At 46.5% G+C, this 71,493-nt stretch overlaps 4 protein-coding genes across 4 annotated transcripts; 3 read left to right on the forward strand and 1 right to left on the reverse strand.

Moving 5' to 3' along the window:
* Window positions 1-10,619: 10,619 nt before the first annotated feature.
* On the forward strand, window positions 10,620-11,457 carry LOC119330903 (non-specific lipid-transfer protein A-like). Its single transcript, XM_037604036.1, has 2 exons — window positions 10,620-11,008; window positions 11,129-11,457. Exons 1-2 carry the CDS (start codon window positions 10,641-10,643, stop codon window positions 11,145-11,147), a joined length of 387 nt encoding a protein of 128 aa, XP_037459933.1. The 5' UTR covers window positions 10,620-10,640; the 3' UTR covers window positions 11,148-11,457.
* A 5,739-nt stretch (window positions 11,458-17,196) lies between these two features.
* LOC119329168 (long chain acyl-CoA synthetase 4-like) lies at window positions 17,197-34,823 on the forward strand. Its single transcript, XM_037602171.1, has 19 exons — window positions 17,197-17,418; window positions 17,614-17,677; window positions 17,776-17,865; window positions 19,300-19,356; window positions 19,506-19,554; window positions 29,684-29,760; window positions 30,727-30,766; window positions 30,857-30,951; window positions 31,441-31,608; window positions 31,711-31,821; window positions 31,896-31,983; window positions 32,476-32,542; window positions 32,634-32,709; window positions 32,823-32,940; window positions 33,071-33,316; window positions 33,407-33,546; window positions 34,055-34,237; window positions 34,333-34,452; window positions 34,594-34,823. Exons 1-19 carry the CDS (start codon window positions 17,291-17,293, stop codon window positions 34,627-34,629), a joined length of 1,953 nt encoding a protein of 650 aa, XP_037458068.1. The 5' UTR covers window positions 17,197-17,290; the 3' UTR covers window positions 34,630-34,823.
* Window positions 34,824-36,661: 1,838 nt separating this feature from the next.
* On the forward strand, window positions 36,662-39,431 carry LOC119329170. The gene is made up of 3 exons (XM_037602174.1): window positions 36,662-37,090; window positions 38,259-38,387; window positions 38,639-39,431. Exons 1-3 carry the CDS (start codon window positions 36,756-36,758, stop codon window positions 39,318-39,320), a joined length of 1,146 nt encoding a protein of 381 aa, XP_037458071.1. The 5' UTR covers window positions 36,662-36,755; the 3' UTR covers window positions 39,321-39,431.
* A 147-nt stretch (window positions 39,432-39,578) lies between these two features.
* LOC119329169 (nuclear nucleic acid-binding protein C1D-like) lies at window positions 39,579-43,789 on the reverse strand. The gene is made up of 6 exons (XM_037602172.1): window positions 43,400-43,789; window positions 43,246-43,301; window positions 42,809-42,863; window positions 42,632-42,712; window positions 42,306-42,551; window positions 39,579-39,935 (listed from the first exon to the last, which is right to left on the reverse strand). Exons 1-5 carry the CDS (start codon window positions 43,620-43,622, stop codon window positions 42,343-42,345), a joined length of 624 nt encoding a protein of 207 aa, XP_037458069.1. The 5' UTR covers window positions 43,623-43,789; the 3' UTR covers window positions 39,579-39,935; window positions 42,306-42,342.
* Between the last annotated feature and the right edge of the window lie 27,704 nt (window positions 43,790-71,493).

Consider the following 71,493-nt stretch of genomic DNA (forward strand, 5'->3'; position numbering starts at 1 on the left):
GATTTAGACCGGCGTGCTGGCCTCTCTGTTGTGCCTAGGTGGGGCTGCGACGTGTTGATATTTCGAGGCCGGGCATGACCCAGAAAAGTGTGTCCGGACAAAGGGGATCGAGCGTGTTGGGAAATGTGGTGCACCCCTGCAGGGAAGTTAATCTATTCGAATAGCTGTGATCTTCGGTAACAGGACGACTTGGAGTTGTACCTTGACCTTATGACAACTAGAACCGGATACTTAATAGAACACACCCTTCCAAGTGCCAGATACAACCCGATGGTCGCTCTCTAACAGGGCGATGAGGAGAGGATCGCCGGGTAGGATTATGCTACACGATGCTACTTGGTGGACTTACCTTCTTCTCTCTTCTACATGCTGCAAGATGGAGGTGGCCAGAAGCGTAGTCTTCGATAGGACTAGCTATCCCCCTCTTATTCCGGCATTCTGCAGTTCAGTCCACATATGATAGCCTTATTCCATTTGATACCAATGCATACATATGTAGTGTAGCTCCTTGCTTGCGAGTACTTTGGATGAGTACTCACGGTTGCTTTGCTCCCCCTTTTCCCCCTTCCTATACCCGATTGCTGTGACCAGACGATGGAGCCCAGGAGCCAGACGCCACTGTCGATGACGACTACTACTACTCGGGAGGTGCCTACTACTACGTGCAGCCCGCTGACGATGACCAGGAGTAGTTTAGGAGGATCCCAGGCAGGAGGCCTGCGCCTCTTTCGATCTGTATCCCAGTTTGTGCTAGCCTTCTTAAGGCAAACTTGTTTAACTTATGTCTGTACTCAGATATTGTTGCTTCCGCTGACTCGTCTATGATCGAGCTCCTGTATTCGAGCCCTCGAGGCCCCTGGCTTGTAATATGATGCTTGTATGGCTTATTTTATTTGTAGAGTTGTGTTGTGATATCTTCCCGTGAGTCCCTGATTTTGATCGTACATGTTTGCGTGTATGATTAGTGTACGATTGAATCAGGGGCGTCACAAGTTGGTATCAGAGCCGACTGCCTGTAGGAATCCCCCTTCCACACTCCTTGGCCGAAGTCGAGTCTAGACATTACAAAACTTTTTACTAGCATGGTTGTGTGCCTTACGGGCCCACGTCGCCATTTGGGTGGTATTAGGATCTTTTACTCCTCGACCTTTACTCTGGGACTCTAAACTTTTTCTACTCGGGTTAAACGAATTTTACTAACTCTAACATTAGGATCTCGTGGTCACTTCCATCCGGAGAGCCCCTTATTACTGATGGTCGCCTGCTGCATCAGAAGATCCTGAAGATAATCTCCATGTTTTCTTGAGACTTGTCCCCGTTGCTTTTGCAATTCCCTACCACCGAAATATCCCTATGGATAAATACTTACACATGTCGTTCTTACTTTTATTCACAATTGATCTTGTTATTAGGAGATACCTCGAGAATACTTGTGCCTACTGCCTTGTAGTTCTTTGCCCCCTGAATACCCCTACAAATAGTTTCTCGCACTTATCGAGTATCTGCTCATCCCCAATTGATTCAAGTAATTCACAAAGGTCTTCAAAATACTATTCGATCTTCCAAAAATCCTCAACAGCTTATTGCTCTTGAAATTCTTGCTTGCTTGCATTTTGGTTAATCCCCTAAGTAGTGTAATCTTATTGGCATCCTTTGCCACTATCCTTTTGAGTCCATTGATTCAATAAGATGCGAATGCTCGCATTCCTCAGTCGAGTCCTAGAATTCATCCTTCCGACTCAGTGTCAATTTGAACATGAGCTGATCCTCGACCAATCAAGTTGTCGTCGAATATACCCCTAAGTCTATTTAGCTTGTCCATTCTTAATCAAAGTGTTTTCTTCTGATCCCTTGATTTGGCAATCATAATCATTTGCGTTTGAGCTTTGAATTAGTTAATGGTTTCTATAATCTGATACCTTGCATTGGTTTCCCTTCTGATTGAGTACTGATACTCACACCAGGTTCCTTGTGGTCCGCGAGACCATTTGCTTGGTTATTATCCGACTGTGTCCTTCATTTCCAATAACCTTGAGAGTTTCTCCCCTGATACATAATGCCTTTGGTAAATTATGTTTTCTGCCTTTGGCAAGTTATATCCTATGCCTTGTCAACCATGCTCTGCTTCAAGCACGTGTTAGTTGACCTTAAAGTTCATGGTATATGTCCTAAGATGCCCCGATGGGTTGAACCTATGCTTTCCATAATCTGTGTGAACCCAAAAGTTTTCACGGGTCATACTCCTCTGGTAATTCACCGGGTAGGTTTTGACACTGAAATCATTTTTATTTTGAGGAGTGAATGAAAGGTTATGCATTGGAGAAGTGGGAGTCGACCTTGAACTTTGCGTTCATGCCCATGGACACGATGTAGAAGTTATCATGGAAGCTGCTCGTGAAAATAATTACCCCCTTGTTATGAGTTCATCTTTTATCCATGGTTTGATCATTTATGATTGTAGTTCTGACCATAATTTCTTCCTTTGATTCCATTTCTCCGACAATTTAAAGCGCTTGTCTTCTATAGATCAACACCCAACTTCAACCTTTAATTTGATATGCCTTCGAGTATTATCCACCTGGTATCTCGAGGATATCATGCCATTGCACTACATCTTATGAATTTGTAATGGAGTAATACCTTTCCCTGTCATAGTCACTCCACGAGTTCTGGGTTGTCGTCAACCGAGAACACCGAATAGTGGATCGAGTCCGCACTGCGATTCGACAACTTTTAGTAATCTTCATTGCTTACGAGTTTGCACTTGATCATGTCATTCCCAACGGATTGACTACATCATCATCGTCAGGCTGACTGCTTGACCATTCTACCTATGTCCTTCATCCCCGGGACACAATCCCGATAGTGCTCTAAGCTTACATCAAACTTTGAGCATCATATTGTTTGTCTTGAGAGACAACCCTGAATTCTGAGATGGCATCTTATCTATGGTTGTAGTAACCTTTTACTTCACCATTCCCTTGATGTGATGTCTTCGCCGATCGATTACATCTTCTTGAAACCTCTCGATAAATGTGTCATGATCATCGTCAACATTTTAACTTCTTCCGAGACGTACATTGAGTTCCTGATGAGAAATTCCATGCTTGCCCCCTCGATGATTTGGGTTAACATCGACAATATTATTGCATTCCCTCCAACACAAAACTTGTTCTTGTTTTGTGTTGTACCTTGAGTTCCGTGATATCCAACAATTGTTCTTCTTTACCTTGGAGTATTACCATCTGTCTTGTCAAGAATGTCATGAGACTTTCACCACCTCTTATGAATTATTGATGCAAGTAATACTTCTAACCATAACCTTCCCTTCTTGGTCCCCATGTTGATTCTAATCGGGATTCCAACAAGTGAACGGTACTGGTGGATTTTGTACTTCTAACAACCCTATTGCTTTGAAGTTGATGGTCGATAGTTCGTTCTTAGACTATTGGTTGTTGAACCACCATTCTAACGTTGATCATGCTACCTAAGCCCATCTTTCGGGTGCACCTTTCAATCAATGTTCAATTGTGTATGCTTTCCTCGAGCATACATCATTATATCACTTGATCTGACAAATGTTATCTCCTTGTTCACATAATTGTGGAAACCCATCCTTTCGAAATCTCGATGAATTGTCACTGAGTTCATCAACTACCTCCTTATCCCTTCATTGGTTTAATGATGAGCTCTTGTTCTGGAACTCCCTTCCATAGTACATTTCCCGAGAATCTTACAATGTCATCTCGTCAATTTGTTTTGCACCTTTTCTTCTCAAGCATCCTGAGTCTAAGGTATCCTGACACCAATCAGATCTGAATCTCGGTCAGATATGATGGTGGGAACATATTTACAAGAGTTATAACATTGGTCTTTATATGACTCGGTAAGGTGATGTCATGCCTAGCACACCTGACCGGAGAACCTATTGTTATAATTTCCTTTTTAGCAAGGAGAACCATTTTTCCATGAAGAATTTGAATGCCTTGTTTAATAAGTTATCCTAATGGATCCTTTGTGTTTCCAAGGTCTAAACTTTGCTTGAAGACCATGTCAGTGCTATCTCGAAGCATGTCTGTGGTACTTCGATTTTCAATAAAAACATTTGAAGCCCAAAGCTAAATGTTTCTTGCCTAGTTATCCAAACACTCTTGCTTGGGTAATGTCATGAACGCCCTCCCCCTTACCTAAATGGTTTTCTATGTTATATCCTATCATGGATATCATGCTCTGGTTGACCTTGGGAAGGATATAGCCCCGAAATATGTGTTTAAACACATTTTTCTTTCCATTGTTCTGATTAAATTTGATAGACACTTTTCCCTTTCCATTGGTTTGTTTAAACCCTTACTGTGATCTATATGATAAAAGCAGTAATAATTCCTTGCTTGTGCAAACACCTCGGTGTATAACTCTGTCAGTAAGACCCTGTTACTATTGTTGATATCATTCCGGTAGCCACCGATGGACGAGAACTTTGCCTATTGGCCCGCCTCGTTCAACGAGCAGGAGAATGGTTCCCTTCGTCCCTCTCCCTTGGTACCGATGTTGTTGCCGACATAACCGACAGACTATCCTCTGACATGCCTTGCTCACATGATCGTGCAAGATGTCATCACCCTTCATACTTTTAACCCACATGGTGGACCCATAACCCACAGTTCCACAGGATCAAAACCTGACTCTCATGTACAACCTATTGTCAAAGTTATTTCTAGCGCTTGACTTCGTATGTAATTCACGGGCCACCTGCTTAGTGATCTATTATGGTATCAGACGCAATACTTATTCCCATTGCTCTGAACCCCTGTCACCCTTCATATTAGGCAACGAACGAATGCCTATGCGCTTCAAACTTCTATTTTGCGCCTTCTTACTTTGTTCTCGATATTTTCTTAAGTTTTAATTCAAGAGTTACTATCCGGTATCCGCCACCTTCCCTAATGTTGTCGACTAGATAGTCGACCTTGCATAGGTTTGTTCTCCCGGAATGCCCACCCTTTATTCTTTCAGAAGTACGATGGAGTTCCTGAAGAAAGGATGCCGACTTCATCATGATGACCTGAAGCAGAGAAATGAAGACATCAATGTATTGGACCGGCCTCTTCAAGAAGAGCAAGCCAGGATGAGAAGACCCGCTAGATTCGTTACCAGACCTCCCCCCTTTCACTACCTCTTAAATCTTGGAACGAGATTTCTTGTAGTGGAGGAGATTGTGACGCCCGGGTAATTAAGCTACAATAACCCCCTCGTAATGATGCCACATCACCTCGGTTACTAATGATAAACTCGCATTGATTAGAAACCGATTCAAATTGAAATTCAAAATCAAGGCAAACAACAAAAAATTTCAAATGTTAAAACTAAAATGTTCGGGTTGTGACAACTATTGCATAGGCAGTTATGGTGAAGAAACCCTACTTTTATAAAATGTTTAGATGTTATAAGATAAATAAAACAGTAGCAAAAACTATTATTTAAATACTGTTAAATAATAAATAATTACAAAACTATTTTATTTTACGTAGCTAGTTAATGTGGCAGTGGCATATTTGGTAACGTCAAAGTAGGTACCATTTTGGTATTTTGCTAAGTCAAAAATAAAAGAAAACTAAGCTAAAACAGAAAAGGGTAATAAATAAAAGAAAAGAAGAAAACAGAAAAACAGAAAACTAAACTAAAAAGAAAAGAGAGGAAGAAAACCCCCTGGGCCGTGGCCCAACCGGGCCAACCCACCAGGCCCAGCCGGCCACCCACCCCCACTCCTTATCCCCTCACCCCCTGTAACCCACTCCACCGACACCCCACCTCCCCTCCCCCCACAAAAATATCTGCCCCCTCTCTCCCCGATTGGATCGGGATCGGGGAGGAGGTCGCTGCCCCCGCGCCAGGACGCCGCCGCCGCCCGGAGCGCTCCCCCGCCGGCCTACTTCTTCTCTTCGCTGTCATCCCCGTCATCCACCTCGCGCACCGCTGCCACGATCCCTACGCCCTCCGTGAGCCGCACCCCTCCCTCTCCTCCTCTCTCCCTCAACGCGTCGCATCGCCGCTGCCCCGCTGCGTGGTCGCTCCCTTCTTCCCCCTTGGCACGCTCACCGCGCCCCGCGGCTGCGCACGCACCCCCGCCACTGCCTGGGTCGCCCGCCGTGGCCGGCTCCTGCTGCTGCCGCGCGCTGGTCTCGCCCTGCTCCGGTCCACCGCCCGACCGCGCCCGTCGCCCCCTGCTGCGCGCGCCGCCAGTCTTGCCGTGGCCTCGCACTCGCCTTCGTGCCTCCTGCGGCCGCCTGCTCTGCCATCGCTACGCGCCTGCTCTGCCATCGTTGCCGCCGCTGCGCCCGGCCACCGAACCGCGCCGTGGCCGCGCCGGTTCCACCCGCCACTGCGGCCGCTGACGCGCCGTCCTGCTCCGCCCCACCTCCGGCTCGTTGGGCCGCCGCCCCGCCGTGGCCTCGCCGCGGCCATCTCCGGCGCCCGGCGCCCGCGCTGCATCGGCACCCCTCCACTCCCGCGGGTCGTCGCCCAGGTCGGGCGTCTACAACGCTCGTGTGCCCATTAGGCCCCGCTGGCCCTATGACATGTGGGGCCCCACCCCACAGAACGGTTTATAAAAAAAGAATAAATAAAAATAATAAATAAAAATAATTAATTAATTAATTAATTAATTAAGTTAATTAATCATGTTTAGTTAAACTAATTAAACTTGATTAACCTAAATATCTAATTAACCTAACTAATCTGTTAGTTAGGGTGATGTGTCAATGACAGACGAAACCCACACGTCAGTTTGACCCAGTCAACCCCCTATTGACTGCTGACATCATACTGACATCATGCTGACGTCAGCGTGCACTGTTCTGGATAATGTTGGATTAAAATAATTAAATAAATGCTAAAAATGATTTAAATCTTTTAAAATCAATATAAAATAAACCGTAGCTTGGATGGAAAAACTTTGTACATGAAAGTTACTCAGAACGACGAGACGAATTCGGATATGTAGCCCGTTCGTCCACCACGCACCCCTAGCATAGCGAACACTCAATTTTTCCTCTCCGATTCATCTGTCCGAAAACGCGAAACACCGGGGATATTTTCCGGATGTTTCCTCCCTTCACCGGTACCACCTCATACCGCGTTAGGGCACCCCTAGCACCGATACATGTCATGTCATGCATTGCTATGCATCTGTTTGCTTAATATTTATTGTTTCTTCCCCCTCTTCTCTCGCTAGACACCGAGACCGACGCCGCTGCTACCCAATACGACTACAGTGTTGACGACCCCTCTCTCTTGCCAGAGCAACTAGGCAAGCCCCCCCCCCTGATCACCAGATACCGCCTATTCTTCTCTACTGCTTGCATTAGAGTAGTGTAGCATGTTACTGCTTTCCGTTAACCCTATTCTGTTGCATAGCCTGTCATTGTTTCTACAACTGTTGATACCTTACCTGCAATCCTACATGCTTAGTATAGGTTGCTAGCACTTCATCAGTGGCCCTACATTCTTGTCCGTCTGCGATGCTATACTATCGGGCCGTGATCACTCGGGAGGTGATCACGGGTAAATACTTATACATTTACACATACTATACAGGTGGTGACTAAAGTCGGGTCGACTCATTGAGTACCCGCAGGTGATTCTGATATGGGGGCTGAAGGGGCAGGTGGCTCCATCCAGGTAGTGGTGGGCCTGAGTTCCCGACGGCCCCCGACTGTTACTTTGAGGCGGAACGACAGGGCAGGTTGAGACCACCTAGGAGAGAGGTGGGCCTGGCCCTGGTCGGCGTTCGCGGATACTTAACACGCTTAACGATATCTTGGTATTTGATCTGAGTCTGGCTACTGGCCTATACGCACTAACCAACTACGCGGGAACAGTTATGGGCACTCGACGTCGTGGTATTAGCCGAAGCCTTCATGGCGTCAACGGATGAGCGGCGCGCGCTGGGTTGGACCGCGTAGCGCAACTTCCTTTGTAATGGAGGTTGCTAGGTCTGCTCTCCGGCCGCCGACGCAACGTGCAGGTGTGCAATGGGCGATGGGCCCAGACCCCTGCACGCATAGGATTTAGACCGGCGTGCTGACCTCTCTGTTATGCCTAGGTGGGGCTGCGACGTGTTGATCTTCCGAGGCAGGGCATGACCTAGAAAAGTGTGTCTGGACAAAGGGGATCGAGCGTGTTGGGAATGTGGTGCACCCCTGCAGGGAAGGTAATCTATTTGAATAGTCGTGATCTTCGGTAACAGGACGACTTGGAGTTGTACCTTGACCTTATGACAACTAGAACCTGATACTTAATAAAACACACCCTTCCAAGTGTCAGATACAACCCGGTGGTCGCTCTCTAACAGGGCTACGAGGAGAGGATCGCCGGGTAGGATTATGCTACACGATGCTACTTGGTGGATTTACCTTCTTCTCTCTTCTACATGCTGCAAGATGGAGGTGGCCAGAAGCGTATTCTTCGATAGGACTAGCTATCCCCCTCTTATTCCGACATTCTGCAGTTCAGTCCACATATGATAGCCTTATTCCATTTGATACCAATGCGTACATATGTAGTGTAGCTCCTTGCTTGCGAGTACTTTGGATGAGTAATCACGGTTGGTTTGCTCCCCCTTTCCCCCCTTCCTATACCCGATTGCTGCGACCAAACGATGGATCCCAGGAGCCAGTCGACACTGTCGATGACGACTACTACTACTCGGGAGGTGCCTACTACTACGTGTAGCCCGCTGACGACGACCAAGAGTAGTTTAGGATGATCCCAGGCAGGAGGCATGCGCCTCTTTCAATCTGTATCCCAGTTTGTGCTAGCCTCTTAAGGCAAACTTGTTTAACTTATGTCTGTACTCAGATATTGTTGATTCCGCTGACTCGTCTATGATCGTGCTCTTGTATTTGAGCCCTTGAGGCCCCTGGCTTGTAATATGATGCTTGTATGACTTATTTTATTTATAGAGTTGTGTTGTGATAACTTTCCATGAGTCCCTGATCTTGATCGTACACGTTTACGTGTATGATTAGTGTACGATTGAATCAGGGGCGTCACATTCAAGCCGCCAAAGGCAAAAAATAAGCCTGAAGTGCTAACGACATGTTTCCATAAAAATCATCGATTAACTTAGTGGATGGATAATATGTTTTCCTCATTATTATTTTTTCAATTCTAAAGCATATGTACCATGCATGAAAAAATGACACTTTTGTTAAATATAAACAACAATCATATAATAAATCATCTGTACATTCGGTTTTAGTTTTCATATTAAATTCAAAAAATCAAGTTTCATAATATCAATTCCTTTTAGTATATATTACAATCTATTCCGCAGCAACGTGCGGGGTATTATCTAGTTGCATAAACTGATCGGTCTGAATTGAGTAACTTTCTTCGGGGAATTTACTTTTGGGATCATGACAATAGTAGTGTCATTTCACCCTTCTGGCATAACCCGGGAATTGATCGCATTCAGAACTTCCATGACTAGATCATCACCCAACATAGACCAGAACCATTTATAAAAGACCGCGTGAAGACCATCCGGTCTTGGTGCCTTGAAATCTCCAATGAAAAAGAGAGCCTTTCGTACCTCCTCGGCCATGTATGGCGCCATCAGGGACGTATTCCTTGCTTATTCCTTGCTTCCGAAACTCGCCTATGGACTTTACTGAAAACATTAATATCGGGAACGGTCATCTGGGATGTAAAAAGCGCTTTGAAATAACTCGTAATGATACTGTTTATATAATCCAACTCCTCCTTCCAAACCCCTGTATGGTCAAGCAATCTTCGGATACAATTCCTTTTCTTACGGGCTGTAGCTGCTTTGTGGAAATAAGATGTATTGAGTGCCGCTATGCATCGGCTGTTGGATCTTTTTTAAAGATCCATCACCTCGTCGTTGGATCTGACGAATTGAGCGACTGAGCATCACCTTCCTCCATTGCAATACAGTTCGTGTTGCAGGAACTTTCTGCAATACGAGTCATGTTGTAGAATTTTTACAAACATAGGTAAAGTTGCGGATTTTGTTTTTGCAACAGAGTATTGTTACAGTTTTTTTTTTGCAACAAAGTTCTTTTTTTAATTGCAATTCAGTTTTTTTTTGCAGCAAAGTTCTCATTGCAATTTAATTTTTCTACAACCGAGCTCTCATTATAAATTTTTGTTTTTGCAACAGAAACTCATTGTAGCGGAAAGTGAGCAGCGGCCAAATTGACCAAAAAAAAAGGGAAAGAAGGAACTGCTCGGACAAGACATGCATCGCATGGCCGAGCGAGCGGATACTCGCGTGTGATCCGCCGGTTGAAGCCAAGCATTTTTCATCATATATTCGCAGTCTAAACACAAAAAAAAAAATTACAACTTACTTCCTCCGTTTTAAATTACTCGTCGCAGAAATGGATGTATCTAGAACTAAAATATATCTAGATACATTCATATTTGCGACAAGTAATTCGGAACGGGAGGGAGTACAAATTACTGCAATTCCATATTATCCAGCTCCACTCGTTGCGCCGATCCAGCAGAAGATAAAACGTTCCCATCTGCGCCCGAGAACATTCCCTATAAATACCCTGCGCACGTCGACACGCACTCGTAGTCGTAGTCGTGTCTACAAGTGCAGCGCAACCACCATGACGCTTACCCGCTACCTCGCAGCGCTGGCCGCCGCCGCCTCGCTATTCTTCATGCTCGGCGGCCTGCACGGCGCGGAGGCGGGGACGGCGGACAACGACTGTGCCGTCGCCCAGACGGCGTTCGGCGACTGCACCGGCTACGTCGCCGGCGTGGAGGACAAGCTCTCGCCGCGCTGCTGCAGGGGGCTCGCCGACATCAAGGACATGGCGCCGACCTTTGACCGGCGGCGCGCCCTCTGCGCGTGCATCCACAAGGAGATGGTCGCCGCCGGCAAGGTGCTCACCCGCCGCGCCGCCACGCTCCCCGCCAGGTGCAGCGTCCGCATCTCCTTCCTCCCGACCGCCCACGACTTCGACTGCTATCGGTACGTACCTCGAGAAAACATGCGTGCTCCAAACTTTGTTCGTGCCAGATGCTTCAATAGCCTTGTTCGTAATTTGTTTTCCAAAAGGTGAATAGATAAAAATGCTTAGTCCCTTTTCAGGATTCCGAGAGCTGATTGAGAAGTCGGCTTAATCATGGCGCCCAACAAAGAGCATCGAATAAGATGACTTGCAAGACTTGTGGTGGGCATATTTACGTTTCTCTTTCTTTTCTTTTTTCCTTCTTCAATTTCACAAAGAGTAAACAGAAGAATAATCTAGCTAGTAATGATTTTTGGAATAAAGATCATTGCAAGCAGGAGCTGTTTACTTTGAAACAATATTTAGAAACTTAAGTCCACGTGTAATTTGTATCTTATCCATATTATTAATATATTAAACTGTAATCTGTATCTTATCCATATTATTAATATATTAAAGTTCATCGTAATTTTTTTGAAAAATACTCCATCCATTCACAAATATAAGATGTTCTAACTTTTCTATGGATCGGATGTATGTAAACACGTTTTAGGTTGTTTGTTCACTCAGTTTGGTCCGTATGTAGTAAATATTGAAATATCTAAAATATACTAGTATTATATTTGTGACGGAGGAAGTACTAGTAATTAGCTCCCTCTCGGGCAATTTTTAGAGGAGAATCATTTGCCTTCTCTCAAACACATTGGAGGATACTGTTAAGAAGTCTCTTTCCCTACTTGACTCGTGATTGACGGCAACTTAGCTTGGCAGATTTGCTTTCGTTGAATATGACTTCAACGTTAATGCAATCGCTAGGTACAGCTCCGGAAGTCCAAAAGAGGGCTCAGTCCAAAACGCTACATATTGATTGCCATTAAATAAACGCTCGTGATTATTCTCATTCTATGGACAGAAAATGTCACGTCATTTGCAGCTTTGTCCTTCGCTAATTATGTCTGAAAATATTGCCGGTGTTTCATTGCTGCATGCATGTCAGAAGCGGAGAACAGATGGTGCACAGTCCAGGCGATATGAGCCTCGAAATATTTAGGCTCTGTGCAGCCTAAGGTTTTTTTTTTTTTGGAAGTGCAGCCTACTTGTCCTTCCAAAAAAGGAAAACCAAAGAAAAAGAAAAAACAGCAGAAACCCAAAAACCTAAAATGGCCAAGACGAATCAGGGATTACAAGGAAAAAAATGAAAACAAAGAAAATAGAGCAAAAACTAAGAGAAAAATGTAACAGGCAACCAGTCAACATGCGCTCCGCATACGACATGTGTCCTCGTAAGACTACTCCCCCGCCCACTCAAGAACGCCTCATGAAAGCTCACTCAAGGGGCATCTTCTACTCCCTCCGTCCCACAATATAAGACGCTCTTATATTATGGGACGGAGGGAGTAATTAATTGCTCCCTTGTTTGAAATAATTGTTACTGCCGACTAATGTATCCAAGCAATTTGTCAGAAGCGCTTCTTGGGCAGGCCATTACTATTTTTTGACATAATTTTTTATTACATAAAAAGAATTTGACATGTTTTAGAAAGTATTTGTAAACTAAAAAACGCTTTCAAACTTCAAAAATAACCTTAATTTTAATAATAATATTCAAAAATCCAACAAAATGTCCACCGGTTTATTTCATTTCTAAAATTGAAAAAGATTACGAAAATTAAGAAATATCCCGAAATTCTAAAACTATCCACAAGTATCAAATGTTCATGAATCAAAATCCCTAATTTAAAAATACTGTAATTTTTTTAAAAAAATCTTGGATTTTGAAAAATGCTCCCCTGGTTTAAAAAGTGTTCATTGCATATGCTAGGCGATGTATTGTTAACTAAAAATATTTTCTGAAAAAAATGTTGTGGACTACAAACTAGGGAAAAGTAAAATAAAAATTAGAAAGATACGAAATAAGTTTGTGGATTAATAAATAAAACAAAATAATAAAAGCGAAGATAAAAATGAAAAAACACAAAATGTGAAAAAAATTGTATTTTAACATACACAAAACTTTTATCAAAACAAATATTGAATAATTTATAAATATATTGTTAGTTTTAATAAGTTTTTTAAATATCTAGATCCGTAAAAAACAACAGCAGTATTTTTAGAAAAACAGATTAATGAACGAAGGAGGAAAAAAAACTGAAAATCCGCTCGCGACAGACTGGGCCAGCCCATTTAAGCTGGTTTTCAGGTGGAGCTTCTCCTATTTGATGCCAGTGGGCGTCAAATAGGTGGTCTCATCCAACACCTCGGAATAGGATCCCAATTGCTCGATTAATATGCTCCAATTTTATTCTCGCGCATATCTTTTTTTTTGTTGGAAAAACTTTTGATCTATTCATCATCTGTCAATATTTTACAAAAAAACACTAGAAGTAAAAAAATCTAGGTTCATAGACCATCTAGCAATGACTACAAAGCATTTGAGCGAGCTGAAGGCGTGCCTCCATCATCGTCGGTCCCTCAGCGGAGTCGGGCAAATCTTATTGTAGTCCACAATCAGAAAGTTGCCGTACCGAGGCCCAATAGGACCATCACACCAGAACAGCAATCGTCGCCGTCGATGAAGAGATGCATAGACCGGAAGGGTCCAACCTGAAGACACACGAACATAAACAAACAAATACCGGATCGAAGGGATGCATCAAAGACAAACACCAACCGAATCATGTGAGATCCGCCGGAGAAATACCTCCACGTGCACTCTAATTGCGCTAGACGCATCACCAGAACGAGGGGTAGGCGAGGAGAAACTTATTCCAACTTTAAGGAGCCGATGTCGTCTCGTCTTGCAGAGCAGGACATAAACCTAAAGAAATGGGGGGAAACACATAAAAACGGAGCAGGAGTCCTCTCACCGGCAAGGGCCAGAATCCACTGCGCCTCCATGGCCTTAAGGCCATAGAAGGCAAAGTTGGTTTCTGGTGACGCCGATGGGAGGCGTGAGATCCCTAGCTAATCACCCTTGCGCGGGACACACAAGGCGTAGGGTATGAGACGTGCGCGGCGTGCATATCTCTTTGAGTTCTATATATAATTCTCTAGGTTTACTCAACATCAGTCGCCTGAAATTTGAATTTGTGTCAGTCGTTTCGGTAGAGAGGAAGCAGCGGCCATGGAGGAGCACCGAGGCCGCCGGCTGAGGCAGCAGCAGTCGCGACGGAGTAGCCTCCTCGTTTATCTTAGGGGTGCAACGGGTGCAGAGGGGGCAGCAGCCTCATCGTCCATCTTAGGGGTGGAGAGGTTGCAAGTTCGTCGGCGTCGGAGTTGGAGGTCTGCCGGGGTTAGAGGGATGGCCGTGGTCAGAGGAAGCACGACGGTGGGCGGCGATTGAGGCGAGGGCAGGGCAGCCGGGTTGGCGCGAGAGCGCCGACAGCCCAGGGTGGCGGAGGGCAGTGGTTAGGCCGGCGGCACGTGTGGCGGTTTCAGGTTTCAAGGAAGAAGATGAACAATAGATGATGCAGGAGGTAGAACAAAACAATCTGGCCACTCATTTCGCATCCAACGGCTAGAAACAGATCGACTGATCCAAATTTAATTTTCAGTCAAACTTACCCCTAGCATGTCCCATACCTCTCCTAAAGAAATCTAGTCGAGTCGTCCTCCTGGATAAGATGTGGACAGAAATTTCATCGCCATGTAACTAGTCGACATCGAGGTGCCAAACGACTCCGTCGATAAGAGCTATTGGGAGTCATCAGCGTGTTATCCCCGGCGTACCTTTGATCCGTTGAGCGAGAGCCGCCGTGTAACTAAATAGGAGTGATAAATAGTACTATTTCCGTCTGAAAAAGTTTGTCCCTCAAATGGACGTATCTAGCACCAAATTAGTGTTAGATATATTCATTTAAGAGACATGTTTGGGACAATTTTTTTTCAGACGGAGGAAGTAGCATGTGATTTCTTTCTGATAAAGCAGGCTAATGTTCGTCTCCTTGCTTTGTTGTGAAGCAGTCTGACATTGTGCCAAGCCAACGCCCAAGTTGCCTAGCCACACTATATTAACTTGCCGTGATCTCAAATGTAATGGCATGTCATGGCTGATGACTGCGTCCGATCGAGGCAGGTGCGCACCAATGCGGCTACAAGATAAGGTCGACGACCTCCTAACCGCATGATTCAGAAGCGGGGCGTCGAGATTTCGAAATCAGAATCAAGGAGTTGCCCCAACCAAACTTCGAAATCGATTTCTAAATTAGATCTGACAACGCGGCGATCTTGTACAGAAAAAATACGAAGGTACCATCGACCACGACCAGCTGACCTGTACAGTTTTTCTTTTTCTTTTCCGCCCCTGCATAGTCAAACATACAACACATCGTCATCCAATCCAACTGTAACGGCGAACCAATCTATAGTTGGATGGTTAGAGCATTTTCAACAGCCGCGTTAAAAGACGCGTGCGGTAAATTGGCTTTTTAGCACGCGCGGGACGTTTTCGCGCGCTCCAGCGGTGGCGGAAAACTAGCGTGCACGGGGAAAAGGCGGCAGCTCACGCGCTACATTTAACGCGCCGCGTCCGGCGCGCCTATAAATTGCAGCGCCATCTGCCGCTCTCTCCATCTCTCCATCGCCCTTTGCCGCCGACACGCCACCACCGCGCCACTATGCTGCCTCGCCGTCGGGGAGCTTCGGGCTACCGTGGCGTCCGCATGCGTCCGTTCGGCACCTACTCCGTCGAGATTCGGTCGGGCGGCAGCATACGCCTCCCCCTCGGAACCTTCGACACCGCCCAACAGAGCGCCCACGCGTACGACGCTGCGGCGTGGCATCTCCTGCGGTCCCGTCAAGACATGAACTTCGCCGATGTGGCGACGCGGGAGCAGGCACAGGAGTTGACGCCTTTCCCACAGCTTCTCACCGACGAGGATCGTCGCAAGCAACGGAGACGGGAGCGTCGTCTCAGGCTGGCCGAGATGAACGAGCAAGTCTAGCGCTGTGGAGCCATCGCTTCCTGGAAGATACCAACGAGGAACAGTTCTTCACCTAGAGGAGGGCGAAGAGGGCAAAGAGGAGGGAGGAGCGAGCCGCCTATCGCGAGGACAAGCGAACGCGGAGGGCGGTAGCTAAATACAACATCGCGCTAAGATATGCGTCCTCCTGGACTCCGACGACGAGCGGTTCCTTGACGCCTACGCACACACGTCGGATGAGGACATCACCAAGACGGAGTCCGAGTCAGACGAGTAGTACACGTTTTTCGTTTTATTTTGTATCGTAGAAGTAGACTATCATAGAAGCAGGCAGAGTCCGAGTCGGATGAACTATGAATCGTAGTAGGAAAAAACAGATGAAATATACCGCGTCTGCTGGAGCGGCTCGCGCACGCTTTAATTTGCAGCAGCCGCTGGAGTCAGCGCACCGCCGCGTGCAAAAGCTGGCTAACCCAGCGTTGTATTCCTACTTTTAACGCGCGGCGCGTTGCGCGGTTGTTGGATATGCTTTTAGAGGTTCTGTGGTATCCCCAGTCCATCAGGACTTAAATCCTGGTGCTCGCATTTATTTTTAAGAGGTGCTTATAGGGATAGGGTGTGCGTGCGTGTGTTTATAGGGACCAGGACTTAAATCCTGGTGCTCGCATTTATTTTTAAGAGGTGCTTATAGGGATAGGGTGTGCGTGCGTGTGTTTATAGGGACCAGGACTTAAATCCTGATGCTCGCATTTATTCCTGAGAGGTGCTTATAAGGGTAGGGTGTGCGTGCGTGTGTTTGTAGGGATGAGTGTATGCGCGTGTATATAAGCGTTTGTGTCTATACTGATGTTAAAAAAATCCAACTATAGTACGATATATGCCTTTTTTTCCCCTAATATACATGACTGGTTTTCCTTCTAGAATACTCCCCCCGGCCTAACAGCGGGAGTACATGTCTATGTACTGTTATATCAATTGAAGTTTGCTTACCACTATACGCTTTCCGCGCCGTACAGTATAGTCTGCCTACAAAAACGTTTTATGCTTAGGGCAATCTGTAATACAATTTCCATCGTACGACGCGGGCTGGTGGGCCTCGTGTCCGAATATAATTTTCAGAGATCTTTTTTTAGTCTTGAGAAGAGACGACTACTCCAACTTGCAACGGCTTCCTTCTCTCTCTGTCAAAAAAAAAACTTGCAACAGCTTCCAGCACGTCTCCCAACGGCTGTATATATGGTACTATGTTATGTATCTTTCCGATCTCTCTGTCTCTGTCTGTTCCGTCCAGCATCGTGTCAGCAGCTACCTTTCTCCGATCCATCCCATCCTCAACTATTCTCCCTTCGCTCTCGTATCGTACAGTCGTCGTCGGAGGCGATGAAGTTCCTTGTGGAGTCGGGCGGCGCCGAGGGGAATGCCGGGCCGTCGTACCGGAACGTGCTGGCCAAGGACACCGGCCTGCTGCAGTCGCCGCCCGGCGTCGACTGCCTCTGGGACCTCTTCCGGTGAGCTATTCAGCTAGCACGCAACCCCTCCCACTCCCACTCCCATCCCACCTCGCTGGACGTATGGCCGGCGACCACCGTGCCAGCATACGCTTAAAAAAAATCCATGGCGATCGAGCTGCACATGCTCAAACCCGCTCTGTTTCTGAAGCTTCGTCCATCGATCTAACACGCCTTTTGCGAGCGATCCTGCAGCGCTTCCGTGGAGAAGTACCCCAGCAACCCGATGCTCGGTCACCGGCCAGTTGTCGACGGCAAGGTACTTACTTGAATCTCAGTTCAACTAGCCAACCCGTGCCGATTCCCTCTGCCAGCTTGAATCAATGGAGCCAGCAGCTGAATCAAAATACCATGCAGGCCGGCGACTACGCCTGGATGACTTACAGGGAGGTCTGCGACGTCGTGATCAAGCTCGCCGCCGCCATGAGCAATTCCGGAGTCAAACAGGTGCGTGCGTGCGTGCGTGCATACACACAGCTTGATTGTGACCGTGATGATGTAGACCAGCTATCACAATGTGAAGCCACAGCTAAAACTTAATTTGGGCGATCAGATCGATCGATGGTCAACTGCTCATGAATCGATCCAACACGGGGACAGAAAATTCCAAGCCCTGCTCTCGATCCTAATCCTCCGGAATTATATAATTAAGTAGTAGCAGCAACTAGTAATAATTACGCGTACGCCAGGCTACTTGTTAATACTATATCATTAGCAATACAGTTCGTTAGTGGAGGTATAATATGCCCATATCGCGTGCACAGCTTGCTCGTGTAATCGGTTAATTAGCTGGAGCACGGTTGGACCACGATGTCCACAGCTGCCAAGTTGAACAAACCGTTGAGGAAATCATTAGTTAGGGAATGGCTAGGAGTCAATCAACTGAAATTTTGATTTGGGTCAGTCAATTTGGTCTGGATCAGTTTAAAGCGTTAGATGGAAAATTGAACGGCCCAGATTATGTCTTCTTCCTCAGTGTGTTTTCCTCCACCCGCCGTGTGCTGCCGCCGCCAGCAACCGCCTCGCCCCACCACGGGTCTTGCTGCCGCCCCGGGTCAACCCTTCTAGCCCCGCCCGCGTCCATTTTTTTTCTCCGGCGAAGCCCCACCACCGCCCTTGAACCCTAAGATAGATAAAGGGGTGCTGACAGTGAGCCTCTTCATCTCTCAGGCGAGGCTCTTTCCTTCCCCTTCCTTCATTCAAAATTAATTGACCCGATTTCGAAATTCAGCTGACTGACATGTAGCTAAACTGCATTAGTTAAGTGATACACCTATTAATAATACCGGATATGCTGCTCACCACCAATATAGTTGCGGTTGAGAATACTTGGTTAATAGTCTCATGATGAGATCTTTTTGTTGTTGTTGGGTAGCAACTCTGCAAGTGTTTCAATTAAAAAGGTGATGGGGTGCATCATCAGCCAATGACCGTTAGTGTTATCACCTTTGGCTTTAACAAAAGGATAGCATGCTTATCCCTTCCAGTATCCTGTATAAGCTTAAATTACAACCAGATATATACTAGTACTACAAAATATACAACCACTGTCACATGGATATGGCTGGTCTAGTGGTCTGGATGCGAAGAAAGTCCACCCTTGAAGTTTTCTCTTGCATGGAATAGTCTAGTCTTCACCAGAACCATTTCAAGTCTGACCAGCTCATACGCTAGCTGCAGGGAAGAGTTGACCAGTTCGATCGTGCTTGCCGTGTAGATGCTGCATCTATCATATTCGTTTTCCATTAACACAAATTAAATTAATTTGTGTTTGACAAAAACAACTCTCGTACGTGTTGTCCGAATGTTTACTAACGAACCCTCTGATACGTACCATAATATCCTCACAAGAAAGTTGAAATAAAGTGATGTTAATTTCAGGGTGAACGCGCTGGCATCTACGGTGCAAATTGTCCGGAATGGATTATCAGCATGGAGGTAAATCATTACTTAATCATCCCTCACTTAAACAGTGTTTATCCCCGTATATGATGTTGTAGTGAAAAACATTGCAGTACTTCCAGATGAATATTGTATATACATATGTTTTTGTCTGGCTTTGCAACTTATTTCACCATATACTGCAGGCTTGCAATGCCCTTGGAGTTTGCTGCGTGCCGCTCTACGACACTCTTGGTACGTAGTATCTGCCAAGTCTAACAGACCACTTTTAAAACCCTAGAAAATTACTCCTTCCGTTTCATAATGTAAGATGCTTTTTGACACTAGTGTAGTGTAGTGTCAAAAAGAGTTTTACATTATGAGACAGAGGGAGTAGTTAAAGGACTAGAATTTTTTTTCATAGAATATAATATTAGTAAGTACTCCTCGTGTTTCTTTTTTTCTTTGCATATTAGTCTTTTCTCAAGTCAAACTTTGTGAAATTTGTGATGGGTTTTGTAGTAATTTCAAAAAAATTCCTACGCACACGCAAGATCATGGTGATGCATAGCAACGAGAGGGCAGAGTATGATCTACGTACCCTGGTAGATCGACTGCGGAAGCGTTGACGCAACGTAGAGGAAGTAGTCGTACGTCTTCCCGATCCGACCGATCCAAGTACCGTTACTCCGGCACCTCCGAGTTCTTAGCACACGTACAGCTCGATGACGCTCCCCGGGCTCCGATCCAGCAAAGCTTCGGGGATGAGTTCCGTCAGCACAACGGCGTGGTGACGATGATGATGTTCTACCGACACAGGGCTTCGACTAAGGACTGCAAGGATATAACCGAGGTGGAATATGGTGGAGGGGGGCACCGCACACGGCTAAGGAACAATCACGAGGATCAACTTGTGTGTTCTAGGGTGCCCCCCTGCCTCCGTATATAAAGGATCCGGGGGGGTGCGGCCGGCCCTAGAGGAGGCGCGCAGGAGGAGTCCTACTCCTACCGGGAGTAGGACTCCCCTCCCTTTTCCTTGTCCAAGTAGGAGAGGTGGAAGGAGAGAAGGAAAGGGGGGGCGCCGCCCCTCCCTCCTTGTCCAATTCGGACTAGGGGGAGAGGGGGCGCACGGCCTGCCCTGGCAGCCCCTTCCTCTTCTCCACTTTAGGCCCATGAGGCCCATTAACCCCCCGGGGGGTTCCGGTAACCCCCCGGTGCTCCAGTTTTATCCGAAACCTCCCCGGAACACTTCCGGTGTCCGAATATAGTCATCCAATATATCAATCTTTATGTCTCAACCATTTCAAGACTCCTCGTCATGTCCGTGATCACATCCGGGACTCCGAACTAACTTCGGTACATCAAAATGCATAAACTCATAATAAATGTCATCGTAACGTTAAGTGTGCGGACCCTACGGTTCGAGAACAATGTAGACATGACTGAGATAAATCTCCGGTCAATAACCAATAGCGGGACCTGGATGCCCATATTGGCTCCTACATATTCTACGAAGATATTTATCGGTCAGACCGCATAACAACATACATTGTTCCTTTTGTCATCGGTATGTTACTTGCCCGAAATTTGATCGTCGGTATCCAATACCTAGTTCAATCTCGTTACCGGCAAGTCTCTTTACTCGTTCCGTAATACATCATCTCGCAACTAACTCATTAGTTGTAATGCTTGCAAGGCTTATGTGATGTGCATTACCGAGAGGGCCCAGAGATACCTCTCCGACAATCGGAGTGACAAATCCTAATCTCGAAATACGCCAACCCAACATCTACCTTTGGAGACACCTGTAGAGCACCTTTATAATCACCCATTTACGTTGTGACGTTTGGTAGCACACAAAGTGTTCCTCCGGCAAATGGGAGTTGCATAATCTCATAGTCATAGGAACATGTATAAGTCATGAAGAAAGCAATAGCAACATACTAAACGATCGGGTGCTAAGCTAATGGAATGGGTCATGTCAATCAGATCATTCACCTAATGATGTGATCCCGTTAATCAAATAACAACTCTTTGTTCATGGTTAGGAAACATAACCATCTTTGATTAACGAGCTAGTCAAGTAGAGGCATACTAGTGACACTTTGTTTGTCTATGTATTCACACATGTATTATGTTTCCGGTTAATACAATTCTAGCATGAATAATAAACATTTATCATGATATAAGGAAATAAATAATAACTTTATTATTGCCTCTAGGGCATATTTCCTTCAGTCTCCCACTTGCACTAGAGTCAGTAATCTAGATTACATAGTAATGATTCTAACACCCATGGAGCCTTGGTGCTGATCATGTTTTGCTCGTGGAAGAGGCTTAGTCAACGGGTCTGCAACATTCAGATCCGTATGTATCTTGCAAATCTCTATGTCTCCCACCTGGACTAGATCCCGGATGGAATTGAAGCGTCTCTTGATGTGCTTGGTTCTCTTGTGAAACCTGGATTCCTTTGCCAAGGCAATTGCACCAGTATTGTCACAAAAGATTTTCATTGGACCCGATGCACTAGGTATGACACCTAGATCGGATATGAACTCCTTCATCCAGACTTCTTCATTTGCTGCTTCCGAAGCAGCTATGTACTCCGCTTCACATGTAGATCCCGCTACGACGCTTTGTTTAGAACTGCACCAACTGACAGCTCCACCGTTTAATGTAAACACGTATCCGGTTTGCGATTTAGAATCGTTCGGATCAGTGTCAAAGTTTGCATCAACGTAACCTTTTACGATGAGCTCTTTGTCACCTCCATATACGAGAAACATATCCTTAGTCCTTTTTAGGTATTTCAGGATGTTCTTGACCGCTGTCCAGTGATCCACTCCTGGATTACTTTGGTACCTCCCTGCTAAGCTTATAGCAAGGCACACATCAGGTCTGATACACAGCATTGCATACATGATAGAGCCTGTGGCTGAAGCATAGGGAACATCTTTCATTTTCTCTCTATCTTCTGCAGTGGTCGGGCATTGAGTCTGACTCAACTTCACACCTTGTAACACAGGCAAGAACCCTTTCTTTGCTTGATCCATTTTGAACTTTTTCAAAATCTTATCAAGGTATGTGCTTTGTGAAAGTCCAATTAAGCGTCTTGATCTATCTCTATAGATCTTTATGCCTAATATGTAAGCAGCTTCACCGAGGTCTTTCATTGAAAAACTTTTATTCAAGTATCCCTTTATGCTATCCAGAAATTCTATATCATTTCCAATCAGTAATATGTCATCCACATATAATATCAGAAATGCTACAGAACTCCCACTCACTTTCTTGTAAATACATGCTTCTCCGAAAGTCTGTATAAACCCAAATGCTTTGATCACACTATCAAAGCGTTTATTCCAACTCCGAGAGGCTTGCACCAGTCCATAAATGGATCGCTGGAGCTTGCACACTTTGTTAGCTCCCTTTGGATCGACAAAACCTTCCAATTGCATCATATACAACTCTTCTTCCAGAAATCCATTCAGGAATGCAGTTTTGACATCCATCTGCCAAATTTCATAATCATAAAATGCGGCAATTGCTAACATGATTCGGACAGACTTACGCATCGCTACGGGTGAGAAGGTCTCATCGTAGTCAATCCCTTGAACTTGCCGAAAACATTTTGCGACAAGTCGAGCTTTGTAGACAGTAACATTACCATCAGCGTCAGTCTTCTTCTTGAAGATCCATTTATTCTCAATTGCTTGCCGATCATCGGGCAAGTCAACCAAAGTCCATACTTTGTTCTCATACATGGATCCCATCTCAGATTTCATGGCTTCCAGCCATTTTGCGGAATCTGGGCTCACCATCGCTTCTTCATAGTTCGTAGGTTCATCATGATCTAGTAGCATGACTTCCAGAACAGGATTACCGTACCACTCTGGTGCGGATCTCACTCTGGTTGATCTACGAGGTTCAGTAGTATCTTGATCTAAAGTTTCATGATCATCATCATTAGCTTCCTCACTAACTGGTGTAGGTGTCACTGAAACAGTTTTCTGTGAAGTACTACTTTCCAATAAGGGAGCAGGTACAGTTACCTCGTCAAGTTCTACTTTCCTCCCACTCACTTCTTTCGAGAGAAACTCCTTCTCCAGAAAGTTTCCGAATTTAGCAACAAAAGTCTTGCCTTCGGATCTGTGATAGAAGGTGTATCCAATAGTTTCCTTTGGATATCCTATGAAGACACATTTCTCCGATTTGGGTTCGAGCTTATCAGGTTGAAGCTTTTTCACATAAGCATCGCAGCCCCAAACTTTCAGAAACGACAACTTTGGTTTCTTGCCAAACCACATTTCATAAGGCGTTGTCTCAACGGATTTTGATGGCGCCCTATTTAACGTGAATGCGGCCGTCTCTAGAGCGTATCCCCAAAACGATAGCGGTAAATCAGTAAGAGACATCATAGATCGCACCATATCTAGTAAAGTACGATTACGATGTTCGGACACACCATTACGCTGTGGTGTTCCGGGTGGCGTGAGTTGCGAAACTATTCCACAATTTTTCAAATGTACACCAAACTCGTAACTCAAATATTCTCCTCCACGATCAGATCATAGAAACTTTATTTTCTTGTTACGATGATTTTTAACTTCATTCTGAAATTCTTTGAACTTTTCAAATGTTTCAGACTTATGTTTCATTAAGTAGATATACCCATATCTGCTTAAGTCATCTGTGAAGGTGAGAAAATAACGATATTCGCCACGAGCCTCAATATTCATCGGACCACATACATCTGTATGTATGATTTCCAACAAATCTGTTGCTTTCTCCATAGTACCGGAGAAAGGTGTTTTAGTCATCTTGCCCATGAGGCGCGGTTCGCAAGTACCAAGTGATTCATAATCAAGTGGTTCCAAAAGTCCATCAGTATGGAGTTTCTTCATGCGCTTTACACCGATATGACCTAAATGGCAGTGCCACAAATAAGTTGCACTATCATTATCAACTCTGCATCTTTTGGCTTCAACATTATGAATATGTGTGTCACTACTATCGAGATTCAACAAGAATAGACCACTCTTTAAGGGTGCATGACCATAAAAGATATTACTCATATAAATAGAACAATCATTATTCTCAGATTTAAATGAATAACCGTCTCGCATTAAACAAGATCCAGATATAATGTTCATGCTCAACGCTAGCACCAGATAACAATTATTTAGGTCTAATACTAATCCCGAAGGTAGATATAGAGGTAGCGTGCCGACCGCGATCACATCGACTTTGGAACCGTTTCCCACGCGCATCGTCACCTCGTCCTTAGCCAATCTTCGCTTAATCCGTAGTCCCTGTTTCGAGGTTCAAATATTAGCAACAGAACCAGTATCAAATACCCAGGTGCTACTGTGAGCATTAGTAAGGTACATATCTATAACATGTATATCACATATACCTTTGTTCGCCTTGTCATCCTTCTTATCCGCCAAATACTTGGGGCAGTTCCGCTTCCAGTGACCAGTCTGCTTGTAGTAGAAGCACTCAGTTTCAGGCTTAGGTCCAGACTTGGGTTTCTTCTCTTGAGCAGCAACTTGCTTGCCGTTCTTCTTGAAGTTCCCCTTCTTCTTCCCTTTGTCCTTTTTCTTGAAACTAGTGGTCTTGTTGACCATCAACACTTGATGCTCCTTCTTGATTTCTACCTCCGCAGCTTTCAGCATTGCGAAGAGCTCGGGAATAGTCTTATTCATCCCTTGCATATTATAGTTCATCACGAAGCTCTTGTAGCTAGGTGGCAGTGATTGGAGAATTCTATCAATGACGCAATCATCTAGAAGATTAACTCCCAATTGAATCAAGTGATTATTATACCCAGGCATTTTGAGTATATGCTCACTGACAGAACTGTTCTCCTCCATCTTGCAGCTATAGAACTTATTGGAGACTTCATATCTCTCAATCCAGGCATTTGCTTGAAATATTAACTTCAACTCCTGAAACATCTCATATGCTCCATGACGTTCAAAACATCGTTGAAGTCCCGATTCTAAGCCGTAAAGCATGGCACACTTTACTATCGAGTAGTCATCAGTTTTGCTCTGCCAGACGTTCATAACATCTGGTGTTGCTCCAGCAGCAGGCCTGGCACCCAGCGGTGCTTCGAGGACGTAATTCTTCTATGCAGCAATGAGGATAATCCTCAAGTTACGGACCCAGTCCGTGTAATTGCTACCATCATCTTTCAACTTTGCTTTCTCAAGGAACACGTTAAAATTCAACGGAACAACAGCATGAGCCATCTATCTACAATCAACCATAAACAAGCAAGATACTATCAGGTACTAAGTTTCATGATAAATTTAGGTTCAATTAATTCACTTAAAAGAACTCCCACTTAGATAGACATCACTCTAATCCTCTAAGTGATTATGTGATCCAAATCAACTAAACCATGTCCGATCATCACGTGAGATGGAGTAGTTTCATTGGTGAACATCACTATGTTGATCATATCTACTATATGATTCACGCTCGACCTTTCGGTCTCCGTGTTCCGAGGCCATATCTGTATATGCTTGGCTCGTCAAGTATAACCTGAGTATTCCGCGTGTGCAACTGTTTTGCACCCGTTGTATTTGAACGTAGAGCCTATCACACCCGATCATCACGTGGTGTCTTAGCACGAAGAACTTTCGCAATGGTGCATACTCAGGGAGAACACTTCTTGATAATTTTAGTGAGAGATCATCTTATAATGCTACCGTCAATCAAAGCAAGATAAGATGCATAAAAGATAAACATCACATGCAATCAATATAAGTGATATGATATGGCCATCATCATCTTGTGCTTGTGATCTCCATCTTCGAAGCACCGTGATCACCATCGTCACCGGCGCGACACCTTGATCTCCATCGTAGTATCGTTGTCGTCTCGCCAATCTTATGCTTCCACGACTATCGCTACCGCTTAGTGATAAAGTAAAGCATTACAGCGCGACTGCATTGCATACAATAAAGCGACAACCATATGGCTCCTGCCAGTTGTCGATAACTCGGTTACAAAACATGATCATCTCATACAATAAATTTAGCATCATGTCTTGACCATATCACATCACAACATGCCCTGCAAAAACAAGTTAGACGTCCTCTACTTTGTTGTTGCAAGTTTTACGTGGCTGCTACGGGCTTAAGCAAGAACCAGTCTTACCTACGCATCAAAACCACAATGATAGTTTGTCAAGTTGGTGCTGTTTTAACCTTCGCAAGGACCGGACGTAGCCACACTCGGTTCAACTAAAGTTGGAGAAACTGTCACCCGTAAGCCACCTCTGTGCAAAGCACGTCGGGAGAACCAGTCTCGCGTAAGCGTACGCGTACTGTTGGTCCGGGCCGCTTCGTCCAACAATACCGCCGAACCAAAGTATGACATGCTGGTAAGCAGTATGACTTATATCGCCCACAACTCACTTGTGTTCTACTCATGCATATAACATCAACATATAAAACCTAGGCTCGGATGCCACTGATGGGTTTCGTAGTAATTTCAAAAAAATTCCTACGCACACGCAAGATCATGGTGATGCATAGCAACGAAAGAGGAGAGTATGATCTACGTACCCTGGTAGATCGACTGCGGAAGTGTTGACGCAACATAGAGGAAGTAGTCGTACGTCTTCCCGATCCGACCGATCCAAGTACCGTTACTCCGGCACCTCCGAGTTCTTAGCACACGTACAGCTCGATGACGCTCCCCGGGCTCCGATCTAGCAAAACTTCGGGGATGAGTTCCGTCAGCACAACGGCGTAGTGACGATGATGATGTTCTACCGACGCAGGGCTTCGCCTAAGGACTGCAACGATATGACCGAGGTGGAATATGGTGGAGGGGGGCACCGCACATGGCTAAGGAACGATCACGAGGATCAACTTGCGTGTTCTAGGGTGCCCCCCTGCCTCCGTATATAAAGGATCCAAGGGGGGGTGCGGCCGGCCCTAGAGGAGGCGCGCAGGAGGAGTCCTACTCCTACCGGGAGTAGGACTCCCCTCCCTTTTCCTTGTCCAAGTAGGAGAGGTGGAAGGAGAGAAGGAAAGGGGGGGCGCCGCCCCTCCCTCCTTGTCCAATTCGGACTAGGGGGAGAGGGGGCGCGCGGCCTGCCCTGGCAGCCCCTTCCTCTTCTCCACTTTAGGCCCATGAGGCCCATTAACCCCCCGGGGGGTTCCGGTAACCCCCCGGTGCTCCAGTTTTATCCGAAACCTCCCCGGAACACTTCCGGTGTCCGAATATAGTCATCCAATATATCAATCTTTATGTCTCAACCATTTCGAGACTCCTCGTCATGTCCGTGATCACATCCGGGACTCCGAACTAACTTTGGTACATCAAAATGCATAAACTCATAATAACTGTCATCGTAACGTTAAGCGTGCGGACCCTACGGTTCGAGAACAATGTAGACATGACTGAGACAAATCTCCGGTCAATAACCAATAGCGGGACCTGGATGCCCATATTGGCTCCTACATATTCTACGAAGATCTTTATCGGTCAGACCGCATAACAACATACGTTGTTCCCTTTGTCATCGGTATGTTACTTGCCCGAGATTCGATCGTCGGTATCCAATACCTAGTTCAATCTCGTTACCGGCAAGTCTCTTTACTCGTTTCGTAATACATCATCTCGCAACTAACTCATTAGTTGTAATGCTTGCAAGGCTTATGTGATGTGCATTACCGAGAGGGCCCAGAGATACCTCTCCGACAATCGGAGTGACAAATCCTAATCTCGAAATACGCCAACCCAACATCTACCTTTGGAGACACCTGTAGAGCACCTTTATAATCACCCATTTACGTTGTGACGTTTGGTAGCACACAAAGTGTTCCTCCGGCAAACGGGAGTTGCATAATCTCATAGTCATAGGAACATGTATAAGTCATGAAGAAAGCAATAGCAACATACTAAACGATCGGGTGCTAAGCTAATGGAATGGGTCATGTCAATCAGATCATTCACCTAATGATGTGATCCCGTTAATCAAATAACAACTCTTTGTTCATGGTTAGGAAACATAACCATCTTTGATTAACGAGCTAGTCAAGTAGAGGCATACTAGTGACACTTTGTTTGTCTATGTATTCACACATGTATTATGTTTCCGGTTAATACAATTCTAGCATGAATAATAAACATTTATCATGATATAAGAAAATAAATAATAACTTTATTATTGCCTCTAGGGCATATTTCCTTCAATTTGACCAAATTTATATTAAAGATTATGAAAATCCACATACCTTTTTTATGATGGATCTAATTATATGTATTTAGTATTGTGAATGTTTGTTTTTTTCTATAAACTTGGTCAAACTTTAAAATGTTTGACTGAAGACAAACCTAATATGTGAAGTAAAGAAACGGAGGGAGTATCTTGTATTTTCTTTTCTCCAAGCCATGTCAAATACAAATATAATAGGACGACTTGGGCATGTAATTACCGTCTAGCCAAAAAAAGCCAACCTTGTAACCTCCATCTCAATCCGACGATCCAAATCTACTTCGACTGGAACTCGAACCTAGTACATCAAAAAACCTAACTGCCCTAAGACAAAGCACATATGACCTACCACCTCATTCATATCCCTGCATCTCAGGACTGTGAGTCACAAAACCATAGCCATCGGGTTGCCCAAAACCACCATCTTAAAGTCGAGCTCGCACGTCGTCGTGGGACAACAGAAACTGTTGACGTATAAATGCATAGCCCAGCTTTTTATTAGTTTGAGCTTTTGGATGAACTGACTGATGCATACAATTTTACATGGTATTAGAGCCAAGAGGTCTTAAGTTCAAGACCCGGCTGGCGCAATTTAAAAATAAAAAAATGCAGCCTAATTTTGGTCTACATTGAGGCCTGACGGAGCCACGCGTGAGAAGGAATGTTGACGTATAAATGCATAACCCGCCTTTCTCCATCAGCTTAAGCTTTTCGGTGAACCGGCTGGTGCGTGCATTTTACAAAACCACGTCACATATTTTGATATATTTATTTTTTTAATATAAATTTAGTCAAATTTCACAAAAGTATAACCTAAGAAAACCTAATATGCAGAGGAAAAAAGAACGGAGGGAGTACTTACTACTCCCGCCATCCCAAAATAAGTGACATGGTTTTTGTTCAAAATTTAAACTCAAACCACATCACATATTTTGGGGCGTGTAAATTATTTTATTCTGGCAAAAACAAGTGCCTAGCCCCGTTAGTAACAATCATACCTTTCTAGGGTTTAAAAATGTGTATGTTACACATGCTCGCCAAAAGAAAGAAAGACATGAAGTCATGTTATACTAATCTTCACGACTAGCAAAGACGCAAGTTTAATCAAGATTGGATCCGACTAATACTCTCCTTTTTGTCCAGGTGCTAATGCAGTGGAATTCATCACCTGCCATGCCGAACTCTTGATTGCTTTTGTGGAAGAGAAGAAGATTGGCGAGGTACCAATGCGGCCACTTAGTCCTAAATTGCATCACTCCATTAACAAGTTTCAAACAAAGAATATCACTACTACACTAGGTCAAATATATTTTTATTCCTCTTAAGCGCGCATGATTGGCCCACAATGAATATCAAAATCCGAGAAGTTTTACACAAATGAACCCCGGTTTGAAAATACTCCCTCCGTCCCATAGTATGATAATATAGAAGAAGTTCTACACAAATGAACCACTAGTGTAGTATAAAAAACGCTCTTATATTATGTGACGAAGGGAGTAGATACCAAGCTGTATTAAATTTTATGGTCTTTCAGAGATGTGGAAAGAGGAGGAATGGAGAAATGTCACACGGGTTTCTAAAAAAAAAACCGAGCTGGTCAGTTAACCACAACAGTCCAACAAGTATGTACGACCCTTTCGGCCCGTCTAGTCGTAGCCTTACATCGGCCCGGCCCGGCCCGGCCCAGTAAGGTCGCGCGGTGAACCCCACGACCGTGCAGCAAAAAAATAAAAGACTGACGGCGAACACCGGTGGCATCTGCGCCGCACGGGCGACGCCGCCAGGCCTTCCCCGGCGAATCACCGCTGGAGATTTGCAGCGGGAGGTGCAGCCCCGTCCCAATGACGGCACGGCGGTCCGTTCCGCGAGAGAGGCGAGTGCTATGGGCTCGCTGCAGGCGATTCTCGGGTTCCCCCCGCCGCGGCCGACTGCGACGGCCGGGTCAACTCCACAGGATCTAGGTTGGGCTAGTTCTTATTTAGATGGCTAGTTCTCCGATTCATCGTCAGTGCGCCGCGGAGAGGTCTCGCTTCTGTCCAATGGAAGCAATTTTCTCAATTATGTTTATCCTCACAGATCAGGAGATGTGTTAGCAAGAGAAAATTACAATTCTGGATCCGTTTACTGTTTGCTTGAGCCTTTACAGTCCCTAGTGCCCTGATTGCTGATGCTTTCAATTGTGGCAGCTCTTGAAAACCTGTCATGCCACTTCAAAGTATTTGAAAAGTAAGTTGTTGCAATAATAAGCGGTATCGATCAATTAGATGGTTCGTCACTGTGGGACTTACATTGGTTCTATTGTTAACTCATTTTCAGCAATCGTCAGCTTAGGAGGAGTCACAAACGATCAGAAAGAGGAAGCTAAGAACCATGGGCTGTCCATTTTCTCATGGGAGGAATTCCTGATCACGGTAAGATTTGGTCTTCAGCTAACTTCTTTTAGGTGTTTTGATAGAAGTTATGGAAAGAAGTGCTTCGCAACAATCTTTCTTTTAAGAAAAGAAATATGCAATGCAAATTATCTTATTTTGGCATGTCTCCTAATAAGATAGGACTTTTTTTTAATAGATCTAGTGCTTCCTAATAAGATCTTTAACACCCCCTGCAAAACCCTGAAGTAGCTTTACCTATATCATATTAAATGTGACATATTAGCTACTTATATGTCTTACATGATTGTTATAATAGTATATATTGCACAACCAATAAGGTAAATTTTGTGAATAATCTTGGTCCCTTGTTATTGAAATAGTTCAGACTGTCCTGTATTCTAGTTGAAAATACTGAACTGTAGTTCATTTCATTCATAATGTAAGGTTTCCAAGTTACTCCTGTATGACGTGCTATTGAACCATTATAATAAAGTTACTCATAAACTTGTGTGCCTGACATGTTTATAGGGTGGAGGTGAACCTGTTGATCTTCCTGAAAAGAAGAAATCCGACATCTGCACGATCATGTACACAAGTGGAACAACAGGAGACCCTAAAGGTGTTATGATATCAAATGAAAGCCTTCTTATTAACCTGGCAGGTGCTGATTCTGTAGTGCAATCTATTGGTGAACCTGTAAGTATATAGCCCCAACACATTTCATAAGGAAATAATCTTTGCACATGCTTCATTGGATCACACAAGTAATGCTTGTTACTCTCCACTTTGTGGTTGCAGTTTGATCAAGACGATGTTTATTTGTCATATCTTCCACTAGCTCATGTCTTCGATAGGATGTTTGAGGAAGTGTTTATATCTCATGGATCGAGAATCGGATTCTGGCGTGGGGTATGCTTTGTGAATACTCTATTTACCTAGGTAGTCAATTGGTTCATACTGATATTAGTGTCATGCATCTGTAGGATGTCAAGTTGTTGGTTGATGATATTGCAGCACTAAGACCAACAGTATTTTGTGCTGTTCCACGTGTACTCGACAGAATATATTCAGGTAAACTCCAGATGCTAGCTGTTAACATAGTTAGATATTTATACAAAATCCATTATTGTGTCATTTGGATAAAGCACTTTTCTTCGATTGCATAACTTGCTACAGAAGTAATAACTGCACAAGTTTCTGTAAACTCTTGCTTTCTTCTATCAGTGACGTGAACATGTTCAGATATTATTTCATATTTGTTTCATTATCTCCAAATGCATTAATAAAAGTTATTTCTGCGGTTTCATTGTTATAGATTTCGAAGATCTTAATTAATCACCAATGAGGAAATGCTGTAGCTTTCAGTTGATGTAGTTGTTGAAACCGTACTTAAAGTATTGGTGGAAAAAATCGATAAGCCTGCAAAAGGAAATAAACGGAGACTATCAAACTTCATAGAGATGGATGACATGTAACGAATAGCTTCAATGGAAGATTACATGTAATGTACTAATGTCTATTTTTACTTTGCCTAATATTCGATGCATTATTATTTTTATGTAGGTCTTACAACCAAGATTTCTGCTGGTGGTATATTAAAGAAAACCTTATTCAATCTTGGTTACAAGATGTAAGTTTGCACATGATTATAACCGAGAACCCTTTTTTTAAGTACACATATCACTTTATTTTTATAGCTACGTATTTTATTGAATCATCAGGAAACTAGACAGCATGAAGAAAGGAATTAAACATGAGAAGGCATCTCCATTCTTTGACAAGTTAGTTTTCAGCAAGGTACAGTTAGACATTCAAGAGCAACCAACCTTATACTTCATCAGATAGAATTAAAAATGTCAATGTAACTTTATGTCTATATACTATGTCCTAACGTAGTGCTTATCTTTAAGGTGAAAGAAAGGCTGGGTGGAAAAATCCGTATTATCGTCTCTGGTGGCGCTCCTCTTGCTGTGGCGGTTGAAGAATTTTTGAGGGTTGTGACATGTGCACATGTTGTTCAAGGCTATGGTATGCACCTTGTTGTTTAAGTTCCTTTATTATTACGTAGACAAGCCCTGCAGATGAATTGCACATATTATTAGATGACAGAAGCACTTCCTAATAAAGCTTTATATAATTCCAATTTTTCCAATTTTAGGACTCACCGAAACCTGTGCGGGATCTTTTGCTGCCATACCAAATGAATTCTCCATGGCTGGGACTGTTGGCCCACCAGTTCCACATATAGACGTTCGCCTTGAGTCAGTTTCAGAGATGGGTTATGATGCTCTGGCTAGCATTCCTCGTGGCGAGGTATGCGTAAAGGGAAGTGTTCTGTTCTCTGGATACTACAAAAGAGAGGACCTAACACAGGAAGTCCTGACTGATGGATGGTTTCACACAGGTTAGCTATATCCCTAACTTCAACTGGAGGCAATGGATATCTTAGGTTATTATATTTTAGATGATGACTGTGAGTTGAATAATGATACAGGGGATGTTGGTGAGTGGCAACCAAACGGAGCCTTGAAAATCATTGACAGAAAGAAAAATATATTCAAGCTTTCACAGGGAGAATATGTTGCAGTGGAAAATCTAGAGAATATCTACGGTGTTCTTCCAGAGATTGATTCGGTAAATATTAGTCAATTATTCACTTTGCAAGTGACTGTCGCGATTTCTGTCTTCACTGGGTTTGGTCCTACTTTTATGCACATGCTTGGTGAAAGAATTGTGCAGGGCACATGATTTTGAAGGTAGGTAATTAAAGTGTTAGTTTGAAGTTGAAGACAAGTTCATAGTTGGTACAGTGTGATGACCGCTGATGCCATAACATGTTTCTTAATTTCTTCAGTAATATAATTTTTTACCATAGTAGCACCGCAAAAGCCATTAGTTAGAGGTATATAATCCAAACATGCATCAATGTTAATCCCTGAAAACAGCGACTTCTCAAAATTATATTCTGTTGGTGGTTTCTCTTGTCGTTTCGCTTGCGATCATTTGAGAGACTACACAGAGCACATGTGTCAAAAAAAGAAGGGCATACATGCAAGACATAGATAATGTTTTTGGTCTATTTTCTATATCCAATTCATCCGCCATTTGTCTCAGTATTCATGTTTCTGCCGATCAATTTCAGATATGGGTGTACGGGAACAGCTTTGAATCTTTCCTTATTGCTGTGATAAACCCCAACCAACAAGCGCTCGAGAACTGGGCTGGACAGAATGGAATCACTGGAAATCTGGAAGAACTATGCGAGAACGCGAAGACTAAAGAGCATTTTATAGCAGAACTCGCAAAGGCTGCAAAGGAGAAGAAGGTAAAGCGCCCTGTTTTAGCCATCTACAGCCCAATTACCACCACTGTTTGTTCCAGCCAGTATTAACATGTCCCCGTTGTTTTCGCCTTTGCCAGCTGAAAGGGTTCGAGTTCGTAAGGGCGGTCCATCTTGACGCGGTGCCGTTCGACATGGAGCGCGACCTCATCACCCCGACGTACAAGAAGAAACGGCCTCAGATGCTCAAGTACTACCAGGTCAGACCTCATAATGAAACGCACACTTTTCCCCAATTCCGGCTTATCGTGCCGTTCTTTTTTCAAAAGTTCTACAGTTTGCACAAGTAAGACTAAAAACCGCCATCGCTTACCTGAATCATGTTTTGCGTTAATGTTCAGGGAGCCATCGACGCGCTCTACAAGAGCTCAAAGTAGGAGAGCGGGCACTCTGAACAGCAGCGAAACGGTTTCTCGATCCTCGGCGCTTCCATCGAATCCTCGTGTGCGCGCGTGTGTATGTAAATTAATTAATTAATGTACAAGACTTTGTTGTCAATGGTTGCTTACGTTTTTCACACAATGATGATATTCCCTCCGGGTTAATTAATACGACAAGGCTTGTTGCTGAAGGCTGCCTACGTTTTTCACACAACCGATATTCCTTCCCTCTGAATCCTATTCGGTGCTCTGTCTGCACCCCTCTGATTGATTGGCTTATTACTGTTGCTGGTGCGGCCTTCTCCGGTCAGCAGCCCGGCGTCAGCGCAGGCCCGGACGCCGGCGTCACCCTCCGGCATTCTTAAATTCCCTGCCCTATACGCGGAGACAGGCTTGAAGATTCTCGGCCAGTTCTTCCGAATCTTCTCTTCTGTCTTTGTTGACCTGTATCCCACCAATATTATCACTGTGCTTTTTGGCACCATTTCTTTTAGATGAAATAATTTTCTTTGCCACCATTAAAACTGGAGGGGGGCGTTGAATCAATGGTCAGCAGTCAAACGCTGTCTTATGGTTTTGAACATTCTGAGCTCCACTGACGGATGAGCGAACTTTCCCAAAAGCAGTCCACATGCTGCTACCAAGTGAGTGAATGCCAACGCGAAAGGGAGAGGCATCGGCTAGATGGCACAGAGCATGTCACCGTCGCAAGCGAGACCGGGCGTCTGGCGTGCGTACTGCCGCTGAAATTCTATTCTACTGTCGCTGAGGTTTCAGTCAGGGAGGGAGGAGCATATACATTTCTTCTCTTTTGGTGCTACATGCATCGCCGTGCCGTTTTGTGAGGCGCACCAGGTGTCCGGCCGAACCGTGTCGCTTTCGTGGGTTTTCCTCCGGCCGTTCCTCCCTTGCGGGGACGATTCCGCGGCTATTTCAGAGCAAATTCGTGGATCGAAAATGAAGAAGGGACATGATGACAAAATGTAACTGTTCACGTTGGGGTTTGTCTCTTTTTTTTGTTCTCCATGAGTATTTCGGACTTGGATTTAATTTTTTTTATATAGTGAAACACTCTAAATTTGATTTTCGTACAGCGGGGATCATCTAACCCATGGTATCGCCTGATATTTTCCAAGAGTATTTCAAATATGGATTTGAACTTTTTTAGGGATACATATCTTGTGAGCATTGACCAATTTTTGGAAAAAAAAATTTAAGTCTTAAAAATTTGAATTTTGTGCAGTGGTACCATGGCCTTGGCATCCTGCTATTTCCCCAAACTAGGCATCACACTTCATTTTGTTCTTTAACCATCAGTATGCTACTTTTAAGGAAGGCTCCCCTGGGTTTCCCTTGTACCCCTTGCGATGGCGATTTCCCAGCTATTTCTAAGCAAATTCGTAGTTAAAAAGAAAAAGGAAAACACAACGACAAATTTGGGTTTAGGCGAATCAATCTGTGGTTGGATGGTTAGAGGGATAAGTGGTATCCCCAGCCCACCAGGGTTCAAGTACTGGTGCTCGCATTATTCTTGAAAAGGTGCTCATAGGCGTAGAGTGTGTGTGCGTGCATTCATAGGGTGGTGAGTGTATGCACATATGTATGAGCGCTTGCGTCTGTACTGTGTTAATAGAAACAAATTTGGGTTTACAGTAGCGAATCTATCCACCTTACCAACTAATCAGCAGAATGTCCACACTAAGTACAAGAGACAATCCTGGAATTTTAGACTCCACTGACAAAGATGATGCTTTGCCAATAAGCTTTTCGGCCGGGAAATTCTTTTCCCCTATTGGCTGCGCCGGGTGGACCTAGCAATTTCCTCCCGGCCTTCTAAGCCAGCAGTACGATGATAAGCATGAGGACCGGAGACTGGTCAACCCGAAAAATCTAGGTTTCGCTGGGTCAAACTCTAGGACCGGAAGTGCATCAGCAATTCAGCTCCGCATATATATGCGATCCAGTGGCCCGTGGCCACCACATCATCGTCGATCTACCGTCAGATCTCGTCTCCTCTCCTCTACTTTTCTCCTCGGTTTCTTCGAACTCGAACTCGCCGTGCTCCTTCCTTGCACTCCTCGTACTTGCCGCCAGCCCGCCATTGCCGGCAAGCTTAGCTAGCCATGCAGGACGGTGCAGGAGGAGGAGGAGGGGACGGCAATAGCATGCATCTGCTCCTGAGCATCCTGGCCGACGGCGAGGAGCAGGCGAGGCGGCTCCTCGGCGAGCTGCCGCCGGCCGACGACGAGGGGCAGCTGCTCGGGCGGGGCCCGGCGGCCGAGTGCTGCCGGGGCGTGGCGCGGCAGCTGCTGTGCACGTTCAGGAAGGCCATCGCCGTCGCTAAGGCCATCGAGGCGGCCGGCGGGGACTCGCCGCGGTCGGCCGACGAGGGCGCCGGCGCCGGCAGGGACGCGGCGCAGGCGCAGGAGCGCCAAGGCCAAGGCGTCTGCAAGAGAAGGTGCGTACGTACACGATTATGATTTCAAATTTAGGACGGCGCACTTTTTCTACGTACCTACGGAAATGTCGAGCTAGCCAGCCAGCTATAGTAGCCAGTAGGGTGGTGAAAACGCTCACATATTTGTGTCTCTGAATTCTTTTTCTTCTCACATGCCGATGCTTCAAATCCATGCTCAAAATATTTGCGTGTTTTGGTCTCAAATATGATCCTCCGTCGGATCCATTTTAATTTCTCGCCGATTTAGTACAAAATGGATCGGATGGAGTGGCTTTATTACTCTCGCATCCTATAAGATTATTACACTGTTTCGCTATGGCACCATCAACCATGCGGAGTAATAACATGCTAAAAAATTGCGGCAAGCCATGCTAAAGAAGTAGTAACACGGTGTTAGACATGTTAAAATATATTGTCCATCCTTCTCCATCAGCTCAGACGTTTGTATGAATCGACTAGAGCATGATTCAATAACACACTAGGCAACTAGTTGCATGTATGCTTGCCATCCAGACAGGGATATCAACTTGGGGGTATCAACTTGCTGCCGTTGAGCTCTTCCAATCTCTTCGCGCTATGGTTCATCAACGCCTCATGCTACGATAGTTGTAGCATAGACAATGACATTGACAAGTTGTACTACAAGAGAATAACACCTGCATATATAATAGAGTTAGTTAACCTTTTCCGATAAAAAACCGCATCATTATGGCATAGCCAAATTGACAGATAAAAGGAGTACTCGTGGTTCCAGCAAGAATTAAAGAGCGGAGAGATCTAATGGAAGTTAGTGCCATTTTTTGTTCCCCGTCAAGATGTCATCGCCAGGAAACATAAAGCCAACATAGAAGAAACTAAATACACAGTCCAAATGCTTATCACTTGCTCCTATGGAAGTTTTCATTCCTGTTTTAAATTTCTCAAATATGTGGATAATTAAATAACTATTCAGTTCTTAGATATGGAGATTTTTGTCTGAAAGGTACCCGACCGCTCGAACGGGGAAACTAGAAAGCGACGTAGAGTAATGGCACAAAGTGGGGTTTTGGTGTTTTGGTCAAAGAGAAATGCATCGATCTACCATGACCATACATATAGCCAGCACTTGGGCATTAGTTAGCATTTGAATTAGTCTAAAAGAACCTGCATGGTCCTGGGTATGACACAGGAAGGGGCTGCCAAGATGGACCGAAAAATTCAGAATACCCGACGACGCAAATCTGGAGTACACGCCGGACGACGGGTTCAGCTGGAGGAAGTACGGCCAGAAGGACATCCTCGGCGCCAAGTTCCCAAGGTTAGTGACCGATTTTCTTTACAGAAAAATAATATTGTAGATTTAGCTGGTGTGTAATTTCATAATATTCTAGATTTTTGCCGATGCTCATGAACACATTAGATAGACAAATTGCATGCAAAAAAGAATATTAGAAATAAAAAAAGAGTTTGCAAAAAAGAAAAATAGTAGAAAGAAGAGACAGTATTGACCAGCTTCTGGTTTGTGGCACTGACTGAGACGACGATGGTGGGGATATGCCGCGCATGCAGGGGCTACTACCGGTGCACGTACCGCAACGCGCAGGGGTGCGCCGCCACGAGGCAGGTGCAGCGCTCCGACGCCGACCTCGCCGTGTTCGACGTCACGTACCAGGGCGCGCACACCTGCCTCCAGGCGCAGCGCCGGTCCGCCGCGCCTCCCCCTCCTCCTGCCGCGGTGGCCGCGCACGACGTCCAACGGTCACCACCGGCGTTGCCGGACCCGGACATGCAGCTGCTCGAGAATTTCAGGAACGGCCTCAAGGTGGAGACCGACGGGCTACCGCCGCCGCCGCCGCCCTTCCATGGCCACGGCACCACAGCCTTCTCGTTCGCCTACGCCGCGGCAGGAGCAGCGGGCTACTCCCCGGCGGAGAGCGGCGGCCAGCGGCTGCTGCAGGGAGGGGGCTGCTTCGCCCCGGCGTCCTTCTCATCGCCGGCCGCGACGACGTCGGCCGGGCCGGGCTACTTCGCCGTGTCGGCGGCGCACTGCACGCTGGGCACCCACGACTCGCCGGATCTCGCCGAGGTCGTGTCCGCGGCCACCGCCTCGGACCCCGCCGGCTTCGACTACTCGCTGTACCAGTACCACGGCCTGCAGCAGCACGACCAGGACGCGCACCTGCTGCCATTCCCGTTCGACCCCATGTTCGGCCACCCTTCCTCCTCCCATGGCCAACACAGAGACGCGTGAACGCTCTGTGAACGAACTGAAGCATGATTATTATGAACTGTATATAAAACAGTCGAATTATTCAGCCTCGCTATGTACTATTAATTCATCATCACCATCAGAAATTTACGTCCAGCCTCATCATTTCTTAGATGATGTGCGTGTATGTATGCATACTTAAACGCCATTTCTCATAGGTAGTATCACTATCAGGTATTCCCAAGTGCATGCTGACTAGACTGTCAACGATGACACAGCAGGATCGTCGAAACATAAACATAATCACAACATATAAACATAAAAATAAACATAAGCACAAATGGGACCAGCATTTGACAACATGCATGAGAACCTCATATGAGTAACAAAAGTGCCTCTGGCACACAAGACCCGCACAGGGGTGAATTACTCTTCCAAACATCTCAAAACGAACGAGCAACAGCAACCTCTAAAAATACATATGTCCAACCCTACATACAGCTAACGAGACTTATCCTCACAACAGCTTTTCTTCTAGCCGTCTCCGATCCTGAGAATGACGGGAGGCCAGCCTCGCTTCACGCCGAAGAAATCATTCGCCGCCAGGACCAGAAGACTTGCCGCGCCGTCGCGACGGATTTTCCAAGCTCCTCTTTCCTGCAATCCAGACCAACAATTAATTCACCCAATGTGTGAGATACTAAAAGGGCAACAGCTGTAGGATCTCAAGGCAGCGCTCCTTCGAAGCACGCACTGTTCCACGCAGCTAACAGGAAAGCTTTCTATCCAGTCCATTCCAATAATAATTCAACCAATGTTTTCCAGATGACCCACGGTACCGCGGCAACACCCGCAGGCAATCACACCTTTACGACGACTAACAGGAAAGCTTTGTATCCACGCGTCTGGATCAGCAAACGAATCGGGAATCACTTTCTGAGGTTAATAAAAGCACATTTCACCACATACCAAACACGCCTCGCTACCCGGAAAGGAAAGAACAATCCCCTCATCCAACTGGCTGCAAAACATACACCCACGAGTACCCTTCCATCCTCCACGTGACACAACATCCTTTGTCAAAATACTTTTCCTACTGACCAGCCACAAGAGCAAGTCAACTTTTTAATAAAGGAATCTAAATGAACTGAAGTTTCCTAAAAGGACATGGGACTTGTCTAGCCTTAATAGCGCCGTACACCGACTTAACCGTAAATTTGACAGTTTTAGTCAGTGTCCATACGCATCTATCCATCTCATTTGTGAGCTTCACTCCAGCACAATCACTCTTCATTTGATCCCGCAGGCTAGCTAACCCTCCCCAAATCACTTTCCTAAAACTAAAGCTAGTCCATCCATCAGCAAAAACTTCAGAAACTTTTACATTTCTAATGCTGCACAGATTATAAAGTCTGTAATTCTCAGCTAAGCTGATGGTACCTAGCCATACATCTTCCCAGAATATAGTCCCATGTTCATACCAATTTTTCTAAAAATGTATCTTTTACTTTCATAAGACCATACCAGAAATGAAATGTACAGGCTTCAGTTTACACTGACAAATTTACATTACTTGAATATTTATTCCTAATGAGCTTCTGCCAGAGGCCCTCTTAATTACCAACTTTCCACAACCATCTACTCAGTAAACATTCATAACTGAGAAATTCACAGCACCCAGGCCTCCCAAGACCCGTTGACATTGTCCCAAAGTTTTCATAAGAGCTGGCTAGCAACATGCCCGTGGTACTGGCATGCCATGAACCACAAGAAACAAGGTCCAATTTGGTTTACTCTGGGACATTGTAAGGTTAAATGAGTTTCCGTAGCTGGTACAATGAGATTACTGGTGGGAGACAGCATGAGGTTATTGAGTGACGCGGAACCTGTTGCCGAAGAGTCGTGAATGATCAGACAACGCGCAGGTTGAGGATAGCTACCTGGCACACTATGCCACTCAGCACAAGAAACAAGATCAGATTTGGTTTACTCAAAAGCCACATACTACTATCTTAGTTGAGTCTTGACTGGTGGTACGAGTGAGATTAGTGATGATAGTCAGCAAGTGTTGGTTGAGTGACACGAAATCCGCCACCGGAGATCCGTGAATGATTGGACAAATCGTTCACCGCACTAGGCCGAGGACAGCCTTGCAGCACGCTACGGCACAAAATCACAAGAAACGAGATCAATTTTGGTTTACTCGGTATTAGCTTAGATGAGTTTTGGCAGTTTATACGAATGGAATTAGTGGTGAGTCGGCGGAAGGTGGTTCCGAGATTTTACAATGAAATTTCTAGATTTTTGGTGCTTCCGAGATTCAGAGTGTAGGGAAGTCGTACTATCAAGAGGGGTACAAGAAAATGTATTTTGATTTGAACTCCAAGAAAATCCTAAGCCTAAGCCCTGCAACAATCAACTCAAGCCACTCAACTCCTCGTTTTTCAAAAGCCCTAGTACCACCGTGTTTTTCTAGCCATCACTACCAATCCTTCAGGAGTTAGTTTACCCAGAGAGCAAATCCAATTTTCCACAGCACTGTAACTGCCGCGCATCTTGTTCTGGTACTGCCAATCAAAGTTACCTTTGAAGTTTGAAACCTTCTCTGTTAGCTACGATAAGTTTTCCCTGGCACTTCCGAGCCGTTTCGGCATTGGTCCGTTACTTCCGAGCAAATCCTTCCGGTGCCTCCGAGATGTCACTTTGGCATCTTTGCATAGCTTTTCATTGAGGAACTGCTCTGTTTACTTTGGTACTACCAAGACGCCATTCCTTATTAATAAGGATTTGTTACGTGTGATTTATTTGAGGTCAAATTTACAGTGTAAGAATGAATTATAAAAACATATGGAAAGAAAAGTTTTCCTTTAGGGAGTGGCAGTCTTAGAACATTCAGGCCACTGCATAGTACTAAGTCTACCGTGGTAATGCCCGGAAGAAAGGACTTGCATCAAACATTGACAGACCTTGTTCAGCAGCAATAAATACTTAGTGAGGTTCTGAATGCACAAAAGCAGCAATAAATACCTGAGAGCTGCACAAGAGATAAGACCAACACATCAATCTAGTCCTCGTCTTCATCAAGAATAGTTCTAACAGGGCCCTTCACCCCGCTACCATTATACCCAATGAGCTCCTGAGTAGCCTTCGCGAGGAACTCTTCCGCAGCAGCACGAACAGACTTCCTCTCTGGCAGTGGCTGTGACTTCCTCTTCCTCCCAGACCAGCCCCCCCCTTCCCCTTTACTGATTGCCTGCATGCCCTTCTTCTGGTCTGAAAGTAACAAGAATCAGAACCACAACTCTATACCATACAGAGACGAGACCATACAAATTCAACAAGCAATTATATACCGTCTGTCAAATGGGACAACGAACGACCAATGAACCTTGCAGCCGCTTGCGTATTCACGGTGGTGGAAGGTCGCAGTGGTGCTGCAATTCAGAATCCAGGTTGTTATTGGTTTTTATAATCTTACTGAATATCAATTTGTAAGCCAAGCACGCAACAAGAGTGAACAAGTCAAGTACCCTTGTCCCATTCGTTCAATCGATTTAACTTCTCCTGCCACAGGCTCAACCTCTCCTGCAAAAGAAAGAAGGAGAGCTCTTAGGAATGTAACATCCTGTTTGAGCACACAAAAGGAAAAGGAAATCTCCAACTTGCTTCGCGTCAAAAGACAAAAGGAAAGTCATGATGTAATTCTCATGACACCCAAAAACACATGTCTCAAAACTTTCTCATGTCCAAATCACCCTCCCTATAAGTAGTAACTTAGTGCTCCAACATCAGATTAAGAGATACCAACATGACAGCATCCCACTAAACAGTCAGAGGTGAAAGTCACAAGCCCTGCCAGATCTGTTCTGACAGGCAAAAAATCTATCTATATTCGGCAAACACAGTCACATACTTCTGCGCGTCAACTACCGGGAAGCATCACATGTGTGTTCAAAGAGAAACTTACGAACTCCTTCTTGATAGGGTGCTCGTCCGGATTAATCCCGGAACACCTCAGCCGCACTGCAAAACACCGGGAAAAAACGACCTTTGTTATTCAGAAAGAAGAAAGGAATGTATGCGCGAGCTATACGGCAGAACGAGGAGGCGCGAGCCCGTGCCTGCGAAGAGGGAGGTCGCGGCGTGGGCTACGGCGAGGAAGACGCGCGCCCGCTGCAGGGGCGGGAGCTCGGCGACGGCGTCGGGGTCCTCGGCCGCTGCGGTGAGCATCTCGGCGAGGTGGTCCCCCACGGACTCGGTGGCCGCCAGGGCCTCCTCGGCGGCGCACAGCACCGCGGGCGGCACCGCCGGGGGCGCTCCCGCGACGGGGGCGGCACTGTCCATGGTCTCGATTTAGGCGGCGGCGAAGGCGGAGCGAGAGCTTTCTTTTTTCGGCGAAAAAGTAAAGCGAGGCGAGTTCGATTTGTGTTGGGGGTGTTTTAGGGTTTCAAATCAGCGTGTTTGGGGATCAACCGGTGATCTAATTGGGCCCGGCTATTGAACAGTCTCGGAGAGTTGGATTCCCTTCATCTTAACCTCCGGTTTCTCTCTTGGACTCTCTTCTCCGCACCTTGTCTCTCCTTATCTTCAACCTCCGCCTTCTGTTTTTTTTCTTTCTTTCAGGGCCCCTCTCCTCCTCATGCCTAACATCTCTCCTCCAATGGTGATGTCGTGTCATCCCGGCCTCTGGCGAGCCCTCGCCAACGACGCCGCGTCTGATCATGGCGTCCCTGTCTCGAGTTTGGGCGCCAAAATGAAACAGAATATATAAAGCGTGCATGTTCGCCGTGTGGTTATCCAGCACAACACCTTATGTGTAGTCGGATTCTTAACCCATGCCTGCTCTCGTCCAAGATCTGAGAAGGGAGCATGGCGCATCGGCTAACATCATCACGTGATAGTGGTGTCCAAACGAAAAAGTTCCCCACCTGAACCTGTCAACCCTTTGCTACGCCTACACTAGCGACGACGCACTGCCTCCGTGCAATCTTGGTGTGGCATCATCAGGACGCAGCAACCAACCACGACCCTTTCTCTCGCCCTCGGGCGCTTCTATCCATCATGCACGAAATAGATTAATCTGCAAAAACTAAAACTGACAACTGCACAATAGAATTTTATTTAATTGATATATTGTGTTGCCACAGCCGTGATGTGTTACACTACTGAGACCTACTAAGTTGTAGAAATCAGCAACCGTTTGGGCATGCAAAGTTAGGCAATACACAACTAATGATGTGGTGGTCGTGCAATGAATTGGTTTTCTAAGATTGTTAAACTTCAAGGGGGGGGGGGTCACAAAAAAAGTCCAGATGAGCGATCTCGAGCTTGACATTTGCACAATGGCACTTCCCATGATTTAATTCACGCGGAAAAAATACGAATCGATGAGTCATTGCACAATTTTCAGAGAAGAAATAGGCGCTCGTGCATTTGGTCGAACATGTGCAATGCATAATCTTCAAGTGCGACAGGTGGGCTCGGCACACTCGGATGTGGTCACCAGAGAGGAGGGGGGAGACACCACAGTGGTCCTCAAGATCACCACAGACATGTCTGGGCTCGCGACGGCCGTGCGGTTGGGAGCCAAGGCCGCTCCTATGCGAGCAATGGTGTCCTTGCATGACGGCCATTGCAATGGCTATAAATGAGGATGATAGTGGCAGGAAAGAGCAGGGGGGCATCAATGCTTGGTTAACGGGTTTTCTTCAACGTAAAATGATTGTCTAGCACCGTATATTGATGGAACACTACTTTGTTCCAAACCATGTGTATCCACCAGAGTACTTAAGGCCCCATGAAAGTGCATTGTCAGTTGTCACCCAATTACTTTTTTGGTGTTGATAACAATAGGATCAGGGAGATCTAATGTTAGTTGTCAAGTTTATTTCAGGACATTGGAATCTCGTGTTCTTCGGTGGCACGGATTTTTTTTATTGATTTGCGTTATAGGAGAAACCGTACATTTAAGAGGGGTTTCTGAGATTAGGGAGTTGGGAAACTCATTTCACTCATGCACATATTGCCTTCCCAAAAATGTCTCCTAAAGGAAGGGTTTTACAAGGTTGAAATGTTCTCGGCAAGTTGTCCGGGTTCCTAGGGTCATGGACCTCCGAGTGCCCAGAGGCATCAAGAGATACCAGCCACCACTGGGGGGTCAGGGTACCCGGAGTAGGGCGTGACCCTCTAACTGGTTTGGGTGTGGAATAGGTTTAATTACAAATTTTAATTACTTATTAGCAATTTTAGGCAAGTGCAGAATATAAATGTGAGCCTAACAATTGCTAATGTGAGTCAAGTTACAAGCAAGGAAGACAACAACAATATGTAGAAACTAAACAACACAATAGATATAGCAAATGCAAGGTCAATCGACCAAAGTAACCACAAGTATGGAGTTAGAGTTAGGAATAACTGAAACTCCAGAGATGACGATTCACTTACTAGGAGGGAAGCCAGCCAGTGTTAGAGGGGTGGGTATTATATTACCACAAAGGCACTGAGGGAGTCCTGGATTAGGGGGTATCTGGACAGCCGGACTATATCCATTGGCCGGACTATTAGACTATGAAGATACAAGATTGAAGCCTTCGTCTCGTGTTCGGATGGGACTCTACTTGGCGTGGAAGGCAATCTAGGCAATACAGATATGTATATCTCCTCCTTTGTAACCGACCTTGTGTAACCCTAACTTCTCCGGTGTCTATATAAACCCGAGGGTTTTAGTCTGTAGGACAACATACAATCATACCATAGGCTAGCTTCTAGGGTTTAGCCTCTCTGATCTCGTGGTAGATCTACTCTTGTACTACCCATATCATCAATATTAATCAAGCAAGACGTAGGATTTTACCTCCATCAAGAGGGCCCGAACCTGGGTAAAACATTGTGTCCCCTGCCTCCTGTTACCATCCGCCTTAGACGCACAGTTCAGGACCCCCTACCCGAGATCCGCCGGTTTTGACACCGACATTGGTGCTTTCATTTGAGAGTTCCTCTGTGTCGTCGTTGTTAGGCTTGATGGCTCCCACTATCATTGATGGCGATCCAGTCCAGGGTGAGACTTTTCTTCCGGACAGATCTTCGTGTTCGGCGGCTTTGCACTGCGGGCCAATTCGCTTGGCCATCTGGAGCAGATTGAAAGTTACGCCTCTGGCCACCGGGTCAGGTTTGGAAGCTTAAACTATACGGCCGACATCCGTGGAGACTTGATCTTCGACGGATTCGAGCCTCTGCCTTGTGCGTCACGCGGTCACGATGAGCACGATTTAGCTCTACCATCGGACAGTGTTCAGGAGATCGCGCAGGCAGCCGCTTCGACCCTCAATTCGGAGCCGGTTGCGCCGTCCATGGACGGGTGGATGGACCCCGCCATGGAGGCGTTACCATTAGCGGCGATCGAGTCGAACATCGACCTTAACTTGCCCAAGAGCCGTGTTGTTAAACTGCCGAATTCTTCTCCGGCCACGGACTCCGAACCGCCTGCGCCCGTTCCTATCGAATCTGATTGGGCGCCGATATGGAGTTTACCTCCGCGGATATCTTTCAGCACTCGCCCTTCGGCGACATACTGAGCTCATTAAGGTCTCTCTCCTTGTCAGGAGAGTCCTGGCCGAACTACGTCCGACAGGACTGGGATGCGGACGACGAAGAAAATTCGCGGCCCACCCACCACCCACTTAGTAGCCACTGTCGATGACTTAACCGACATGCTCGACTTCGACTCCGAAGATATCGACGGTATGGACGACGATGCAGGAGACGAAGAGGAACCGCTGCCCACAGGGCACTGGACAGCCACCTCATCATATGATATATACATGGTGGATACACCCAAAGAAGGCAATGGCAACGAGACAGCGGAGGATGACCCCTCCAAGAAGCAACCCAAGCGCCGACGTCAGCGGCGCCACTCTAAGTCCCGCCAAAGCAAAAGTGGTGATACCGGCACAGGAGGTAATAACACTTCGGATAGCGCCGAAGACAACAACAACCCCCTCCAGCAAGATTTCGAGCAGGAGGATGGAGGAGCTAGCCCTCCTGAGAGAGCGACATACGAAGAGGAGGAGGATGATAATTACATGCCCCCCTCCGAAGACGAGGCAAGCCTCGGCGATGACGAATTCCCCATGCCAGAGGATCCCGTCGAACAAGAGCGCTTCAAGCGTCGGCTTATGGCCACGACAAATAGCCTTAAGAAAAAGCAGCAGCAGCTTCAAGCTGATCAAGATCTGGTAGCTGACAGATGGACTGAAGTCCTCGCGACCGAGGAATATAAACTCAAGCGCCCCTCCAAGAGTTACCCAAAATGCAGGCTGCTACCTCGACTGGAGGAAGAAGTGTATGATGCGGCTGATCGGCCACCTCGTGGCCGTGATAGAGAGGTATTCCAGCAACAAGCTCAGCTCGCACCCCGACGCCATTCAAATAAAAAAGCATGGGGAAACACGCCAGACCTGCGAGACGTATTGGAGGATAAAGCAAAACATGCAAGATCGATCTATGGATCACGAGGGCGCGCCACTATGCGAGACGATAAACATCACGCCGGATACAATAAAAGTAAATCCGGCCGGGCCGAAATCAGCGGGCAAGACCCATTTGAGCTGTGTCGCGATATAGCCCAATATAGAGGCACCACACACCCCTTATGCTTCACAGACGAAATAATGGATCATCAAATCCTAGAAGGTTTCAAACCTATAAATATTGAATCATACGACATCACAACAGATCCCGCGGTATGGATCGAGGACTTCCTCCTCCACATCCACATGGCCCGCGGTGATGACTTACACGCCATCAAATACCTCCCACTAAAGCTCAAAGGACCAGCGCGGCATTGGCTTAACAGCTTGCCAGCAGAGTCCACCAGCTGTTGGGAAGATTTGGAGGCCGCATTAAGATCTGGAGGCCGCATTCCTCGACAACATTCAGGGCACTTATGTGCGACCACCAGATGCCGATGACTTGAGCCACATAATTCAGCAGCCAGAAGAATCGGCCAGGCAATTCCGGACTCGGTTCCTAACAAAGAAAAATCAAAGCATCGACTGTCCGGATGCAGAGGCCCTAGCAGGTTTCAAACATAACATCCGCGACGAGTGGCTAGCCCGGCACCTTGGTCAGGAAAAGCCAAAATCTATGGCAGCCCTCACGACACTCATGACCCGCTTTTGTGCGGGAGAAGACAGCTGGCTGGCTCGTAGTAACAATATGTCAAAGAACCATGGTACCTCGGATACCAAGGACGGCAATAACAGGTCCCTTCGCAACAAACATAAGCGCCGCATTAACAGCGATAATACTGAGGATACGGTAGTCAATGCCGGATTCAAAGGCTCTAAACCCGGTCAACGGAAAAAGCCATTTAAACAAAGTACGCCAGGCCCGTCCAGTTTGGACCGCATACTCGATCGCTCGTGTCAAATACACGGCACCCCAGACAAGCCAGCCAATCACACCAACAGGGATTGTTGGGTGTTCAAGCAAGTCGGCAAGTTAATTGCCGAAAACAAGGATAAGGGGTCACATAGCGATGACGAGGAGGAGCCCTGGCTGCCGCACATCGGAGGACAGAAGAGGTTTCCCCCACAAGTGCGGACGGTGAACATGATATACGCAACCCACATCCCCAAGAGGGAGCGGAAGCGTGCGCTCAGGGACGTATATGCGTTGGAGCCAGTCGCCCCAAAGTTGTGACACTCCAAAATTTTAATTTGGTTTTTATCAAAAACCTTGTGGTTTTCTTTGAAAAGAGGCCATTTAAATTTTCTTTCAGAAAACCTTCCTCTTAAAAACTTCCTTTGCTTTGGCAAGGATTTTACTTTTTCAAACATTGGTGTTTGAATCTTTTGAAACTTCTTCTCTGATGGTTCCCTCTCAAATTTATTTTTGGAGTTTAATCCTTTTCTTTTAAAAGTGAAACTCTATGAAAACTTGGGATTTTCATATCTTGGAAACCACCCATGACTTGGCATTTTTGCCCATGTGGTAAAACCCCTCCAAGACCTCCCCTACACCTTGTCATCAACCTAAGTTCTCTGTCCCAACTAATCCAAGCAAGTTTTGGATTTTATTCGAATAATTTTTTTCTCTCAAATCAATTCTGAAAATTATTTGGAGCCTGAGTGATTTTCAAAGCAAGTACCCTATTGCATTTGAGTTTTGACCTCAAACCAACTCTCCTGGATAGTCCTTTGTACCCACAACCCAGAACCATCTTGATCCACTCCTCCTCTTTTCAAATTTTTCAAAATTCAGTCTCTACAAGTTTGGACCAGATTTGCCAAATTTGATGAAATTCATATCTACACTGCTCCAAAAATTCCACCAAAATTCAGGCAACCTATTTGAGCAATGAGAAGCCACTCCACCAAAAATCAGCTCAAGGAAAAATCTCCAGAGGCCAAAAACATTCTGTCGAACACCTGAGCTGCACTATTCATTTGCAAATTCAGAAAGTTCAGAGATTCAGTTATCTTTCTTCCTTCGTCAGACTCGGTCACGCGGCCACAGTGCGCCCTGGCGCGTTGCACGCAGCCTCTTCTCCCTGGCCAGCACCCCGCACGCACGCTTGGCCGATTCTTGGCGTCGGTAGCAGCGAGCCTCGCCGGCGTTGGGAGCTTCTACGGTGGCTGCACCTCCCGTGGCGGCCAACAAGGGCCTGAGCCCTCTCGCCACGCCACCCGGCGCCGCCCAACACCCCCTGGCTCTCCGCGTGTCCCTGCCATGCCAGCGCACGCCCGTGGCACCGTCGCCGTGGCCCGGCAAGCACGGAACGTGCTCCCTGCCGCCGACGGGCCGCGCCACCCCGTTCCGTCGAGCTCACCCATAGCACCAAATCCCAGCCCGTTTAGCACCTAAATGGGACCGGTGGACCTCAACGACGATGCCCAAACTCCTAATCCCACTGCACATCCACGGCACCGCCGTAATCACTCGCCGGAGACCCCCGTTCACGGCAACCGCCTCGGGCCGCCTATAAAAAGGGCCCCCGAGCTCACCCTCGTGCACGCATCATCACCACTCCTCACCAACGCCCCGCCAGGCCACTCGGAGGACCTCGAGGAGGTCTCCTCCCCCAACTCCGGCCGCCCCGATCCGCCTCGGCCTCCACCACGATTCGCTCCGGTGAGGCCATCTCCGGCGCCCAAACCCCGTCTGTTGCCCTCTCTAGCTACTAGGAGCCTAACCCCCTCCTCAATTTGATCTCTGCAGCCCTCTCCGACGAGTCCCTCGACCACCCGAGCCGCCGTCCGCTGGAGCAAAGCTCGCCGTCGACGTGGTACTCGCCGGCGACCACCACCACCACCAACCGACGCGGAATGGCGCCCTGAGCACGGAGGTACCCATCCGACCCCCCTGCCTCGCTGTGGATCGCCACCGGCGACCACCGCGGCTCTCGGGCGCCGACGAGCTTCGTCTTCCCCCCTTTTTTTGAAAGTTCAAACCTGACGAGTGGGACCCCACCGTCAGCCTCTCTGCCCTCTCTATTGAATCGTTTTCTGGAAGCGCCTTCGGGAAAAATGTGTTTTTCCTTTTGGGCTGGCGTAGTTTCTGCCGAAGCGTTTTCTGTTTTTATAAGCTAGCCCCTGGAAATCTTCTGTTTCATTACAAATGAGTCCCTGGACAAAAACCCTTATAACTTTTAATCAGAAAAGTATTTTTGATTGATTCTTTTTCTGTTCTCTTTAAATTTTTGTCTAGTTTTTTATCAGATTTATTTGAAAAATATTTGGAATACTTTTTGTGCACTCCTTAGTATTTACGATAGCGCATATATTTTCTTTATACCGTAGATACCGAAGGAGGTGACGGAGCCGCGAACTTCACCGAGCTAGGCTCCAACTACTCTGAACCAGGCAAGCATGTTTGAACTTTTGATATGATGAGTGTCTTAGCATGTTTTGCATTTAGTTAGTTTCATGGCATGTTGAGAAGCATATCGATGAACGTTATTTTATGCGATAATGAGGTAAGTGAGTTCGATGATCCATAAGTGGATGGATGTGAGTATGAATGGCCATGTGTTGGCATGAGGATGGGTGAGATGGCAGTGTTGTAGCATGCCAGACTTATGCCAGACTATGTGACTTCAGTGTCAAACCGTGTCGGTCCAGTTCCTCTCATTTCTTTCCCTGTACTACCACATGTTTTCCGCAAGGAATATGGTTTAGTAAGTTGCAAACCGCTTTTCTGGTACACACCAAAAGGAGAGGCCGTGATGATGGTTCCATGGCCCTGGATTAAAGCCAGTCATCCGGTCAGGGGGCATGGGTGTTTCCGGTTGGGACCGAGAGGGGGGCACCCCTTAGAGCGCGCGTATATAAATTTGATCCCATGCTATTCGAGATTGTGATCTCCCCGTCTCAAAAGTTTTTCTTGGACGATGTCTAGGGTGATTCCTAGCATCGAGAGGTAGGATGGGTGTGTACTGGTTAGCTGTGTTTTCTTCCGAAATACCGTAAACGGAACTAGTCCTTCGTGACTACGGAAATCCGTTGGCTGTGGGAAATTTTTTTGTACAAACTCTGCAGAGTCATATATTCCTCCAAATCATCTATTCCATGTCCAAATTCGTATTATCTTATCCTAATCAAATGTCAGTTTTGATGGCAGAGACTCCGGTGATTCGCATGAGTGCTAATTCCGGTTAAATGATTATTCCTGTGGATGGACTAACCCATTTATTTCTCAAGAATTAAATGTTTATTATGAGTATTATTTACTTGTGAATAAAAGCCCTTTCTGTGATGTCGCTCAGACGTCCGACTGTGGCATTGTTGTATTCTACTTTCTTTTCAAGCCCTTTCTGCGATGTCGCTCAGACGTCCGACTGTGGCATTTCTTTTAAAGCCCTTTCTGTGATGTCGCCCCGACGTCCGACCGTGGCATTTCTTTTAAAGCCCTTTCTGTGACGTCGCCCCGACGTCCGACTGTGGCATTTCTTTTAAAGCCCTTTCTGTGACGTCGCCCCGACGTCCGACTGTGGCATTTCTTTTAAAGCCCTTTCTGTGATGTCGCCCCGACATCCGTCTGTGGTATTTCTTTTAAAGCCCTTTATGTGGTGTCGCTAAGACGCCCGACTATGGCATCATTTCCTTATATTTATTTGTTCACCTTTCGAGGCGTCGCTTCAGACACCCGATCGGCAGTTATATATGTTCTGTTGGGATTTCAGGCGGACTACCGCCGTTTCCCTTTTACTTACCTTGTTATGCTAATTTTTGAATGTACATTGGTAAATTATTCATGACGCATCCATGCATGCATTTGTTATATCTTACGTCCGAACTGTCTTGCGAGTACTTTCAAAGTACTCACTGGCTTGTTGATTTGGCCAGATGCTGACGAAGGCGATCTCATGGATGAAGAGTTTGATAGCGAGTCCGACACCTAGAGGAGTCCCAGTCAATCTCGTGCGACCCTGGTTTTGGTCACTGTTTTATATCCGCTTCCGCTACCAAATAAATTCATCGAGTCTCACCTCGACGCTCGATGAGATGACAGACTTAGAGTCTTGTATTTCTCTCCCCGCTGTGTTTCTCCACCACCGCCCTATCCTCGAGTCAGTAGTATGCCTCCACACCACTGTGTCATGTCCGCCATTATGTATAATTATTGGTGTGCTTGTAATAATTTGGTTGAGCAACCGTAGTTTGACCCTATAATAAATTTTATGCTACTGGCTTATTGTGTCAAGAATTTGTCTACCAGTGAGGAGGATTTTTCTCATACTGGACTCAAAAGATTGGTTTCTCAATAAATATTTTTATTGGAAAACCGGTCGTGACAAGCTTGGTACCAGAGCCAGGCTGACTGTAGGAAGCCACTAGGTGCGATCACTAATTGGTTATTAGCATGATAGAGCTAATTTATATTTTTGCAATTGTAGTCATTTTCTGTCAGTCAGCATAAATTTATGATCTGACCATGCAGAATTTTTGCCTACTTTTGTAGATGGCCGACAACAGCTGCGAGTCTCAGACCTTCGCTAACGTGCCCGATGGGTTCGTCAAGCTTCTTTCTTTCATCGTTCAGGTCGCGATGGGGCCATCCGTTCGCCCAGTCTTCACACTCTGCCAGCACCGAGTCAACGACAGTCTGACCATGCACCAGGCCGCGGTGCAGTTCAAGGGAGGGCGTGGTGAGTTACGCCGCTTCCGGTTCATGGGAAGAGCCATGCCTACGGAGAGGCATGCTATGCAGATGGCAGCCCGCGAGGCGATAGCTCGTCTCAGGGATGTCCTCCCCGTGATGAAGACTCGTCGTTACCGTTATCTTCCGTGCCATGTGCCTTACACCTGTCACTACGCATACTCCTGCCCCAGAGGAGAACGAGACGAGGCTTTTGAGATGCTCATTGAGTATCTCCGGGCCCTGGAGGCAGCCTTCGACAACCTGGTGGACGACTTCGTAGCTACCCGCATGGACTTAGTTCATGGCTGTGCTGCCAACAGGAGGGAGCTCCTACCCATCGCACCGCCACTGACTTTTGTCTCGTCATCAGCATCTTTTACGCCTACTCGTCGTCTGCCTTCTACCGAAGAATTCAACCAAGTCATTGCGCCCACTCCAGCGCGCACTGCACCACCCTTCGCGCCCACTCCTGTACGTGTAGCTCCACCACTGGCAACCGCTCCGTCCACTCTGCGCAACACTGCACGTATGGTGCCCATTAGCGAGGAGGAAGTCGAGTCCCCAACCTCGCTATGCCTCGCCCTCGGCAGGGCAAAGGAGGTTGTTAACATCTCTGCCTGAGTACGCCTAGCTGCCATGAAATGTACCGCTTTGTAAGATATGTACATAGGTTATGAGAAGTAGCCTGTTTGCGCATCATGTAGGATCTGGAGAAATGCACTAGCCTAAATAACATGTCAGGATTTTGTACGCATGTCCTGAGTGATGTGTTGTATAATTACCGCTCGCATGTAAGATATGTAATGAGCAGTCCTTCTCCGTGCGCAAGTCGATTTGTTTTTCTTAAGTAAGCTGAGTTATTTAATTCTATTTGCCAGCTTTATGCATTTATGGATTTGTTTTTGCAACTCTTTCCGCTTTTCTTATGGGTCTTGCAAATATATCCCCAGAGTGAAAAATGTCTCGTCCTTGGACTCGCTCCATGCCAATTCCACCAGAGGAAAATTATGATGCACAACCCAGCAACGAGTTCACTCAGGGACAGTCAAGCCAACAGGGTAGTGAATCGGCACTTTCACAAATGTGCCGCCTTTATGAGCAGAGTCAGCAACAACATCGGGAAATAATGAACCAAGTCATCAACATGGGAAATCACCATGGACAGTATCAGCAGCATTCCAAGTTATCTGAGCTACAGAAGACACGTCCTCAAACATTTTCTCACACTGACAAACCTCTTGAAGCCGAGGACTGGCTTCGAGATATGGAGAGAAAATTAATTATTGCAAAATGTTCAGACCCCGAGAAGGTATTATATGCTCCGCACTATCTCACAGGAGCAACCGCATCGTGGTGGGAGAATTTTCTGCACATGCATCCCAACGAAAATGACATAACCTGGGATGATTTCAAGGAAGGTTTCCGTGGTGCACACATTCCTAAGAGTATTATGAAAATCAAGAAGAGAGAATTCGATGACCTCAAACAAAGGAACATGACAGTGTCAGATTACAACAGTCAATTTACTCTATTGTCCCGCTACGCCAATGAAGAGCGTATGACTGAAATCAAGAAGATGGAGAAATTCCTTGACGGTCTGGCGCCCGCGCTTAAATGCCAACTGGTCGTGCACACTTTTCCTGATTTTAAAACACTGGTGGACAAAGCCATTACTCTGGAAAATGAGAGACGTAGTCTGGAAGATATCCGCAAGCGAAAAAGGGACCAGACTAATCATGCTCGCAATCACCAAAGCAAGACAGATTTTCAAAAGGGTGGGACACACAAATCCTCATCCAATGTCTCACGCCCAATCAAGAATTTTCATGCAAGGGACAAGGAATTCACCTATCGCCCCGGCGTTACTTGTTACGCTTGTGGAGAAGAAGGGCACTATGCCAAACAGTGCCCAAGCCAAGGAATTCAACCCCAAAGCCGAACAACGGCGGCAACAATTCCGCGCCCAAGCGAAACAATTTCAATCCCAACAATAACCACAGGAAGGGTCATCTGAACCACGTAACCAAAGAGGAGGCACAAAATGCTCCGGATATCGTACTCGATACGTTTCCTGTCAACACAATACCTGCAATGGTTTTGTTTGATTCTGGAGCTTCTCACTCTTTCATTTCGAAAATTTTTGCTTTGCAAAATAAATTTTCGATGCTTCCTTTGGAGAAATCCATGACCATCAAGTCCCCTGGGATTCAGCAAGTTACTCAGAATTACTGTCCGAATGTGGTCATTGAGTTCGAAGGATTGGAGTTTCACGCGAATCTTATTGTGTTGGAAAATAAAGGACTGGATGTCATCCTAGGGATGGATTGGCTAACCACCAATAAGGGTTTTATCGACTGTTTCAACAGGACCGTAATTCTCACACACCACCAAGGGAAGACAATAAGAGTATCAGCCAAGGAAGGAAAAATACCCCGGCAACCGAGATTAAATAAGGTGGACGTTTTTGAGCTAAACAAGGTTCCAGTAGTGTGTGAATTTCCAGATGTATTCCCTGAAGAACTACCGGGCATGCCACCAGATCGAGAAATAGAATTCCGCATCGAGCTAGCACTAGGAACCACCCCCATATACAAGAAACCATACAGGATGGCACCATCCGAGTTGATCGAGTTGAAGAAGCAAATAAAGGAATTACTGGAAAAAGGATACATTCGAGCCAGCTCCTCACCTTGGGGATCACCAATTTTATTTGCCAAAAAGAAGGATGGAACGCTGAGATTGTGTATTGACTATCGAGCACTTAACATGGTCACAGTCAAAAACAAATACCCGATGCCAAGGATAAATGATTTGTTTGATCAACTCGCTCAGGCCAAGGTATTCTCAAAAATTGACTTAAGGTCAGGATACCATCAATTGAAGGTACGAACGGAAGATATCCCCAAAACAGCCTTCACCTCCAGATATGGACTGTACGAGTTCACAGTGATGCCATTTGGATTAACGAACGCCCCAGCATATTTTGTTCACCTCATGAACAAAGTATTTATGAAGTTTATGGACAAGTTCGTCGTGGTATTCATCGACGATATTCTGGTATACTCCAAGACACCAGAAGAGCACGCAGAACATCTCAGGATTGTGCTAGGAGAGCTAAGAAAACACCAATTGTATGCCAAGTTCAGCAAGTGCGAATTTTGGCTAAGACAAGTAGGCTTTCTAGGCCACGTACTGACCCAAGACGGTATCGCAGTGGACCCAGATAAATTCAAGGCCGTACTTGGCTGGAAGTCACCAGCCAGCGTAACGGACATACGGAGTTTCTTGGGAATGGCAGGATATTACCGCAGATTTATTGAAGGATTTTCCACCATAGCCAAGCCTATGACACAGTTGCTCAAGAAAGATAAGAAGTTTGAATGGACAGAAGCCTACGAGAAAAGTTTCCAAGAGCTAAAGCGGAAGTTAACAACAGCACCGGTATTAATTGTACCCGATATACACAAGAATTTTGAAGTATATTGTGACGCGTCCAGAAAGGGTCTCGGATGCGTATTGATGCAGGAAGGCAAGGTTGTCGCCTACGCTTCAAGGCAACTTCGCAAGCATGAGGAAAACTATCCCACTCATGACTTAGAAATGGCAGCAGTTATTCATGCACTCAAGGAATGGAGGCATTTCTTACTGGGGAATCGATGTGAAATATATACGGATCACAAAAGTCTCAAATATATTTTCACGCAGCCAGAACTAAATTTACGGCAACGACGCTGGCTGGAGTTGGTAAAGGATTATGATGTTGGTATCCATTACCATCCAGGGAAAGCAAATGTAGTGGCCGATGCCCTTAGTCGGAACCCCAGCTCCGACGATAACAATCTGCACAGCTTGAGGCCCGAATTCTAACAAGAATTTGCCAAGCTCAACTTGATAATGGTAGCAGAAGGCACCATATCAAACTTGGAAATACGACCCAACCTTGTGGAGAAAATTAAAGAAGCTCAGCCCGGTCACACCAGCATCGAAGGCATCAAAAGGAAGTTGAGTATGGGCAAGGCCTCAGAATTCATCATAGACAAAGAAGGAATATTATGGTACGGAGAAAGGCTCTGCGTGCCAAACATAGAAGACCTTTAACAACAAATTTTAGCTGAAGCACACACCACTCCATATTCAATCCACCCTGGAGGAACCAAAATGTATAAAGATATTCAGGAAAGATTTTGGTGGCACGGTATGAAGAGGGACATAGCCGCCTTCATTGCATGTTGCGACTCATGTCAACGCATAAAAGCTGAGCATCAGAGACCAGCCAGACTACTGCAACCGAACAAAATACCTGAGTGGAAATGGGATGAAATAGGGATGGATTTCATTATCGGACTACCTCGGTCGCGACACGGGAATGATACCATATGGGTCATCACTGACAGGTTGACCAAAGTGGCACACTTTATTCCAGTGAAGACAACCTATAACACTCAGAGGCTTGCCAGGATTTATCTTTCCCGCATAGTTTGTCTGCACGGTGTCCCGAAGACTATAATATCCGACAGAGGCACTCAGTTCGTCTCAAGATTTTGGGAGCATTTACAACAGGCTCTGGGAACCCAACTAGCCTTCAGTACCGCATACCACCCACAGACTGATGGACAGACTGAATGCGTAAACCAAATTTTAGAAGACATGCTGAGAGCATGTGTCCTCACATATGGAACCAGTTGGGAAGAAAGCCTGCCATACGCCGAGTTCGCGTATAACAATAGCTACCAGGCCAGCCTACAAATGGCACCATTTGAGGTTTTATACGGACGAAGATGTCGTACCCCGTTAAATTGGTCAGAGACCAGAGACAGCCGCATCTTCGGACCAGATATGCTCAGAGAAGCCGAGGAAAAGGTCAAGCTAATCAGAGACCGACTTAAGACCGCTCAAAGTCGACAGAAGAGTTATTATGATCAGAAACATCGTAGGGTCAGCTTTGAACCCGGTGAGTTCGTATACTTGAGAGTATCCCCTATGAGAGGACTGCAACGGTTTAAGATTAAAGGAAAGTTAGCACCAAGATTCATTGGACCATTCTGCACAGTGGCACGAAGAGGCACTGTAGCCTACCAGCTAGACTTACCCGAAGACTTGTCCGACTTTCACGACGTGTTCCACGTCTCGCAATTAAGGAAGTGCGTAAGCAACCCAGAGAAACAAGTATCCCATGAAAACATTGACGTGCAGCCAGACCTCACTTATCGGGAACATCCCGTAAGAATATTAGAGGAGTCTGAAAGGAGGACCCGACAGAAGACCATCAAGTTTTTCAAAGTCCAGTGGAGCAATCACACCGACAGTGAAGCAACTTGGGAAAGCGAGGATTTTCTTCGGACAGAGCATCCACACTTATTTAAGGATCAGCTGAAATCTCGGGGACGAGATTTTTCCTAAGGGGGTAGGTGTTGTGACACTCCAAAATTTTAATTTGGTTTTTATCAAAAACCTTGTGGTTTTCTTTGAAAAGAGGCCATTTAAATTTTCTTTCAGAAAACCTTCCTCTTAAAAACTTCCTTTGCTTTGGCAAGGATTTTACTTTTTCAAACATTGGTGTTTGAATCTTTTGAAACTTCTTCTCTGATGGTTCCCTCTCAAATTTTTTTTGGAGTTTAATCCTTTTCTTTTAAAAGTGAAACTCTATGAAAACTTGGGATTTTCATATCTTGGAAACCACCCATGACTTGGCATTTTTGCCCATGTGGTAAAATCCCTCCAAGACCTCCCCTACACCTTGTCATCAACCTAAGTTCTCTGTCCCAACTAATCCAAGCAAGTTTTGGATTTTATTCGAATAAAATTTTTCTCTCAAATCAATTCTGAAAATTATTTGGAGCCTAAGTGATTTTCAAAGCAAGTACCCTATTGCATTTGAGTTTTGACCTCAAACCAACTCTCCTGGATAGTCCTTTGTACCCACAACCCAGAACCATCTTGATCCACTCCTCCTCTTTTCAAATTTTTCAAAATTCAGTCTCTACAAGTTTGGACCAGATTTGCCAAATTTGATAAAATTCATATCTACACTGCTCCAAAAATTCCACCAAAATTCAGGCAACCTATTTGAGCAATGAGAAGCCACTCCACCAAAAATCAGCTCAAGGAAAAATCTCCAGAGGACAAAAACATTCTGTCGAACACCTGAGCTGCACTATTCATTTGCAAATTCAGAAAGTTCAGAGATTCAGTTATCTTTCTTCCTTCGTCAGACTCGGTCACGCGGCCACAGTGCGCCCTGGCGCGTTGCACACAGCCTCTTCTCCCTGGCCAGCACCCCGCACGCACGCTTGGCCGATTCTTGGCGTCGGTAGCAGCGAGCCTAGCCGGCGTTGGGAGCTTCTACGGTGGCTGCACCTCCCGTGGCGGCCAACAAGGGCCCGAGCCCTCTCGCCACGCCACCCGGCGCCGCCCAACACCCCCTGGCTCTCCGCGTGTCCCTGCCATGCCAGCGCACGCCCGTGGCACCGTCGCCGTGGCCCGGCAAGCACGGAACGTGCTCCCTGCCGCCGACGGGCCGCGCCACCCCGTTCCGTCGAGCTCACCCATAGCACCAAATCCCAGCCCGTTTAGCACCTAAATGGGACCGGTGGACCTCAACGACGATGCCCAAACTCCTAATCCCACTGCACATCCACGGCACCGCCATAATCACTCGCCGGAGACCCCCGTTCACGGCAACCGCCTCGGGCTGCCTATAAAAAGGGCCCCCGAGCTCACCCTCGTGCATGCATCATCACCACTCCTCACCAACGCCCCGCCAGGCCACTCGGAGGACCTCGAGGAGGTCTCCTCCCCCAACTCCGGCCGCCCCGATCCGCCTCGGCCTCCACCACGATTCGCTCCGGTGAGGCCATCTCCGGCGCCCAAACCCCGTCCGTTACCCTCTCTAGCTACCAGGAGCCTAACCCCCTCCTCAATTTGATCTCTGCAGCCCTCTCCGACGAGTCCCTCGACCACCCGAGCCGCCGTCCGCCGGAGCAAAGCTCGCCGTCGACGTGGTACTCGTCGGCGACCACCACCACCACCAACCGACGCGGAATGGCGCCCTGAGCACGGAGGTACCCTCCGATCCCCCTGCTTCGCCGTGGATCGCCGCCGGCGACCACTGCGGCTCTCGGGCGCCGACGAGCTTCGTCTTCCCCCCTTTTTTGAAAGTTCAAACCTGACGAGTGGGACCCCACCGTCAGCCTCTCCGCCCTCTCTATTGAATCGTTTTCTAGAAGCGCCTTCGGGCAAAATGCGTTTTTCCTTTTGGGCTGGCGTAGTTTCTGCCGAAGCGTTTTCTGTTTTTATAAGCTAGCCCCTGGAAATCTTCTGTTTCATTACAGATGAGTCCCTGGACAAAAACCCTTATAACTTTTAATTAGAAAAGTATTTTTGAATGATTCTTTTTCTGTTCTCTTTAAAATTTTGTCTAGTTTTTTATCAGATTTAGTTGAAAAATATTTGGAATACTTTTTGTGCACTCCTTAGTATTTACGATAGCGCATATATTTTCTTTATACCGTAGATACCGAAGGAGGTGACGGAGCCGCGAACTTCACCGAGCTAGGCTCCGACTACTCTGAACCAGGCAAGCATGTTTGAACTTTTGATATGATGAGTGTCTTGGCATGTTTTGCATTTAGTTAGTTTCATGGCATGTTGAGAAGCATATCGATGAACGTTATTTTATGCGATAATGAGGTAAGTGAGTTCGATGATCCATAAGTGGATGGATGTGAGTATGAATGGCCATGTGTTGGCATGAGGATGGGTGAGATGGCAGTGTTGTAGCATGCCAGTCTTATGCCAGACTATGTGACTTCAGTGTCAAACCGTATCGGTCCAGTTCCTCTCATTTCTTTCCCTGTACTACCACATGTTTTCCGCAAGGAATATGGTTCAGTAAGTTGCAAACCGCTTTTCTGGTACACACCAAAAGGAGAGGCCGTGATGATGGTTCCATGGCCCTGGATTAAAGCCAGTCATCCGGTTAGGGGGCATGGGTGTTTCCGGTTGGGACCGAGAGGGGGGCACCCCTTAGAGCGCGCGTATATAAATTTGATCCCATGCTATTCGAGATTGTGATCTCCCCGTCTCAAAAGTTTTTCTTGGACGATGTCTAGGGTGATTCCTAGCATCGAGAGGTAGGATGGGTGTGTACTGGTTAGCTGTGTTTTCTTCCGAAATACCGTAAACGGAACTAGTCCTTCGTGACTACGGAAATCCGTTGGCTGTGGGAAAAAATTTTGTACAAACTCTGCAGAGTCATATATTCCTCCAAATCATCTATTCCATGTCCAAATTCGTATTATCTTATCATAATCAAATGTCAGTTTTGATGGCAGAGACTCCGGTGATTCGCATGAGTGCTAATTCCGGTTAAATGATTATTCCTGTGGATGGACTAACCCATTTATTTCTCAAGAATTAAATGTTTATTATGAGTATTATTTACTTGTGAATAAAAGCCCTTTCTGCGATGTCGCTCAGACGTCCGACTGTGGCATTGTTGTATTCTACTTTCTTTTCAAGCCCTTTCTGCGATGTCGCTCAGACGTCCGACTGTGGCATTTCTTTTAAAGCCCTTTCTGTGATGTCGCCCCGACGTCCGACCGTGGCATTTCTTTTAAAGCCCTTTCTGTGACGTCGCCCCGACGTCCGACTGTGGCATTTCTTTTAAAGCCCTTTCTGTGACGTCGCCCCGACGTCCGACTGTGGCATTTCTTTTAAAGCCCTTTCTGTGATGTCGCCCCGACATCCGTCTGTGGTATTTCTTTTAAAGCCCTTTATGTGGTGTCGCTAAGACGCCCGACTGTGGCATCATTTCCTTATATTTATTTGTTCACCTTTCGAGGCGTCGCTTCAGACACCCGACCGGCAGTTATATATGTTCTGTTGGGATTTCAGGCGGACTACCGCCGTTTCCCTTTTACTTACCTTGTTATGCTAATTTTTGAATGTACATTGGTAAATTATTCATGACGCATCCATGCATGCATTTGTTATATCTTACGTCCGAACTGTCTTGCGAGTACTTTCAAAGTACTCACTGGCTTGTTGATTTGGCCAGATGCTGACGAAGGCGATCTCATGGATGAAGAGTTTGATAGCGAGTCCGACACCTAGAGGAGTCCCAGTCAGTCTCGTGCGACCCTGGTTTTGGTCACTGTTTTATATCCGCTTCCGCTACCAAATAAATTCATCGAGTCTCACCTCGACGCTCGATGAGAGGACAGACTTAGAGTCTTGTATTTCTCTCCCCGCTGTGTTTCTCCACCACCGCCCTATCCTCGAGTCAGTAGTATGCCTCCACACAACTGTGTCATGTCCGCCATTATGTATAATTATTGGTGTGCTTGTAATAATTTGGTTGAGCAACCGTAGTTCGACCCTGTAATAAATTTTATGCTACTGGCTTATTGTATCAAGAATTTGTCTACCAGTGAGGAGGATTTTTCTCATACTGGACTCAAAAGATTGGTTTCTCAATAAATATTTTTATTGGAAAACCGGTCGTGACAAAAGTTCAACCCATGGTCCTCCTATCCGATCACTTTCGATCGTAGGGACCACCCCACTAGTATCCTTCATGGCGGATTTGATGCACTGGTTCTAGACCCAATCATTGACGGATTTCACCTCACTCGAGTCCTTATGGATGGCGGCAGCAGCCTGAACCTGCTTTATCAGGACACAATGCGCAAAATGGGTATCGACCCCTCAAGGATCAAACCCACCAAAACGACCTTTAAAGGTGTTATTCCAGGCGTAGAGGCCCATTGCATAGGCTCAATTACACTGGAAGTGGTCTTCGGATCCCCGAATAACTTCCGAAGCAAAGAGTTAATCTTCAATATATTCCCGTTCCGCAGTGGTTATCATGCACTGCTCGGGCGAACCGCATTTGCGAGATTCAATGCGGTACCGCATTATGCATACCTCAAGCTCAAGATGCCAGGACCTCGTAGGGTTATTACAGTCAATGGAAACACAGAACGCTCTCTCCGAACGGAGGAGTACACTGTGGACCTCACAGCTGAAGCGCAAAGTAGCCTCTCAAGGCAATCCACCAGTTCGGCGTTTCAAGACCCGGACACCTTCAAGCGCGCTCGGAGCAATCGGCAACTAGACCGCCTGGTGCGATCTGAGCTCACGTAGCAATGCGGCCCCCACCCCAGTCCCAGCCAAGCGGCGAAACTCGTGCCACGCGTACATAATTACGCATTAAAAATACCATGGGCACAGGCGGGGAGGGGGGCACAACTGTGGCACGCCCCAAGACGCGGCTTAAACCGCACTAGGGGCTTCTCGCTTGGTTATTTTTCTCTTTTTCAGGACATTAATCTCTGGAAACCCTGTCCGGCAGACCTATGGCCGAACACATGATGCATCAACCAAGGAGGCAGAAAGCTACATCACACCACGGAATTCCCAGGTGGATTACAGTAACGAGCGAAGTATTCGATTTAATGCTATTCATCAGCTTGGCCTTGGAATGGACATAGTCCTACTCTTTGCTTATCGCACTATCTGTATCATTCTGCTTTAACGCACCTTTTTGAATAAACAATGCATAACATTACGAATATTATTGCATTCATGTTTTATATATATGTGTTCATTAATGACGCCTTGCAACCGTACACTTTGGTACGGCCGATACACCAGGGGCTTAAGTACCCACAATATGGTGTGAGAAGTCCGAACACTTTCACAAGTGCGGCACCCCGAACTTATAGCATTATATGCATCAGCTTCGAATCATGTCTTTGGTCAAATGTTGGGTTTGCCCGGCTCCTATGTTTTGGTACCTTACGTTCCGCTCTATCGGCTAAGGTAGCGCTAGGAGAACTACTGCGATTGTGCCCCGGTTTTGCTGGCTGAGCACCTCAGTAGAGAAAGCTAAAACTGACTGTCATTATAAGGCGAGAGACTGGTCGCTGTTCGGCGAGGTTTCGAGTCCCTAAAGACTTATGCCGCTTAGAGCGAGGGGCCGGCCCTGTCCGGCTTAAAGGCGTGTATCGCGCCCCGAATTCGGTCTTCCGAATACTAGGGGCTTCACCGAAATTTAAAATTATAGAATTCTATGGCTAAGTGAGAGTGATAAAGCATTATTAGTCCGGTTGCCTTGTTCGTTGTGCTGAGCACCTCCCTCGAAGGACCCAAAAATGGGAACAAGAGTGCTCAGGTTTATCCCGAACACCCCATCACTCGCAGCATGGGGGCAGAAGCCGAGGACTAGCCATCTCTCAGATTGGATAAACAGCCAAGCAGAAGGTAATTTTTTAAATTAAAACAAGCGTTGCATAGCACATATGAAACAAGTTTTCATAAATACAGGATCACACGAGCAAGTTTTACTCAACTATTACATCTTTTGTGCACTCGTCCGCTATGAGACGGGCACCCGACAGAACACCCTCGTAATACATCTTAGGGTGGCGATGCTCCTTGCCCTCCGGCGGCCCTTCCTTGATTAGCTTCACGGCGTCTAGCTTGACCCATTGCAATTTCACACGGGCGAAAGCCCGGCGTGCACCTTCAATACAGACGGATCGCTTGACGACCTCCAGCCGCGGGCAGGCATCCACAAGCCGCCTCACCAGGCCGAAGTAGCTGTTCGGAAGGGCGTCACCAGGCCACAGCCGGACTATAAAGCCCTTCATGGCCTGTTCAGCCGCCTTGTGCAGTTCGACCAACTGCTTTAGCTGATCGCTCATAAACACTGGGTGTTCGGTCCCAGTATACTGGACCCAGAACAACTTCTCCGTTGAGCTGCCATCCTCGGCCCAGTAAAACTTCGAGGCATCCGCCACGCCATGGGGAAAATCTGCAAATGCTCCTGGAGAGCTCCGAATTCGGGTAAGTAATCAGTAATTTACTTTTACATGCTTGCTTTTCATATAGAATGCCTTACCCGCCGCTATTTTCTTCATCGCGTCGATCTCCCGGAGGGCCTTTTGGGCTTCGGACTTGGCACTCTTTGCGCTCTCAAGGGCCGTGGCAAGCTCAGACTCACGCGTCTTCTAGTCAAGCTCCAACGCCTCGTGCTTCGTCATGAGAGCCTGGAGCTCTTACTGCACCTCGCCCACCCGAGCCTCTTGTTTTTCCCACTCGGTGCGCTCCTTGGCCGCTTTATCTTCGGCCTCGGACAGCGCTTGCTTTAGGGTCGCCACTTCGGCCGTGGCCCCTGGCAAATTCATGATGATCCTGTCATTTTGCAATCGCATTATTTTTATACATATACATAGACTAGGTACTACTTACCTTTATTCTCCTCGAGCTGCCTCTTGGTAAGGCCGAGCTCGTCCTGGGACCCTTTAAGGTCCTGCTTCAGTACGGTGACCTCCACAGTCAGTGCGGCGGACGCCAGCAGCGAAGCCTGCATATGCATATTGACATACTTCTATTAGACTCCTGCGATATTGTTTGATCCTCTATTCGGATTTTCTTTGTGAACACCAAACAGAGCATTAGGGGCTACTGTCTATGCGGTAATATTTTCCCTATACTTTAAACACTCACCTCAAAGCCTGTTAGAAGGCTGGCACAGGCTTCAGTCAATCCGCTCTTAGCGAACTGAACCTTCTGGATCACCGCACTCATAATAGTGCGGTGCTCCTCGTCGATGGAAGCACTGCGAAGCGCTTCCAGCAGATTGTCCGGTGCCTCTGGATGGACAGAGGTCACCGGTGCAGGCGTCTTGCCCCTCTTAGAAGGAGGCCTCCTGCCCGAGCCTGGAACCACGGGAGGTTCCGGCGCGGTGTTCGGCTGAGGGCCGAACTCGGAGCCCTCAGGGGATTTGTCCCCTCTGCTCCCGGAGTCCGGGAGGCCGCCTTGAGGAACCTCCGGGACTGTCTCCCCTCGCCCCGGTGCCTCTTGAGACAGCACCTCGTCGTTGTCCGCAGGATGGGGGGAGGTGGCGCTCAGAACTGGATCGCTATCCATATCCGACGAGCCTAGGGAGTCGCCCGATGATACATCGATATGGGCTCGGGGCGGCCTGCATTATCACATTCGGCGTTAGGTAAAGTAGTGCAAAAAGGGGGTGCTATGAGTGACTCTGGTATCCGAATACTTACGACTTCCCCAGGGGCTTGACCCTGGGCAGCCACTCGTCTTCGCCGTCGGCGGCGGTGGTAGAGCAGTCCGGAAGAAGAGTCCTTCCCTTCTTGGACCCTTCGGCCTCCCCAGTTGGGGAGGCCTTCCTTTTCTTGTCTCCCCCGTCTGGAGGGGGAGCATTTTCTTCTGCCTCCTCGTCTTCGGGGGAGGATTGCGCCGTAGAGTCCTCGGACGGTGAGTCCGATGACGCCTAGCGCCGAGAACTCTTTCAGGTTCCCTTGGCCTTCTTGGTCTTCTCCGGCACCGTATAAGGAGCCGGAGTCAGCATCTTCGCCAAAAGGGCATCTGCTGGGCCTTCTGGCAAAGGAGCCGGATAGTCGATCTGTCCGACCGTCTCCTGCCAGTCCTGTCAAAGGTATGGGAGTTTAGATCCCGCACGGAGTCAAGCTATGAAAAACAAATATCCTGTAAAAGGTAAAGCAGCTTACCGCACTGGCTTGGCGCTTTGTGCTGAATCCGCGATCCTCAGTAGTGGGAGGGGGGACCTCGACGCTCTTGAACAGCACCCTCCAGGCATCTTCGTGAGTTGTGTCGAAGAGCCTGTTCAGAGTTCGGTGCTGCGCCGGGTCGAACTCCCACAAGTTGAAGGCCCGTTGTTGGCACGGGAGGATCCGGCGGTTGAGCATGACCTGGACTACGTTGACAAGTTTGAGCTTCTTGTTGACCATGTTTTGAATACATGTTTGGAGTCCGGTCAGCTCTCCCAAACTACCCCATGACATGCCCTTCTCTTGCCAGGAGGTGAGCCGTGTGGGGAAGCCAGATCGGAACTCAGGGGCCGCCACCCATGTAGGGTCACGCGGCTCGGTGATGTAGAACCACCCCGACTGCCACCCCTTTATGGTCTCCATGAAGGAGCCCTCGAGCCATGTGACGTTGGGCATCTTGCCCACCATGGTGCCTCTGCACTCCGCCTGGTGGCCGCTCACTACCTTCGGCTTGACGTTAAACGTCTTCAGCCATAAGCCGAAGTGGGGCTTGATGCGGAGGAAGGCCTCGCACACGATGATGAATGCCGAGATGTTGAGGATGAAGTTCGGGGCCAGATCGTGGAAATCCAGGCCGTAGTAGAACATGAGCCCCGGACAAATGGGTGGAGAGGAAATCCCAGTCCGCAGAGGAAATGGGTAAGGAACACTACTCTCTCATGGGGCCTGGGGGTGGGGATGAGCTGCCCCTCTTCTGGGAGCCGGTGTGCGATGTCGTCGGGCAAGTATCCGGCTCTCCTTAGCTTCTTGACATGTCCCTCCGTGACGGAGGAGACCATCCACCTGCCTCCCGCTCCGGACATGGTTGGAGAAGGTCGAGGTGGGAAATGTGAACTTGGGTGTTGGAGCTCGAGTGTGCGAAGATGGAAGAGCGAAGGAGGAAGAAGGCATGGATTAAAAGGTAAATCCTTATCCCTTTATATGGGCGGACGAAACTATGCGTCCCCACTAGCCTGGTAAAACTCGCTTGTCCCCCAAGCGTCGTAATCGATGGCGCGGTTGGGTTACCCACACCCGTATTAATGAGAATCCCGTGATAAGGGGACACGATCTCTGCTTTGACAAGACGTGTCAAAAAACTGCCTCACATTATGTGCGGGGCTAGTTAAAGGAAACGGTTCGAATAATCACCAGGCCGTGACATAATGTCGTGTTACCAAAACAAGTCAGCAAATTGGATTGGTGGAAATATTATTCTCTCTACGGTGGTATGTGGAACTTGTTTTGCAGGGTCGGACACTATCCTTATATTCAAATTCTTCTGTGGTGTATTCGGAGGAGGAACCCGCCTTGCAATGCCGAAGACAACACTGCGCACCGGACTCATCGTCATTGAAGCCTGGTTCAGGGGCTACTAAGGGAGTCCTGGATTAGGGGGTCTCCGGACAGCCGGACTATATCCATTGGCCCGACTGTTAGACTATGAAGATACAAGATTGAAGACTTCATCTCGTGTCCGGATGGGACTCTACTTGGCGTGGAAGGCAAGCTAGGCAATACGGATATGTATATCTGCTCCTTTGTAACCGACCTTGTGTAACCCTAACTTCTCCGGTGTCTATATAAACCAGAGGGTTTTAGTCCGTAGGACAACATACAATCATACCATAGGCTAGTTTCTAGGGTTTAGCCTCTCTGATCTCGTGGTAGATCTACTCTTGTACTACCCATATCATCAATATTAATCAAGCAGGACGTAGGGTTTTACCTCCATCAAGAGGGCCCGAACCTGGGTAAAACATTGTGTCCCCTACCTCTTGTTACCATCCACCTTAGACGCACAGTTTGGGACCCCCTACCCAAGATCCGCCGGTTTTGACACCGACAGGCACACCAACACCATGAAGGCTCACCATATTCTTCTTGAGATATCACAATGAATGTGATTCCTAAAGAAAATATGCCCTAAAGGCAATAATAAAGTTGTTATTTATATTTCCTTATATCATGATAAATGTTTATTATTCATGCTAGAATTGTATTAACCGGAAACTTAGTACATGTGTGAATACATAGACAAACATAGTGTCACTAGTATGCCTCTACTTGACTAGCTCGTTGAATCAATGATGGTTATGTTTCCTAACCATAGACATGAGTTGTCATTTGATTAATGGGATCACATCATTAGAGAATGATGTGATTGACTTGACCCATCCGTTAGCTTAACACGATGATCGTTTAGTTTGTTGCTATTGCTTTCTTCATGACTTATACATGTTCCTATGACTGAGATTATGCAACTCCTGAGTACCGGAGGAACACTTTGTGTGATACCAAATGTCACAATGTAACTGGGTGGTTATAAAGGTGCTCTACAGGTGTCTCTGATGGTACTTGTTGAGTTGGCATAGATCGAGATTAGGATTTGTCACTTCGATTGTCGGAGAGGTATCTCTGGGCCCTCTCGGTAATGCACATCACTATAAGCCTTGCAAGCAATGTAGCTAATGAGTTAGTTACGGGATGTATAGCATTACGGAACGAGTAAAGAGACTTGCTGGTAACGAGATTAAACTAGGTATTGAGATACCGACGATCGAATCTCGGGCAAGTAACATACTGATGACAAAGGGAACAACGTATACCGTTATGCGGTTTGACCGATAAAGATCTTTGTAGAATATGTAGGAGCCAATATGAGCATCCAGGTTCCGCTATTGGTTATTGACCGGAGACATGTCTCGGTCATGTCTACATAGTTCTCGAACTCGTAGGGTCCTCACGCTTAATGTTCGATGACGATTGGTATTATGAGTTTATGTCAATTGATGTACCGAAGGTTGTTTAGAGTTCTGGATGAGATCACGGACATGACGAGGAGTCTCGAAATGATCGAGTCGTAAAGATCGATATATTGGAAGGCTATATTCGGACATCGGAAAGGTTTCGAGTGATCCGGGTATTTTTCGGAGTATCGGGGGAGGTACGGGAATACAGGAGTACATATGGGCCTTAGTGGGCTTTAAGGGAAAAAGAGGAGAAGCCACGAGGGCTGGCCGCGCGCCCCCCATGGGCCTAGTCCGAATTGGACTAGGGGAGGGGCTGCACCCCCTCTTTCCTTCTCCTCCCCTTCTCCTTCCTTTCCCCTCCTAGTGGGACTAGGAAAGGGGAGTCCTACTCCCACTAGGAGGAGGACTCCTCCTCGCGCGCCTTGCTAGGGCCGGCCGACCTTGATACGTCCATTTTGCATGATGCTTTTATATCGATATTTACTGCATTATGGGTTGTTATTTCACTTTATGTCACAATACTTATGGCTATTCTCTCTTATTTTACAAGGTTTACATAAGGAGGGAGAATGCCGGAAGCTGGAATTCTGGGCTGGAAAAGGAGCAAATATTAGAGACCTATTCTGCGCAACTCCAAAAGTCCCGAAACTCCACGGAACGTCTTAAAATAAATAAAGAAAAATCCTCGCCAAAGATGAAGGCCAGGGGGCCCACACCCTGCTCACGAGGGTGGGGGCGCGCCCCCCTACCTCGTGGGCCCCCTGGTGGCTCTCCGACGTCCATCTTCTCCTATATGAAGTCTTTCGATGAGAAAAAAATAGCAAGGAACTTTTCGGGACGAGACTCCGCCGCCACGAGGCGGAACCAGATCCAATCTAGAGCTCCGGTAGAACTGTTCTGCCGGGGATACTTCCCTCCGGGAGGGGGAAATCATCACCATCGTCATCACCAACGCTCCTCTCATCGGGAGAGGGCAATCTCCATCAACATCTTCACCAGCACCATCTCATCTCCAAACCCCAGTTCATCTCTTGTATCCAATTCTTGTCTCAAAGTCCGGGATTGGTGCTAGTAGGTTGCTAGTAGTGTTGATTACTCCTTGTAGTTGATGCTAGTTGGTTTATTTGGTGGAAGATCATATGTTCAGATCCTATATGCATATTATTACCCCTCTGATTATGAACATGAATATGCTTTGTGAGTAATTACGTTTGTTCCTGAGGACAAGGGAGATGTCTTGCTATTAGTAGTCATGTGAATTTGGTATTCGTTTGATATTTTGATAAGATGTATGTTGTCTAGCCTCTAGTGGTGTTATGTGAACATCGACTGCATAACACTTCACCATTATTTGGGCCTAGAGGAAGGCATTGGGAAGTAATAAGTAGATGATGGGTTGCTAGAGTGACAGAAGCTTAAACCCTAGTTTATGCGTTGCTTCGTAAGGGGCTGATTTGGATCCATATGTTTCATGCTATGGTTAGGTTTACCTTAATACTTTTGTTGTAGTTGCGGATTCTTGCAATAGAGGTTAATCATAAGTGGGATGCTTGTTCAAGTAAGAACAACACCCAAGCACTGGTCCACCCACATATCAAATTATCAAAGTATCGAACGCGAATCATATGAACGTGATGAAAACTAGCTTGACGATATTCCCATGTGTCCTCGGGAGCGCTTTTCCTATTATAAGAGTTTGTTCCGGCTTGTCCTTTGCTACAAAAAGGATTGGGCCACCTTGCT

The sequence above is a fragment of the Triticum dicoccoides genome, chromosome 7A, assembly GCF_002162155.2.
Source record: "Triticum dicoccoides isolate Atlit2015 ecotype Zavitan chromosome 7A, WEW_v2.0, whole genome shotgun sequence".
In the NCBI taxonomy this organism is placed as follows: Eukaryota; Viridiplantae; Streptophyta; class Magnoliopsida; order Poales; family Poaceae; genus Triticum; species Triticum dicoccoides.

Bases quoted from the DNA above. Each gene is read 5' to 3' on its own strand.
- LOC119329170 (XM_037602174.1), top strand. From the start codon at position 36,756: ATGCAGGACGGTGCAGGAGGAGGAGGAGGGGACGGCAATAGCATGCAT. The intron at 37,091-38,258 runs GTGCGTACGTAC...GGTATGACACAG, and splicing joins CAAGGCGTCTGCAAGAGAAG to GAAGGGGCTGCCAAGATGGA. The intron at 38,388-38,638 runs GTTAGTGACCGA...CCGCGCATGCAG, and splicing joins CTCGGCGCCAAGTTCCCAAG to GGGCTACTACCGGTGCACGT.
- LOC119329168 (XM_037602171.1), top strand. From the start codon at position 17,291: ATGAAGTTCCTTGTGGAGTCGGGCGGCGCCGAGGGGAATGCCGGGCCG. The intron at 19,357-19,505 runs GTAAATCATTAC...CATATACTGCAG, and splicing joins AATGGATTATCAGCATGGAG to GCTTGCAATGCCCTTGGAGT. The intron at 30,952-31,440 runs GTAAGATTTGGT...ACATGTTTATAG, and splicing joins GGGAGGAATTCCTGATCACG to GGTGGAGGTGAACCTGTTGA.
- LOC119329169 (XM_037602172.1), bottom strand. From the start codon at position 43,622: ATGGACAGTGCCGCCCCCGTCGCGGGAGCGCCCCCGGCGGTGCCGCCC. The intron at 42,864-43,245 runs GTAAGTTTCTCT...TTTCTTTTGCAG, and splicing joins ACCCTATCAAGAAGGAGTTC to GAGAGGTTGAGCCTGTGGCA. The intron at 42,713-42,808 runs GTACTTGACTTG...TCTGAATTGCAG, and splicing joins ATTGAACGAATGGGACAAGG to CACCACTGCGACCTTCCACC.
- LOC119330903 (XM_037604036.1), top strand. From the start codon at position 10,641: ATGACGCTTACCCGCTACCTCGCAGCGCTGGCCGCCGCCGCCTCGCTA.